Below are 63414 nucleotides of genomic sequence, written 5' to 3' on the forward strand. Positions count from 1 at the left end.
ATAGAATCACATAGATCTCACAACTAGATAAATTGAAACCTCAATTATCCTTTAATTAAAAAGAAGAATTTAGCTACACATGTTCTTGGCTGAAATACAATAAGAAAAAGAGTGTTTTCATCCTCTTCAAATTAATTCAGAATAAAAGATGATTCTGTACATCAAAATGTCATCTTTATATAGTACTAAAAATTTCAACTCAACCTAAATACTAATAGCCAAAATTAAAGTCGAGTTTGATGTATCTTGGCAGATGAGGATTATCTGTTTGTGTCTCAAATTTGGAATTGGACTCTGATTATTCTTCATCAATTATGTTATGTCCATACTGTAATCCATAACAAAGTATTATGTTATGTCCATACCGTAATCCATAACAAGTTTGCGTCTCAAATTTGTGAACTTGATTACGTCCACGACTCTTTTAATTTCATAATGTAGAGTCTAAATACGATTTTCTCTTGTTATTCTCCAATCCTTATTTAACTTATCAAGATATCAAAATTTAAACGAATCAACCTGTTTTAAATAGAATCAAACTCAATATCTAAGTGTATTCTAGCATTAAAACTACACAAATGTGCATATTATCAATTTTTTCACACTTAGATTAGACTTGTCCTCAAGTATGTACTCATTAATCATTCTATAAAAAACTTACAGAAGTTACACATAATCAATAGCTCAAAGAGTTAAGCTAACTCACTTTAAGTAACTAGCATGCTACAAGAAAATTTTTATCAATGTATACAAATCATGAAAGAATTATCAATATAATCTTCAAAGCTGAAATACAACAAATTCATTCTTAATATGTGATCATACAGTTAAGTTCAATAATTTTTAAGTTAATGCATAAAAAAACATATATCCAACCAACCAAGGAAGTCTCTAGAGTTGTAATTTTCACCAAAGAATATAGAAATCCAGTTTTTATTTATTTATTTATATTTATTTTTTATGGTCTTGTTTCAAGATTTTTATAGGCTCCTATGAGAGTAGACTCTCCCAACACTGATTTTTTCCATTCACAAGGGACATCCCTTTCTTAAGGGGAATGGGCCTGAAATATTCAAACCAACCGATTATGGTAAACCATCTCATTAGTGGTATGTTTCGAATTATTGACGGCTCCTACAGGGTATAATTCTCCCAATCATAGGCTTTCTCCATCCACAAGGGACATCGCTTGCTTAAGAGGAACAAATGCCGTACCATTTGAACCAGCTAATGTTGGTGAACCACACAATTTATTCCTTTTTTTTTTAATTGAGTTCATGGGATATTATTCTTCATTGAGACTCACTGCAACAAGTTAAAGTAGAGTTTCAAAATACACTAATAGTCTTTTAACAAGCAATATCAATTTACTTAAATATAAGTTTGCACATTTTAACCCATAAAGAAAAAATGCTAGAATCCCTCATGATTTGCATAAAAAGATAAGAGGAAACCATTTGTGCTAGCTACCTAAAGTAATTTAATCTAACTATAAAAATCAATATTTTTTTAACTAAAGAAAATAAACAAACATAATATAACATAACATAAAACAATTAAAACAAAAGAAAATAAAGCTAAAACGAAAGAAAGCTAAAACGAAAGAAAGCTAAAACAGATGGACATCATGGATATGGACAGTAACATTCCCCCCCCTCCCCACTTGGATCACATGGTCTCCAATGTGATGAAAATCAATGCAATCAAAGCATGCCTATTTTCTCTAAACAGCCTTCCCCTACACTTGAATCAAAGTATAAAGCAATAAAGAAGAGTTTAGAATACTAGGTGGTAAGGAAGGATGCAATGGCCATTTACTGTCCCCATTGGTGTGTGGAGCAGATTATGGCTTACATGCATTGGTGTGTGGAGCAGATTATGGCTTACATGCATTGGTGTGTGGAGCATATTATGGCTTACATGTCAGTGACTTTATTTGCTAGGCATGCCAAATGGGTAGCAACGGGCTCTAGAATGCTTTCAAAGCAACTCTCCATCTTATCGATTTTGGCATTAAGAGTTTAAAAAGCTTGTTGTGCATCAGAGAGAGGGTTAGCCATTGCTGGAGTAAGGACAACAGGGGTAGTGCGTACAACTCCTTTCCTGAACATACGGTCTAGTCAAGGGATGATGGGACCTGGAGGAAAAAGAGAAAACACAACACCATTTTTGCACAATAGACCCATATCATCAAGACTCATTAGATGCAAAGGCAACATATCACAAGTTTTGTGCAAATTATTAGGTGTAAAATCAATCAGTCCTTCATATAAAGCTATGTGGGTGACTATGTGTCCCAATATCAATGGTCTATGGCGATTAACAGTAGTGTGTAATTGTAATGCGATGAAATAACACAAATTGACCTTTTTATTCTCAGTCATGCACTATAGAAAAAATAACTCAGTTTTAGATAGGATTCCAAGGGGAATCCTTCCTTCCTGAAAAAGAGTATGCAAGCAAAGGTGTAGATGGACTAGAGCAGGTGAGTGTAAATAAGAATCACTGGATTTAATAGGATTAAAAGATGCTGGTGATTGGTGTGTGAGCGTTTTATGCACGGACTGTGGGTTAAAATTATTGTAGATGTCCATGTATGAATTCATGTAAGCTTTAGATTGTGCAGATTCATCATCAATTAGCCTAAGTGCTTTATTAAATTTTGTTAGTGAATATGCAAATCTATGACCTAATAGTCTGAATTTTATAACCCTAGTAGTGTCTAGTGTGCAATCAATAAGTGATGTAGTGGAAAACGTGGAATGAAACTCCCATATCAGTTCATAGTAAATGGGACAATTTAAGGCAAAGAAATTCACTCATCCAATATTTTCAAGCAAGACATCCACATTCAATTTTAGTTCTTGCATAGTAGGGGCATGTAAAGTTTTATCTTGTATGATGGGAAGAGATGAAACTATAGCATACCTTTCCTTTTCCTTTTTCCTTATGAATCGAAGGTTACCATGTGGCTGTGACAGAGCTAAAGATAGATGCTTGTCTCTCCCAATTCGTGATCATGTGCCTGCAAAGGAGTAATTCACAATTGTTGGGTTAGTTTGTGGAGACTCAGGAGAGGTATTGTTTGTAGAAGAAGAAGAAGTGGAACGTACAGAGTTGGCAGGAGGTTGCTGTTGCCGATCATTGGTGGCGTCAATAATGGATGGGTTACAGTAACGGCAGCGACTGTGGTGTTGCGTGAGGGCTGTTTGCGATGATAATGCCATCGTGTAGCTCTAGTGGGCAGTTCATCATTTGCACATGGAGCCAGAGCAACTGTTCGTGGTGGTGGAGGTGAGGTAGCAATGATATTGCACGATGGGCCAAGCGTTCGAGAAGTAGTGTGATCTGGTGTATTTGCGCTGAGGTTGTCAGTGGCTGCTGGTGGAGATCCATGTGTGATGGTCTTTGCCCGCTGACTATCAATGGAAGAGAAGGGAACACTGGACTGTCATTTAGGACCCATAAGGACGAGCGGCTGCAACCTGGTGAAAAGAAAGAGTAAAGTATGAGGGTTGCATAACTGTGAAGAGTAAAAAGGAAAAGTAAAATTAAAAATAAATAAATAAATAAATAATCCCTTATTAACTCCTTCACGAAAATACATCATTTTGGGTATGAGAGAAGGGTTCAGACCTGCAAAAAGAATGTAAAATGGTAAATGATGATGAATCAGATTAGGTGAGAAGGGAAGAAGACTTAAAAAAATAAAATAAAATAAAATAAAATAAATAAAATCGAAACAAGAGAGTGGTCTGGTTATCCATCGTAGGGCTGGTTACGGGCATAACAAAAAACACAAATATTCCTTTATAATTTTTTTTGAATTAAAGAATAAAGTAAATAAAATCTAACTAGAAAATGGTAGGAGTAGTTTTAATTTATAGTCATAGCTAGACTTGAATTCCTTGCGAGTTGATCAATGAATTAAAGGTAAGTTACTTAGACTAATTTCCTCAACTTGCTGTGGATGAAACTTCTCATAAAAAGGTTTGAGGTGATGGCCATTGACCTTGAATGACTTGTTGGTGTCCATACTCCTTATTTCTACAGCACCATGGGAAAAAATATTAGTGACAACAAAAGGGTCAATCCATCTAGTGCGTAATTTACCAGTAAATAATTTCATTATAGAATCATAGAGCAGAGCTTTTTGACCAACTGAAAGTTATTTTCGAGAAATTAATTGATCATGCAATGCCTTTGTCTTTACTTTGTAAATTTTGGAATTATTATATGCATCATTTTTTATGCATGCTTACATCAATTTTGAATTCCTTCCAACTCTTGCAATTGCAGCTTACGATGCATGTACTAGCTTTGTCCATACTCATGTTGCATTGTTTTACTGCCCATAAAGTCTTGTGCTCGATCTTTACAGGTAAGTAGCAAGGCTTGCCATAGATGAGGCGATAAGGGGACATGCCTATGGGTGTCTTATAAGCTATCCGATATGCCTATAAGGCGTCCTCCAACTTGAGACTCTAATCTCTACGATTTGGACTGAATGTTTTTTCAAGGATGGACTTAATCTCTCTGTTAGACATATCCACTTGACCATTTGTATGTGGATGGTATACTCTGGAAGTTCGATGATGGACACCATACTTTTTGAAAAGTGATGCAACTACCTTATTGCAAAAATGGGTTCCGCGGTCACTGATTATAGCCTTTGGAACTCCATACCTATTAAAGGTATATGGCTTGATAAAACCTACAACAACTTTAGCATCGTTAGTATAGGTAGCTTTTGCTTCTACCCACTTAAAAACATAATCCACAACTAAGAGTATGTATGTATGACCAAAAGAAGATGGGAACGACTCCATAAAATCTATCCCCAAACATCAAATATTTCACAAACAAGGATGGGTTATTGGCGCATTTGATCTCGGCGACTTAAATTTTCAGACTTTTGGCAATTACCACAAGATTTATAGAATACATAGGAATCATGATATATATGAGGCTAATAAAATCCACTATCGAGTATTTTACAAGTTGTTCTCTTTGGACCAAAGTGACCTCTACATGCGTGAAAATGACAAAAGCTCATAATAGAACTGATCTGGTTACCCGAAACACATCATCTAACAATCTGATTTGAGCATATATGCCATAAAAGGTTCATCCCAAGTATAATACTTGGAGTCTTCCTTGATCTTTTCTTTTTTAGTTATAGTCAAATCATCAGGTAAGGATTTAGAGACTAAATAATTGACTATATTTGTAACGACCCGAAAATCGGACCGCTACCGGCGCTAGGATCCAGATCGGCTTAAGGCCGCCGGGACCCGTAGCAAGCCTGACATATAACCTATAAACCTGTATAATCCCATACATGATCAACAACATGCATAAAAACTTAAAACTTTTCCTTTAAACATCCAACTCAACCTGAACATACATGTACATAGTCATGATCATAATCATGATCCCTCTGTGGGATCTCATCAATGCCCCAACGGGCGATATAACATGAGATGAGTTGGCTTACATGAACATTATAAAACATTTTTATAGATCATGTATCAAAAGGGATAAAATACTCATAGGGTCAAGCACATCTATAACCTCAATATACCTCATTACATAACATACTGTAATCTCTTGCATTACATCATAGTACAATTGTCATGTCCACAATCTAGCTATTACATAGACATACTTCAAAACTCTGGCTAACCTCCTGGTCTACCCTGTACCTGCACATCTGGGGTTAGGGGAGAGGGGTGAGCTACAAAGCCCAGTGAGCAGAATAGTGAAATCATATATTAAAATTTCATGCTTTCATGAAATGCAACACATCACAACAAATCACATCTCGGATGGTATTGTCACCAATAGTCCTCTACATAGTCCAACTGTGCCGGGACGTAGAATGGGTACAACCGGTCTTTCCCTTAACATAACATAACATATCATACAGTCCAACTGTGCCAGGGACGTAGAATGGGTACAACCTGGACTTCCTCTTACATCGTGCCAGGGACGTAGAATGGGTACAACCTGGACTTCCATACCATATCATGCCATAACATCATCATATCATATGAGGACTAAAGGATCATCCAATGACCAATCCACATCAACATCATAAATGCAATGCAACATATTCGTGAATACTAATGCAAACAACCTACTATATCTCATGGCAATTCATGATGCATGGATCATGCTAAAAAATTCATATTTCATTTATTTTAAAACTTAAAGTTTATTCCACTCACCTCTGGCTAGCTCTGACAAACTCTGTAGCAGCTGGCTCACTGCTGGGGTCCTCGGTTCCTCGGGTCCGAACCTACACGGGTGGACTCCAATGAGGGACCAAACATACATAAACATAACTCTAATATACTCCCCAAAAACCCCCTAAAACATCATGGAATAATTACATAAAAACATGTAAGAAATGGCTGGACAGAGCACTTTCGGCGGCCGAAAGTCCCTCCAGAGCCGAAAGTCAGGCAGGTTCGGCGGCACCTTCGGCGGCCGAAACTCCCAGACAGAGACGAAAGTCTCCTTTCGGGGGCAACTTCGGCAGCCGAATGCTGCCTCCACAAGGGGGTTCGGCGGCCGAAAGTTCCTTCGGCTGCCGAACCTGGTTTCTCCCAAATGGGCAGAAACTTGGTTCAAATGAACCTCTTGCCTCCCAAAACCTCAAATCATGTATGAACTTGTTCTAAAACATGCATACACATCATACATCACACCTAGGGGTCTCAAACTAGCATATACCCCAACTACAACACTTCAAACACACAAAAATCAACATACATTGCTCATCAAAACATCAAAACCCATAAACTCATCAACAAGCCTAAACATGCATCTCTACCCATAAAACAACTTAATGCTTGTTTAAAACACATAACAAGGGTGGATCCGAGCTACCTCTTGAAGAAACGAGAGGAAAGGAGATCCTAGCTTGGAGATGGAGAGATTGAGCTTTTTGAACCTCCAAGTACCCAAAACTTGTTCTTTACTCACAGATCTTCAAAACAGAAGTTAAAACCCGTGAAAATCATGGAAGATCTAAGGAAAACACTTAAGATCGAGGGAGGGGTGGCGGAGACTCACCTTGGCCGACAACGGGGGAGAAAAAGCTCGCCCGTGCGGACCTAAGGGACCCTTTTATAGGTGGCTGGCCAGGCCACGTTCGGGGGCCGAAAGTGCCTCCGCATGCATGCCATGTTCGGCGGCCGAACTTGACTTTCGGCGGCCGAACCTGGACTTCCCTCACTCATGCTTTCGGGGGCCTAACGTGCCTCCCAAAACGCATGCATGTTCGGCGGCCGAACTTGACTTTCGGCGGCCGAACCTGGGTTTTCCTCCAAAGACTCTTCATGCAAAAACTCATTAAATTTTCATGTTTAAAATCATGAAATACCTTAAAACATTTTATGAAAACATGTTTCTACCCTACTAGAGGCTTCCGACATCCGAGATTCCACCGGACGGTAGGAATTCCGATACCGGAGTCTAGCCGGGTATTACAATATTTGCATACTAAGGAACTTGATCCGAAGCAAAAAATAGATGTTCATATGGAAATTCATCCTTAAGTGGTGTAGGTTCTTCAGCCAATAACGACAGCCGGCTAAAATGATCAGCAACTAAATTCTCAAACCCTTTCTTTTCTTAAATTTCTACATCAAACTCTTGGAGCAAAAGGATCCACCAAATTAGTCCAGGCTTTGCATCATTTTTCTTGAAAATATATTTTAAAGTTGCATGGTCAGAATAAACAATTACTTTAGTGCCAAGTTGTAACGGCCAGCTGCCTGCTTCCGGTGTGGAAGCCGTCCCACATCAGAAGATGATGGAAAATTAGAATTGTATATAATAGCTAGCACGAAACTACTAAATAACTTGGGTTAACCATTTTGGGCCAAGTGAAAAGTGGGCTCAAAAGTTATTTGGGCCAGTTTGGGCCCGGCTGTTTCAATTGGTATCAGAGCCACCCTAGGTCAGATAAATTGTGCAGAGCTAGTGAGTCTGCGAGGAAAGGGTTACCCGTGAGAGACGGGTGGAGCCGCCTAAGGTACTAGCGAACCAAATACCTAAGGGTTTGGTCCTGGTTAGCAATTGTAACCGATTTAGTTGCGACGAGGACGTCGCAAATTTAGCGGGACCGAGTGTAACGGCCAGCTGCCTGCTTCCGATGCGGAAGCCGTCCCACATCAGAAGATGATGAAAAATTAGAATTGTATATAATAGCTAGCATGAAACTACTAAATAACTTGGGTTAACCATTTTGGACCAAGTGGAAAGTGGGCTCAAAAGTTATTTGGGCCAGTTTGGGCCCGACTGTTTCACAAGTAAATATGAATAGAATTTTTCTAAAGCAAAACCTATAGCTAGAAGTTCTTTTTCCGTAGTTGAGTAATTGCACTATGCACTATTAAGTGTTCTGGATGCATAGTAGATGACGTGATGATCTTTTCCTTTCCTCTATCTTAATACTGCACCCACGGCTTGGTTGCTAGCATCGCACACAATTTCAAAAGGTTGATTCCAATCAGGTGGCTATATTACTGGTGCAGTAATTAATATCTCTTTGAGTGCATCAAATACCTTTTTGCAAGAATTATCAAAAGTGAACTCAACATTCTGTTGCAATAACCTGCAGAGTGGCTGAGTTATTTTTCAGAAATTCTTGATAAATTATCGGTAGAAACCTCCATGCCCAAGGAAGAAATGAATTTCATGCACATTCACGGGTAAGGCAATGATTTAATAATATTTATCTTATATTTATCAACCTCAATTCCCTTTTTTGACACAATATGTCCTAAAATTAGCCCTTGGTCTATCATAAAATGGCACTTCTCATAATTTAACACCAAATTGGATTCCAAACACCTCTTAATAACCTTTTGAAAGTTAGCTAAGCATTCATTAAAGGAGTTACTATGTACGGTGAAATCGTCCATGAAGACTGCTATGATGTCCTCTACAAAATATGAAAATATACTAACTATGTATTGTTGAAATGTGGTTGGTACATTGCAAAGTCCAAATAGTATTCGTCGGTAAGTAAAGGTGCCAAATGGACAGGTGAAGGTAGTCTTCTCTTGGTCCTCAGGTGCTATAGAAATTTAGTGAAAACCTGAATATCTATCAAGATAATAATAATGAGATTTTCCAACTAAACGCTCAAGCATCTGATCAATAAATGAAAGTAGAAAATTATCTTTTCGAGTGGATGCATTTAATTTGCGATAATCTATACAAACCCTCCACCCGTTTTGAACTCGAGTGGGTACTGATTCTCCATCTTCATTCTTCACCACTATGCTTGTTTTCTTGGGGACAATCTGAACTGAGCTCACCTATTTACGGTAGGAAATGGGATAGATCACACTTGCATCAAGTAATTTCAGAATTTCTTTTTTGACCACTTCCATCATTGGAGGATTCAAACGGCATTGAGCCTCCCTTATTGGCTTGCTGTCTTCTTCCAATAAAATTCTGTGTATACATGTGGAGGATTGATTCCTTTTATATCAGCTATGGCCTAACCAATTGCACATTTGTTTTCTTCTAAGACTCAGATAAGCTCCTCTTCCTTATATACTATCAACTTGTTGGAGATTATTATTGGTAATGAATTTTCTATCCTAAGATATGGATACTTGAGATGAGTAGGCAATGGTTTTAATTCCAGCTATGGAGCATGCACAACAGATGGTGAAAGTTTAGAATGAACAGTAGGTAATTCTAAAATAGAGACATTATGTTTGACTTTATTAACTTCAAGTTCAAAGACAACATTGTCCAGCCCCTCTTTTAAAATGAAATAAGTATTTATGGCTGTCAATTTAGCTTTATTCAGGTGCTCATACATGACTGTTCTTAGTTCATCCTTACCTTGTAACTCAAATACCTGCTGGATTATAGGCTAGATGATATTCACACCACACAGATTAGAAAAGTCATTTGAGTATTTCATACTGTTACACACATTAAATTTTATAATTTTCCCAGCGAACTCCATGGTAACTATTCCATAAAAAACGTCTATTTTTTTCCTAACAGTTGTTAAGAAAGGTCTACCTAACAAGAGGTCAGATGTATTATAAGACTTATCATCATCCATATGAACTATGTAAAAGTCAGTAGGGAATACTAAATTACCAACTTGCATAAGAACATCCTCTAAGACTCCTTTAGGGTATATAACCAATCTATTCGCCAATTGTATCACCACACTAGTTTTTTTTCAAAAGACCAACATTTGAAGACTAATAAATAGATAATGACATTACATTTATAGATGCACTTAAGTCATACATTGCCTTCTTGACCCTCACCTTGCCAATTTTTATAGAAATAGCAAACATACATTGGTCCTTACATTTGGTTGGCATTTTACTTTGGAAAACAATAGGTACTTTTTTATCCATACAAACCTTTTGGTAGCCTACCAGCTTTCTTTTATTGGTGCATAATTCTTTTAAAAATTTTGCATGGTAGGTACCAATTAAATTGCATCAAGTAAAGGTATATTGACTTTTATCTTGCAAAATATCTCAAGGATCTCCTTCTCCTCTTTCTCTCTTTTGGACTTGGCTAATCTTTCAGGAAAAGGAGGTTTAATGATTAAAGGTTCGAATTGTACAGGTGCTAGGGATGATTTATCATCTAGTTCAGGTATTGCCATCTCAGTCTCCAAATTTGCATTGTGATTGTGCCCATGACCTACCTGACGAGGATTGTCCTGCAACTCTTTTCTACTTTTGAGTGTAATGGCACTTGCATTCTGCTTGGGTTCACTATGGTTTGAGAATGTAGCTTGCATTGATTTTCTAATTTGTTCATTGATGTTGTCAATTGACTCATTTGTGTTTCCAAATTACGAATGCTCATCCTTGTCTCCTGTTGAAATTATTGAGTATTAGTTGCCAAGCTTTTAACAATATCTTCTGAAGACAAACTTGAGTTTGAGTTTGATGAAGATACATGTTACTGTTGAGTTTGTGTAGGCTGATAGCTTTGGTAATTTTATTGCTTATAGCTAAAATTCGAGTGGTTTCTCCATCCTGGGTTATACTTATTTGAAAAAGGATCATTATTTTTTTATGGAGCACTTGGGAACCCATTTACAACATCCACATGTTGGTCGTCTTCTTGAAGTGAAGGGCACATATCAGTGGGATGACCCGTATTAGCACAAATTCCATAAGCCTAGACTTGTTGTGCCTTTTTTGTAACAAGATTTTCAACCAAAGTGATTAGATGAGAAAATTTAGATTCAACATAAGAATTACTTATCTCATAAACTCTTTTGTGAGAGTCTTGTAAGGGTCCAAATTGCTGTGAATTTACTGCCACAATGGATATCAACTCCCTAGCCTCTTGAGATGTTCTCTTACATATCGCTCCTCCACTTGCAGCATCCATCATATGTCTTTCCATGGTTGTGAGTCTCTCATACAAATGGAGGAGTTGTTTATCTGTGATGTCATGTTTAGGACAACTTGCACATAGGCATTTAAATCTCTCCCAATAGTTATAGAAAGTTTCTGTATCTTTTTGCTTGATTTGTGATATTTCCCTTCTAATTGTAGATGCTCTAGAAGTGAAAAAAATCAATCCAAAAATAATTTCACCATCTCTCCCCATGTGGTGACTGAACCTAGAGGTATGTAATACAACCAATTTTTTGCATTTTCAGCTAGGGAGAAAGGTAAGGCTCTCAGCTTGATTTACTCTTTAGAAATTCCTTATGGTCTTATACTGGAGTATACCACATGAAATTCTTTCATGTGTTTATGAGGATCTTCCTTTTCACATCCCTTAAAAGTAGGGAGGAGATGAATTAATCCTGACTTTAGTTCAAGTAGTACATTTAGTGCAGGATAGGTGATGCAAAGGGGTTGGAAATGTCAACATCTTGTATTTGCTGATTCATCAGCCATCTTTTCTTCTATGTGAGATTCGCTAGAAGAATCGTCTGAGTTAGGTGCTGTCTCCTCCGTGCCCACGACCTGTTCTTCGATAGCAATCTGTTCCTCAATAATGACATGTTCCTCAATAGCAACTTGTTCTTGTTCTTCAATGTTTCTATTTAGTTGTTTGGTTTCTTTTCTCAACTTCCTTATGGTCTTCTCAATTTCTGGATTGATTTTGAGCCTACCTATAGGATTAGAACATGTCATTCAGAAGAATTAATAAAGCAATTTAAACTAGTCCCTGACAATGGCGCCAAAATTTAATGGGCGTTGAAACCACAAAAAATAAATTTCTGCTCAAAACAAAATAAATTGTGATAATAGCAAGCGAGGTCGATCTCATAGAGACTGTAGGTAAATTAATTCTATTGAATGAATTGTTGAATGAACAAAGAAATAGAAGAAAAATAAAATGGGGGGATTTTGAATGTAGAGGAGTAAAAATTAATTCAATAGGAAAATAAATAAGACTAATCTAAAGAAATAAACAGTTACATTTAAGAGTAAAAATCAAGATGAGAATAATTCAATCAAAGGATTAATTTTAGTTTCAGCTATATTAGTTGATCACAGATGCAAAGAATAATTCCAATTTATTTATTGATAAACTAGTTATAGATATTGAAAACACTTCAGATATCCAATCATTAGATTTCAAACTAGTTAAGAGATGCTCGTTAATTAGTTCTAATTATTAGATAACCATAGGAGGCGCTCCTAAAATCTAATCCAATTACAATATTAAGAATTAAAAGGACTTGATCCTAAGTAACAAATGCGAGACGCTCGGTTTATTTAAATTAGATTATATTATTCCTTAAGAAGGCCTTACGCAACCTAATTCACTACTTATTTCAGTTTAACTAAATAATTATGGATTTAATCAACCTGAATATCAACATATCATCCTATTAATTAAGCAATGACACCTTAATGTAACAATCAATAGAATAATAATAATAAGCAATAGATAAGGGAACAATATAAATATCAAGAAATATTCAAGGAAGCACTAGAATCATGTAGATCTCATAACCAGATAAACTAAAATCTCAATTATCCTTTAACTGAAAAAGAAGAATTTAGCCACACATGTTCTTGGCTAAACACAACAAGAAGAATAGTGTTTTCAGCTTCGTCAAATTAATTTAAAACAAAAAATGATTTTATACATCAAAATGTCATCTTTATATAGTACTAAAAATTCTAACTCAACCTAAATACTAGTAACCAAAATCAAAGTTGAGTCTAATGTATCTTAGCAAGTGAGGTGGAGTTCAAAGTTGAGTCTACAAAGATATCAAAATTTCAAATGAATCAAACTATTTTAAATAGAATCAAACTCAATATCTAGGTGTTTTAGAACATTAAAACTATACAAATGTGCATATTATCAATCGTATACAATGTTTACTAAAAATGACACCGTTAAAGATATTGGTAAGGATAAAAAAGTTATGCCAAAATTTGATGGTGACTCAACAAACCTAGAGTTGATTCCTCCAACGGAGGTGCTAAGACATGTTAGAGGTGGAGTTCAAGAAAATTAACTAAAACAGATAAAGCTCTCATTGAAGATGAATCAAATGATGAGGATGATAATCATATTCAACTACTAGTACCTATAGCTTCTTTAGTCCCACAAAAGAGATATGAAAGAGCTAGATGAACCTCTCCTAAATACTCTAGAGACTAGTATGTATTACTAACTAATTGTGGAGAATTAAAAAGTTTTGAAGAATCTATGGATGATGAACACAAACAAAAGCGCATTGAGGCCACGTAAGACGAGATGAAGTCTATGCATGAGAATAAAACTTTTGAACTGGTGAAGTTGCCCAAAGGGAAGAAAACTTTGAAGAATAAATGGGTATTCAAGATCAAGTATAATAAAACACAGTCTCCATACTCGATTTAAAGTTAGATTGACTGTCAAAAGTTTCAACCAATAGAAAAGGCATTAATTTTAAAGAGATATTCTGACAATAATGAATATGACATCCATTAATACAATTCTAGGCCTAGAAATTGATGTTTGATTTGGAGATTGAACAAATAGATGTAAAGACTGCCTTCCTTCATGAATGTTTGGAGAAATAGATATATATGGAGTAAGCAAAGGGTTTCAAAAATAAAGGAAAAAAGGACTATATTTCAAGCTGAAGAAAAATTTGTATGGCCTAAAGCAGAAATCAAGACAATAATACAAGAAGTTTGAGTCTCTGATGGGAGAGCAAGGTTATAAGAAGAGTACTATAATCCACGATGTATTTGATAAGAAATTCTCTAATGGCAATTTCATCATCTTGTGGCCGTCTGTTCATGATATCTTGATTGTTGGCAAGAATATCTCCAGAATTGATACTTTGAAGTAGCAACTGAACAAGTCATTTACCATGAAAGACTTAGGGCTAAAGCAGATTCTTAGTACAAAGATAATCAGAGTAAAAGCGTCAAGAGGTTATAGTTGTCACAAGAGGATGAGATAGAAAAAGTACTTTAAAAGTTCAACATGGAGCATACTAAAGTCTTAGTTGTGCTTTTGCTAACCACTTTAATCTGAATTCAAATTAGTGCATTCCATAGATGAAGAGAAAGAAGAAATGGACAAGGTTCCCTATGCTTCAACAGTTGGAAGTGTAATGTATGCATGGTATGTACACGACCAAATATTACTCATACAGTTAGAGTAGTGATTCGGTTTCTTTCAAATCCAAGAAATTTGAAAGGAACACTCAAACATCATGAAGTGAATTCTAAAATATCTTTGTGACACTTTCAAACTATGTTGGTATTTTGGAAGTAGTAAACTTATGTTAGTTGGCTGCATAGATGCAAATATAGTTAGCAATATTGACTCGAGAAAGTCTATGTCGAGATATTTGATTATATTTTCAAGGAGAGATATGTCATAGCAGTTAAAATTATAAAAGTGAGTTGCTCTTTCTAATATTGAAGCAAAGTTTATTGCAACAAGTTAAACATATAAAGAGTTGCAATTGATGAAGAAGTTTTTAAATGAACTTGATTTTCAATAAGAAAAATAACAGTTATACTATGATAGTTAGAGTACTATTCACATTAGGAATAATTCCTTCTTCCAATCAAAATTGAAGCACATTAATATGAGATATCATTGGTTCAGAAATGTTTGGAGATGAAGCAACTACTACTTGAGAATATCCATACAAAAGAAAATGGATCAAATATGTTGAGTAAGATTTTACTAAGGGAAAATTTTAAATATTGTCGATTAGTAGCTGAATCGGTGGAGCCCTCCATATAGTCAAGAGGGAGAGACCGGGTCCCTCCAACATGGAGAGTCCACTGCCATAACAGAAATACATTTATATACAAAAAGAAAATAAGTCCAATTAATCTCTTATAATTTTGCTCGAATGTCAAATAAACCCTTAAATTTAGCCTTTAAGATAAAAAAAAGTTACGATATGATAGAATATTTTTTAATAATAATTTTTTTTTGTAATTTTAAATTATTTACTATTTCTATGTATTTTTTTTAAATTTTTATGTTAATTAACATAGTAATTTTTGATATTTTAAATTATAAAAAATAATTTTTTATTATTAAAAAATAATATTATATCATAACAGAATTTATTTAATTTTAAATGTAACATTTTTAATAAAAAATTGAATTGAGGTTATTTGACTATTGAGAAAAGTATGGAGGATTAATTGAATATATTTTAAAAAAATAAAAAATGCAAATGTCAATGGGGGCATTAAATGAAGCAATTGCCATTTAATGACAATCGGAAAATAGGCATTGTTCTTAGCGGCAAGAGATGGAGCTCTTTAGGCACTAAAAGTTCGAGCAAATCTTATAGCTATGAGTTTTTCTTAGTTTAGTTTAGTAAGTTTTTCAAAACTTGTGGTTTTTGAGAAAAATATTGAGAGAAAATAGTCTATCTTAGAGATTATTTCTAAAAAAGGAGAGTGATAAATAGTAATGAAATTATTTTAGGTATTTAGGTAAATACTTTGAATGCCATTATTTCTTAGTAAATCTCATTTATATTTTTTTTTTACATGCTATTTTAAAATAGTGAAAAAATTATTCAAAATTTAACACGTAAATATAACTCAAAATAAGGATGAATGAATTTAAAATTATTGTGTACTCATTTATGCTATTTTAAACCTGGTATTTCCCCAACAAAGAGGTATAGCATGCAAAGTTCTTTATGATATTTCAATTCTAGATCTTATTTGCATTCAACGACCAACTATATCTTTGAAGAAATTTTGACTCAAATTTTTTGGCTATTCAAGTTTGAGGTGTAAATAAATCGAGACAAACTGAGTTTTGAAGAGTTTAAGTTTAGTTCGTTAAAAAAAATTTTTAAATTAGATCCAAAAGTCGAGATTTACTCATTTCGAACTTGAACTGAGTATTAATAAGTTCAAACTTTGTTCGTTTAGAAAACGAATTTAGACAAGTCAAGTTTTTATCGAATTTAATCTCGAATAGTTTATTACCAATTCAATTCATTTACAAGTATAATGAATTTTAATTTAAAAATAATAAATTTAAAACTAAATAATTTTAGTTAAATTAACTCGTAAATCCATAAAGAACGAGTTTTTAAATCTTTATAACTCGAATATCTGCAAGCTCCAAGAATGTAATTAAACTATGCACAACTGAAGTTTACAAAACTTAGATTTGGCTCATAAAAATTTATGCAGAGTTTAAGTTTAATTCTTTTATAATATTAATCTCTTATAACATGTTCGTGAACCTGCTCATAAATTCAGAAACGAGCCGAACTCACAAGTTTTATCGAGTCGAATAGTGTGAAACTCAAGTTTGACTCGTTTACTAAACTAGTTGAAAAAATAAATTTAAACTTGACTTGTTAAAAATCGAGTCGAGTCCGATCGAATAATAATAATAATAATATTTAAATATTAAATTATAAATCTCTCAAAATAATTTTTTTTTCTAAAATTAATTACTAAAAAATACTAAAACCTATTTAGTCACAAAAAATAATTTTTACTTCTAGCTCTTTATTTTTTTTAAGATTATGATTTCCATTTTATGTGAAAAATATATATGAACAATGAGTTCACTTGTTAATAATAAAAACAGTTTTTTGAATTCATTTTTTAAATTATTCACATATTTTATAATTAAGAAAATAATTATAATATATATAGTACATACACTTATTTTACTTTCAAAAATATTATATTATTATTATTCATTTATTTTATAATATGGTTTATTATAATTATTATTTTGAATTATAAAAGTGTAGTATTATATAAGTTATATAAAATTTTTAATTTTCAATTTAGAAAACCGCTGAAACACAAAAGTTTTATTGTAAAAAAAATATAAAAAATAAATTAAAATTATTTTGTCAATTATAAAAAATTAAAAAAGGGAAAATCTACACGGTAAGAGCACAAAACTTTATTATTCGCTGGTATTTATTTTGGTTATCCTTGCATTTTCTTTCTTTTTTTGGATCCAGTACCATATAAATTGGAGTGAGCATTAAAATTAAATTAAATTTAAAAATTAAAATTAAAATTAAAATTTTAATATTTATAAAAATTAGATAAAATTGATTTTAAATAAAAATTAATTTAAATCAAATCGATTCGATATCCATTAAACTTTTAAATAGAATTTTTATTTTTTATATTTTATTTTTAATATTTTAAAATTTAATTAACATATTTCAATTTTGGTTTAATTTCTTTTATTATAAAAAATTAATAGAATAAATTATATTTTAGTCCCTAAATTTTAATGTAATTAATGAATTGATCCCTGTATTTTTAAAATCGAATGCTTAAATTTATTTATCCGTCCAAATTAAAATTCCTTCCATCCATTTTTACCATTAAAAATATAAAAATATCTTTATTGCCCTTTTTAAATGCATAAACTACACTTGAATTCTTGAGTTTTAGTATAATTAATAGATTAGTCTCTATATTTTTTAAATTATACACTTAAATCCTTATATAATCAATCTGTCATCATCTATTATAATTTAAATATTTTGATCTTTCATTTTTTATTTGAAAGAATATAATTTTTATTTATAATATCTTATTTAGCTAATTTTTAACAATTTTTATTCTTCAATTTTCATTCATTAAAATACTTCAATATTTATAATTTCAAAATTTTCAAAAAATACTTACAATTTCAGCTATTTTTAAGTGGTACTAAGTAATTTTTAAATAGGTTGTAAACATTTATAAAGAGTATTTTAAAAAAAAATGGTACTTTCAGAAAAAGTTTGACCGTCCATTAGTTTTGAACTAATATCATATGGAAGAATTCTAATTTTAGATAGATTAAATATATAGGGATTTAAGAATTTAATTTTAAAAATATAAGGATTAATCCGTTAATTATATTAAAACTTAGAATTAGAGTGTAGTTTACACAATATAAAATTCTTTACCTATATTGAAAGAATTTAAGTGCTCATTAAGGTATTTTAGGTATTTAAATTATTTATCTCCCTTTGATTAGTTGATTAACGGAATTATGGATGGAAGGACGGACTTTCAATTTGGAAGGATTGATTATATAGAAATTTAAGTATTCGATTTTAGAAATACAGAGATCGATTTATTTTAAAAATTATCTATTTTTTTAATTAAAATTAAATCGAATCGAAATAATTAAAATTTTTTAAAAATTAAAATCAAACTGAATCAAATTCAAAATAATAAAAATTAAATTAAAATTTTAAATTAATTTAATTTCATTATTTTTTTCAATTTAAATCAAATATTGATCACCACACGTATAAAAGCGCTCGAGATTATTTTAAAGGTTCAGAAACAAATCAAATTAATAAAACCAAATTAATACACTCAATCCAAATCCAAGTACGCCAATCAAAAAACACGACCAAACACACCAATAGAAGCAAGAAATTATGAAGAAGTGAATAATATAATATTGAATGTAGCTCCTATAATCCAATGAGCTATAAGACACTGCTTTAAATAAAAAAATAATAACAACTGCTGTAGCAACTAAATAGAAGAAAGCGGAGAAAGTGGAGAAAATGACTGAGCTATTTCAGGTAATCAAACCCATTACCCGTGGGATCCTAACCACTAAGACTTATTCAAACTAAACATATTTACAATAATACACCTTATCTCTCCACAGCTCTAGCACATGGCATCCAGCCTTATAACTCCAGAGGGATATTTGCATCCTTATAACCCCTTAAGTCATTATCCCCCCTCAAACTTTGTCGGGGCTGCAGATAGAGTTTGTGATGAAATTGAGCCAAGCAAGCCTTTGTCATGGGCTTTGTAAAAATGTCAGCCAGTTGTAATGACGACAGAATATGCTTAGTAGTTAAAACCCCTTGAGCAACGCGTTCTCTTACATAATGATAGTCCAGAGCAATGTGTTTGCTACGAGCATGTAGTATAGGATTAACAGTAAGATACAAGGCACTTAAGTTGTCACCATGAAGAACCGGAGGATGATGGATGGGAACTCGTAAATCAGCCAATAAATAGCCCAACCATGTGAGCTCAGCGGCAGCATGAGCCATAGCGCGATACTCCGCCTCGGTGCTGGAACGAGCCACTGTATTCTGTTTCTTGGCACACCACGAAAGTATATTTGAACCTAGAAAAGTACAGTAGCCGGTGGTGGATCCCCGAGTAGTTGGACAACCAACCCAATCTGCATCAGAAAAAGCACTAAGAACAAGTAAAGTGTTAGCGGTTAGAGATAGGTCGTAGTGAATAGTGCCTTTTAAATAACGTAAAATCCGCTGAACAAATTTTAAATGGGAGGCGTCAGGTGTGTGCATAAACTGAGAAACGTAATTCACACTAAAAGAAAGATCAGGCCGGGTCAGTGTAAGATATTGCAAAGAACCAACAAGGCCCCAGAAATAGCGAGGATCAACAGTTGTGTCATCTGGAGTGGAAATTGTGTTTTGTACCGAAGGCGTAGGCATAGGCCAACAATCTAACATTTGAGCACGCTTCAGAATAGAATGAGCATAATGAGTCTGTGATAAATGGAGCCCAGTGGGTGTAGTGTGAATCTGAATGCCCAAGAAATGATGTAACGGACCGAGGTCCTTCATAGAAAATTCAGAATTTAAGACCTGCAAGAATGATTGAACTAGAGGAGGGGAAGAGCCTGTGAGGAGCATATCATCAACATAAATTAATAAGACCAAAATTCTTGTCGTTGAGTGAAAAATGAAAAGAGAAGGATCGGCAAGACTGCAATAGAAACCATATTTAATTAAAAAAACACTTAATCGATCAAACCAGGCACGCGGTGCCTGTTTTAATCCATACAATGCACGCTGAAGCTTACAAACATAAGAGGGATGCGCAGAATCAATCATTCCAGGAGGTTGTTCCATATAAATATTCTCAGAAATGAAACCATGCAGAAAAGCATTTTTAACGTCAAGTTGACGAATAGGCCAACCCCGAACTAAAGCAACAGTTAAAATTAAACGGATGGTACCAGGTTTTATAACGGGTGAAAAAGTTTCAGTGTAATCGACACCGTCAAGTTGATGGAAACCCTTAGCAACTAAATGAGCTTTCAACCGTTCTAACGTGCCATCGGGTTTTAACTTAGCTTTATAGACCCACTTACACCCTATAACATTTAAATCAGCAGTGCGAGGAACTAATGTCCAAGTCTCATTCTTAATTAAGGCATTAAACTCATCAAGCATAGCATTTTTCCACCCACTATGAGCAAGGGCATGTTTGACACTCTTAGGTTCAGGAGGAATAGACGGAGACACGGTAACATTCAAAGCATATTTGGGGTTGGGTTTAACAATTCCTGACTTCGACCGAGTAATCATAGTATGTGAAGAAGGTAAATTCAAAGCGTGTTCATCAAACATAGTATCATCAAGAGAAGCAGAATTACCTGGTGCAGTTAATGATAATTTTTCAAATTGAGAAACGAGAGATTCACTTACTGAACAGTCCAATGAATGTGTCTCTGTGGGCTGCTCTAGAAGGTCATTGTCTAATGAATGTGTCTCTATGGGCTGCTCTGGAAGGTCATTCGAGACAAACAATTGCTGGTCTGGTATTGTTGAACATTGTTGCACCTGGTCTGCAATCCGAAGCTCCTCTGGACCTTGATAGGAACTTTGTGTAGGAGTAGACGAATCTGCCACCGCCACCACTTGGTTTAAAACTGACGAACCAGTCTCCAGAACATCCGTTGGCACTGGAACAGTAACATGTGACAGAATTGGGGACTGAACTGCAGTGAAATCAGCTGCTGTTTGCTGCAGAACTGAGGATGTAGATGAGGGCTGCAACACCACCGCAGAAGGCACAATTGCGGCAGGCTGTTGGACCTGTGTGGCTTCACCTTCAGACGGCAGAATACTTGTGTTATGAGCATGAGAAGAGTCTGGCGAGGTAGCAATCTCAGAAGGCACACTCCCCTGTAAAGAAGGAAAAACAGTCTCATTTTGATTACTTTCATCAGAGTCGGTACATAAACTAACAGAAGCAGGCAACCACGAATTCATAACTTGAAGAGCAAAAGATGGATCAGCAGAAGTAGATTTGAAAGGAAAAATAGCCTCATCAAAAGACACATGACGACTTATAATAAATTTCTTAGTTCTAGGATTAAAACTGTAACAGCCCGGAAACCGAACTGCCACCGGCACTAGGATCCAGATCGACTTAAGGTCGCCGGGACCCGTAGTAAGCCTGCTCTTCTATCTGTATACCTGTGAAATCCCATACATGATCATACATTTGCTGTAAAAACATAAAACTTTTCTTCATTCCAAGGCTTAACCTGTGCATGCACTCTCTCTGTGCTCTACCAATCCCTACTAGAGCTCCTCATGGCTCTAGGCGGATCAATCTCATAATGTTAAGCCTGGTTTTACTCATAAACATACAACAATAAAGAAACATACATAAACTGATCATGTGACTCCAAGGGATTACAAGTCTTATAAATCAAGCACCATTCTATACACTATACATATACATTATCTCTATCCATATACATGTCCATACTAGCTATTACAAGACTCTGACCTCTTCCTGTACCCTGCTGAATTCTCTCTGACCTCTGAACCTGCACAACTGAAGTTAGGGGAGAGGGATGAGCTACGATAGCCCAGTGAGTAGAATAGGCAAATACAGGTGATAAAACATGCTCTCATGGAATGCAACACATAAGCACATCACCTCGGCCGGACGGATCAAAACTCCCTCTATCTCATCTGGGGTACCTACGTACCATGTGCCTGGTCCCCGTAGGGCTGTTCCAGGTCTTTATGCCTGGTCCTCGTAAGGCTGTTCCAGGTCTTTCCTCTGAGGGCTAATGAATCCTCACGAAGTCCGTGCCGTCTCACATAAGCAATGTACAAGGAGCAATGCCAAGTACAAGGATAAATGCAATGCATCATCTTTGTGTACACTAATGCACTCACCCTAAAGCATATTCATGATGCATGAAGCATGATAAAATATTCAGTTCTCATATTAAAACATTAAGTTAAATTCCACTCACCTGTAGTTCTCTCTGAACTGACTCTGCAGGTTCTGACTCTGGACTCACTGCTGATGTCCCTGATTCCTCTGGTCCGTACCTACACAGGTGGACTCAAATGAGGGACTAAGACCATCTCTAAGAAACTCCCCAAAACCCCTCTAAACAATCCTCAAACCATCACGTAAAACATGCAAAAGGAAGCTGGACAGGGCACTTTCGGCGGCAGGTTCGGCGGCCGAAACCCCACTCCAGAGACGAAACTCATGCATGTTCGGCGGCACCTTCGGCGGCCGAAGGTCTCGTCCAGAGACGAAACTCACACACTTTCGGCGGCCGAACTCCCTCTTTCGGCGGCCGAAAGTCCCTTTCTAAACCGAAAGCCTAGCTTTCGGGGGCAACCTTTGGCAGCCGAACTGCCTCCACAAAGGGTTCGGCGGCCGAACCTTCCTTCGGCGGCCGAACCTGGTTTTGCCCGAAGGACAGAACCCTGCTCTGTTTCATGCAAACTTTGCCCAAAAACCTACAAACATGCATAGCAACTACTCCCAACTAGCATATACACATATATATGCACAAAGGGGTCTAAAACTACCCTAAAACCCCAAACAAACATAACACACAACACTTAATCATGCTGGAACACCACAAATCACCAAAAACCTCACCTAAACCTAAACATGCAAACTACCCATACAAACTTCATAAAACCTTTCAAAACCATCAAAGAAGCTCAGGATCTTCACTTACCTCTTAAAAACTTGAGGATGAAGGATCCCAACGTAGAGATATGAAGAAAAGCTCTTCCAAAGCTCCAAGCTTCAAAACTTGGTTCTTTTGCTCAAAACCTTCATAAATCACCAAAACTCTTAAAACTCTTGAAAGATTTGATGAAAATCATGGAAAACATGAAAGTCAACGTAGGAGAGGCTGAAACTCACCTCTGGCTGCAAGTGGAGGAGAAATAACCTCCTTCCACCGACCCTTGGCCCTTTTATAGGTGGCTGGCCAGACCACCTTCGGCAGCCGAACGTGAAGCCGCAACCATGCAATGTTCGGCGGCCGAAAGTGACCTTCGGCGGCCGAACCTTTGCATTTCTCCCTTGTTGCTTTTCTTTCAAAACTCAAGTCTTTTAACCCTTCAAAACATGAAAACCAGTGAAAATACCTTAAAAAACATATGTATTACCCTTCTCGAGGGTTCCGACACCCGAGATTCCACCGGACTATAGGAATTCCGATGCCGGACTCGAGCCGGGTATTACATTCTCCCCCCCTTAAGAACATTCGTCCCCGAATGTTCCTAACACAACATAAACACATAGAAAAGGGGAAAAACTAACCTTAAAACAGATATGGGTATTGCTGGAGCATGGACTCCCGAGTCTCCCACGTGCACTCTTCTAGGTTGTGGTGGTTCCACAAAACTTTCACCATTGGTATCTCCTTGTTTCTCAACTTTCTGATCTGGGTGTCAAGGATCCGCACTGGCTGCTCTACATAGGTGAGATCACTGAAGATTTCCACCTCAGGTTCACTAAGAACCTTCTCTGGATCTGACACAAAATTTCTCAACATAGAAACATGGAATACCGGGTGAATTCGTTCCATAGAAGCCGGTAAATCTAGCTTATACGATACAGGCCCGATCTTCTGCAAGATCTCAAAGGGACCAATGTACCGTGGGGCCAGTTTACCCTTCTTTCCAAACCGAACCACTCCCTTCATCGGAGACACCTTAAGCAATACCATATCCCCCTCCTGGAACACTAGCTGCTTCCTACGGATGTCTGCATAGCTTTTCTGTCTGCTTACAGCTGTTCTGATCCTCTCTCTGATGATAGGCACTAACTTGCTGGTTATCTCAACTAACTCTGGCCCTGCAAGAGTTTTCTCTCCTACCTCTTCCCAGCAAACAGGTGTTCGGCACTTCCTCCCATACAAAGCTTCATAAGGGGCCATCCCTATGCTAGCATGATGGCTGTTGTTGTAGGCAAACTCCACCAGAGGTAGATGCTGCCTCCAAGAACCGCCAAAGTCTAACACACACATTCTCAGCATATCTTCAATGGTCTGGATGGTTCTCTCAGACTGACCGTCTGTCTGTGGATGGAAAGCAGTGCTGAAATCCAACTTTGTGCCCATTTCCGTTTGCAGACTCCGCCAAAACCTGGAGGTGAACTGAGGTCCTCGATCTGATACTATCGACACTGGAACTCCATGCAACCTTACTATCTCGTCTGCATACACCTGCGCCAACTTGTCCACAGAGTAGTTACTCCTGACTGGAATGAAGTGAGCAGATTTAGTGAGTCTATCCACAATCACCCAGATGGAGTCTAGTCTGTTAGACGTCGCCGGTAAGCCCACTACAAAATCCATAGCTATGTTTTCCCATTTCCATTCTGGAATCGGCAGTGGGTTAAGCATTCCAGCCGGCTTCTGGTGCTCTAGCTTCACCCTTTGACATGTCTCGCAGGCTGACACGAACTGTGCCACTTCTCTCTTCATTGCTGGCCACCAATACACCCTTCTTAGATCTTGATACATCTTGGTGGCTCCCGGGTGAATGCTATACCTCGCATTATGAGCTTCCCTCATAATGTCTGCCTTCAAACTGCTATCATCTGGTACACATAACCTCTTACCGTGCCGAAGAATCCCCTCACTATCAAATCTGAACTCTGCACTGTTGCCCGACTGAACAGTCCTGGCAATCTTCACTAACTCGGGGTCTTCGTGCTGTTTCAGAGCCACTTGCTCTAGAAACACTGGTGTCACTCTCATCTGTGCAATCAAAGCACCTGTACCAGATAACTGCAACTGTAACCCGTCTTCCACGAGCTTGTAGAAAGCCTTCACCACCGGTCTTCTCTCTACTGCAATGTGGGATAAACTGCCAAGTGACTTTCGGCTTAAGGCATCAGCTACAACATTAGCCTTGCCCGGATGATATTGGATCTTGCAATCGTAATCACTGAGCAATTCTACCCACCGTCGCTGCCTCAAGTTTAACTCTCTCTGACTTAAGATGTGCTGCAGGCTCTTATGATCCGTATAGATCTCACATTTTACCCCATAGAGGTAATGCCTCCACATCTTAAGTGCAAAGATAACAGCTGCCATCTCCAGATCGTGTGTCGGGTAATTTAGCTCGTGCTTCTTCAGCTGTCTAGAAGCATAAGCTATCACTTTGTCATTCTGCATCAACACACAACCTAATCCCACTCGGGATGCATCACAGAACACTGTGAAATCTTCATCACTGATCGGCAGCGCTAACACCGGCGCTGAAGTTAATCGTCTCTTCAACTCTGCAAAACTCTCCTCACATTCCTCTGACCACACAAACTTCTGATTCTTTCTGGTCAGTCTGGTCATAGGAGCAGCTATCTTCGAGAAGTCCTGAACAAACCTCCGATAGTAGCCTGCCAAACCCAGAAAACTCTTGATCTCAGTCACTGTAGTGGGTGTAGGCCAGTTGGCTACTGCCTCTACCTTTTTGGGATCTACTGCTATACCGTCCTCTGATATAACATGTCCCAAAAAGGAAATGCTCCTTAACCAGAACTCACACTTGGAGAACTTGGCATACAAGCCATGCTCTCTCAAGGTTTGCAGCACTATCCGCAGATGATGGGCATGCTCCTCTGCATTCCTGGAGTACACCAAGATATCATCAATAAAGATGATCACAAAACGATCTAAGTACTCCCTAAAAACCCTGTTCATGAGATCCATGAATGCTGCAGGGGCGTTAGTCAACCCGAACGGCATCACAAGGAACTCATAATGCCCATATCTGGTTCTGAAAGCAGTCTTGGATACATCTCCTTCCCTGATCTTCAACTGGTGGTATCCGGATCTCAGATCTATTTTAGAAAAACAACCTGCTCCTGCCAGCTGGTCGAATAGATCATCGATCCTGGGTAAAGGATACTTGTTTTTGATAGTGACTTTGTTCAACTGTCTGTAGTCGACACAAAGTCTAAGAGGTCCATCCTTCTTTCTGACAAACAATACTGGAGCACCCCAGGGTGAGGTACTCGGGCGGATGAAACCCTTAGCTACCAAATCCTGTAACTGCTCTTTCAACTCTCGCAACTCTGCTGGTGCCATCCTATAGGGAGGAATAGAGATCGGTCTAGCATTGGGCATCAACTCAATCTCGAACTCTATTTCCCTATCCGGTGGTAGTCCTGGAAGCTCTTCAGGAAACAAATCTAGGAAGTCTCTGACAACTGGTACTGAGGCTGGTTCCCTAACCTGACTGTCTAGCTCTCTCACATAAGCTAGGAACCCCTGACACCCCTTCCTTAACATTCTACGAGCCTGGAGGGCTGATATCAAACCCCTAGGTGTCCCTCTCCTGTCTCCTCTGAAGACACACTCTGACCCATCCTGGTCTCTGACACTGACTACCTTGTCTCTACAGTTCAGGGTAGCATCATACGTAGATAACCAGTCCATCCCTAGAATGACATCAAAATCTGTCAACTCTAGAACCACCAGGTCAGCTGGAAGGTATCTACTCTCTATGCACACTGGACTGAACCGACAGACTGACTCTGCCAAAGATGGATCACATTTGGGTCCACTGACCCATAGAGGACACTCTAACTCAGACACCATCAGACCCAACCTCTCTGCAGCTCTAGAAGAAATGAAAGAGTGAGAAGCACCGGGGTCCATTAAAGCATACACCTCTGAACACCCAATGATGAGATTACCTGACACCACCGTGTTCGACGTGTCTGCCTCCTGCTGAGTCAGGGTGAAAATCCGTGCTGGGGCTGACGGACCTGCACCTCGGGAACCCATCCCTGATGAAGAGGTTGCCCCTCTTCCTCTTCCTCTGCTACTGCTTGGTGGTATGGCTGAAGCTACTGGCTGTACTACACTGCCCGTACTCATCTGCTGGGATGGTACAACTAAAGTCGCCTGAGGACATTCCCGTGCATAATGTCCCTCCTGCCCACACCTATAGCAGGCTGTGGATCCCAACTGACAAGCTCCTCTATGCTGTTTGCCACACCTCTTGCACACTGGAAAATCTGTGCCAGAACTGGAGCCACTACTCATTCCCAGACCCGACTTAAGCCTATTCCAGAACTTGCCTCTCTTTCCTCTGAATTTCTCCCATCTCTTCTTACTTGCACTTACTGTATCCTGTGAGGAGGAACCTGGTTTAACACCAGAAGACTGTGCCTTAACTACACCTTGACTTATGGCACTGGCCTCCATCTTTCTAGCAGCATCCACAATAGAGTGGAAACTTTCCTTCTCCGCATGAAGAATCAAAGAGAAATACCTGGGATGAAGCCTTGTGGCATATCTCTTTGCCTTCTTCTGATCTGTATCATATGCCTGACCGACATATGGCAACAATTCCAGGAACTTATCTGTATAGTCATCAACACTCATCTCCTCCGTCTGTCGCAACTGCTCAAACTCCACAACCTTTAGTTCCCTGGAACTGTCAGGAAAAGCCCATCCAGCAAATTCGTTGGCGAACTCTTCCCATGTCATACTCTCAAGTCTCGGGTCCACATAGTTCTTGAACCATTCTCTAGCTTTCTTGCACTTTAACGTGAACCCTGCCATCTCAATGGCTCTACCATCATCTGCTCCCAACTCACTTGTTATCATTCTGACTGCACTGAGATACTCAAAGGGATCATCTCCTGTATTGAATTTCGGAGCATCCAACTTTAAGTACTCGGTCATCTTCACCTTATTTCCCCCTGAAGAACTGGGTTGCTGTGCTTCTACAACAGGGGCTACTGGTTCAGGAGGTGGTGGTGGAGGAACTGGTTCCCTCACTTCAGGCTGTACTGGACTTGGATGAACAGGTGGGGGTGGATACATGTGATATGGTGGATAAAAAGCAGGATAGGGCATATATGGCATGTAGGGTGGATATGGGGCAAAGCTGGAGTAATCCGACGTGCCTCCCATCGGATACTCTGGGCCCTGTGGAAAGGGTGGATAGCCAAACCCAGAGGCCTGAACGCCTCCCTGGGACTCCCCCATACCTTCTTCTGACCTTCCTACATCCATGCTTGCATCTCTACTCTGATCCTCTTCCCTCACACCTCTTTCTTCTACTGACCTTCCCCCTCTGCTTACTCCTCTCCTGCTCTCGTCAGAAGACCTTCTAGGGTCTCGTGACGTTCCTTCCCTGCTTGACCTGTGCGATCTTGCCCTTGGCAAGGCAGGTGGACGAGCAGCTGTACCCTCACTTACGGGTGGGACTCCAGTCAATCTCGCGGATCGACGAGTTCCTCGCATCTTCACTCTCTGGAAAACAACAAACACATAAAACATAAGCAACACATCAAAAACATGCATAACTCATGGCATAGCACATCAGCATATAGACAGGACTGACATCCTATCCTAATGGACATGTTTTCCTATGGTGCTTGACCTACTAAACCTCTCTATGAGCCCAACTCTCTCTCTATAGGTCCGACCATATGAACCTAGGGCTCTGATACCAATCTGTAACAGCCCGGAAACCGAACTGCCACCGGCACTAGGATCCAGATCGACTTAAGGTCGCCGGGACCCGTAGTAAGCCTGCTCTTCTATCTGTATACCTGTGAAATCCCATACATGATCATACATTTGCTGTAAAAACATAAAACTTTTCTTCATTCCAAGGCTTAACCTGTGCATGCACTCTCTCTGTGCTCTACCAATCCCTACTAGAGCTCCTCATGGCTCTAGGCGGATCAATCTCATAATGTTAAGCCTGGTTTTACTCATAAACATACAACAATAAAGAAACATACATAAACTGATCATGTGACTCCAAGGGATTACAAGTCTTATAAATCAAGCACCATTCTATACACTATACATATACATTATCTCTATCCATATACATGTCCATACTAGCTATTACAAGACTCTGACCTCTTCCTGTACCCTGCTGAATTCTCTCTGACCTCTGAACCTGCACAACTGAAGTTAGGGGAGAGGGATGAGCTACGATAGCCCAGTGAGTAGAATAGGCAAATACAGGTGATAAAACATGCTCTCATGGAATGCAACACATAAGCACATCACCTCGGCCGGACGGATCAAAACTCCCTCTATCTCATCTGGGGTACCTACGTACCATGTGCCTGGTCCCCGTAGGGCTGTTCCAGGTCTTTATGCCTGGTCCTCGTAAGGCTGTTCCAGGTCTTTCCTCTGAGGGCTAATGAATCCTCACGAAGTCCGTGCCGTCTCACATAAGCAATGTACAAGGAGCAATGCCAAGTACAAGGATAAATGCAATGCATCATCTTTGTGTACACTAATGCACTCACCCTAAAGCATATTCATGATGCATGAAGCATGATAAAATATTCAGTTCTCATATTAAAACATTAAGTTAAATTCCACTCACCTGTAGTTCTCTCTGAACTGACTCTGCAGGTTCTGACTCTGGACTCACTGCTGATGTCCCTGATTCCTCTGGTCCGTACCTACACAGGTGGACTCAAATGAGGGACTAAGACCATCTCTAAGAAACTCCCCAAAACCCCTCTAAACAATCCTCAAACCATCACGTAAAACATGCAAAAGGAAGCTGGACAGGGCACTTTCGGCGGCAGGTTCGGCGGCCGAAACCCCACTCCAGAGACGAAACTCATGCATGTTCGGCGGCACCTTCGGCGGCCGAAGGTCTCGTCCAGAGACGAAACTCACACACTTTCGGCGGCCGAACTCCCTCTTTCGGCGGCCGAAAGTCCCTTTCTAAACCGAAAGCCTAGCTTTCGGGGGCAACCTTTGGCAGCCGAACTGCCTCCACAAAGGGTTCGGCGGCCGAACCTTCCTTCGGCGGCCGAACCTGGTTTTGCCCGAAGGACAGAACCCTGCTCTGTTTCATGCAAACTTTGCCCAAAAACCTACAAACATGCATAGCAACTACTCCCAACTAGCATATACACATATATATGCACAAAGGGGTCTAAAACTACCCTAAAACCCCAAACAAACATAACACACAACACTTAATCATGCTGGAACACCACAAATCACCAAAAACCTCACCTAAACCTAAACATGCAAACTACCCATACAAACTTCATAAAACCTTTCAAAACCATCAAAGAAGCTCAGGATCTTCACTTACCTCTTAAAAACTTGAGGATGAAGGATCCCAACGTAGAGATATGAAGAAAAGCTCTTCCAAAGCTCCAAGCTTCAAAACTTGGTTCTTTTGCTCAAAACCTTCATAAATCACCAAAACTCTTAAAACTCTTGAAAGATTTGATGAAAATCATGGAAAACATGAAAGTCAACGTAGGAGAGGCTGAAACTCACCTCTGGCTGCAAGTGGAGGAGAAATAACCTCCTTCCACCGACCCTTGGCCCTTTTATAGGTGGCTGGCCAGACCACCTTCGGCAGCCGAACGTGAAGCCGCAACCATGCAATGTTCGGCGGCCGAAAGTGACCTTCGGCGGCCGAACCTTTGCATTTCTCCCTTGTTGCTTTTCTTTCAAAACTCAAGTCTTTTAACCCTTCAAAACATGAAAACCAGTGAAAATACCTTAAAAAACATATGTATTACCCTTCTCGAGGGTTCCGACACCCGAGATTCCACCGGACTATAGGAATTCCGATGCCGGACTCGAGCCGGGTATTACAAAAACATTTATACCCTTTGTGTTTCTCACTATAACCAACAAAAACACATAAGCAAGACTTTGGATCAAACTTATGTGCCTTAGAGTCCCAAATGTACGGAAAACATTTGGAACCAAAGACACGCAACGAACTGTAATCAAAATGAAAACCATGAAGCATATAAAAAGGAGTCTCATTTCCTAAAACAGTAGTAGGTAATCTATTTAAAAGAAAGACAGCTGTTTGAAATGCTTCAACCCACATATATAAAGGTACATGACTATGGTACATCATAGTTAATCCTAATTCACGAATTACTCTATGTCGCTGTAACGCCCCGAAAATCGGACCGCTACCGGCGCTAGGATCCGGGTCGACTTAAGGCCGCCGGGACCCGTAGCAAGCCTAACATAAAACCTGTAAACCTGTATAATCCCATACATGATCAACAACATGCATAAAAATTAAAACTTTTCCTCATACATACTGTCATCAACTAACTCAACCTGTGCATACTCTGATCATATACATAACATAGTCCCTCTGTGGGATCTCATCAAGCCTTAAAGGCAAAACAACCTGTGTTGAGTTAGTTTACATAAACATCATAACATAAGATCATGTATATACAAAAGGGATTAACAATACATTATGGTCAAGCACAACTCTATCCTCAATGACCTCATTACATAACATCCTGAATATTCTTACATTTCATCATAATACAATTGTCATGTCCACAAACTAACTATTACATACATAAGACTTTTTCTCTTCTTGCCTTCTCTATCTATCCCGTACCTGCAAACCTGGGGGTTAGGGGAGAGGGGTGAGCTAGATGCCTAGTGAGTAGAACTGTAAAAAGAATATTTAAAACATGCTATCATGAAATGCGTCACTGCACAATTAAATTACACCACGGATGGACTGATTCAAAAATTCCTCAACTCCATGCCCGGCCCTATTATGGGCACCACAGGACTTCGTATTGCCCGGCCCTATTATGGGCACCACAGGTCTTCGTATTGCCCGGCCCTATTATGGGCACCACAGGACTTCGTATATAGAAGGCTAATGAATCATCCTAATGTCCATCCACTATCATCTATCACAACAATATAATGCGGCATAGTCGTGAATTCTAATGCAAACAACCTATAATATGATCATGATGCATGAAGCATGATAAAAGCATTTCATTTCTTAATTTAAAAAGGTTAAGTTTAGTTCCACTCACCTCTGGCTGACTCTGACAAACTCTGTAGCAGCTGGCTCACTGCTGGGGTCCTTGGTTCCTCGGGTCCGAACCTACACAGGTGGACTCCAATGAGGGACCAAACATACATAAACATAACTCTAATATTCCCCAAAAACCCCTAAAACATCCTGAAAATATCACATAGAGATATGCATGAAGTGGCTGAACAGGGCACTTTCGGCGGCACCTTCGGCGGCACCTTCGGCGGCCGAAAGTCCTGGACAGAGACGAAACTCAGGTAGGTTCAGCGGCACCTTCGGCGGCCGAAAGTCCTGGACAGAGACGAAACTCAGGTAGGTTCGGCGGCACCTTCGGCGGCCGAAAGTCCCAGACAGAGACAAAAGTCTCTTTTCGGGGGCAACTTCGGCAGCCGAAAGGCCTGCCTCCCCAGCCATGTTCGGCGGCCGAAAGTGCCTTCGGCTGCCGAACCTGGTTTCTGCCAAAGGGCAGAAACTTGGCTCCCTCAAGCATTTTCGCCTCCAAACTCACAAATCATGCATACCACTCAACCAAAACATGCATACAAGCTCCTAGGGGCCTCAAACAAGCATATACCCCAACTACAACACTTCAAACACACAAAAATCAACATACATTGCTCAAATCATCAAAATAACCCATAAACTCAACATATAACCTAACATGCATTTCTACCCTTAGATCTAGCATAAAACTTACTTAAAACATATAAGGAGCTTAAGATCGGCTCTTACCTCTTGAAGATCGAGAGGGAGATGACCTAAACTTGGAGATCCACGAAAATGAGCTCCTGAGTTCCCAAAGCTCCAAAACTTGGTTTAAACGTTCAAAACTTGAAATATGAGTTTAAAACTCAAGAAAAATGGTAGAGATTTGGAGGAAGAGCACAAGAGTTGCAAAGGGAAGGTCGGAAGCTTGCTGTGGCCGAAAATGGGAGAAAGCTCGCCCATTTCGGCTAAGTGCCCCATTTATAGGTGGCTGGCCAGGCCACGTTCGGGGGCCGAATGTGCCTCTGCATCCATGCAATGTTCGGCGGCCGAACATGACTTTCGGCGGCCGAACCTGGACTGCCCTCACTCATGCTTTCGGGGGCCTAACGTGCCTCCAAAACGCATGCATGTTCGGCGGCCGAACTTGACTTTCGGCGGCCGAACCTGGGTTTTTCCTCCAAAGACTTTTCATGCAAAAACTCATTTAATTTTCATACGTAAAACATTAAAATTCATGAAAACATTTTATAAAACATGTTCCTACCCTACTAGAGACTTTCGACATCCGAGATTCCACCGGACGGTAGGAATTTCGATACCGGAGTCTAGCCGGGTATTACAGTCGCCGTTCAACGGCACCTGTTTGCTCAGGAGTATATGGATAAGAAATGTGATGCTTAATACCATGTGTGAGAAAATGAGAAGACAAAGCATTATTAACGAACTCACCTCCTCCATCTGAATGAAAAACTTTAATTTGCTTTCTGTATTGACGCAATATAAATTGTTCAAATGCCAAGTAAGTAGCAAAGAAATCAGATTTCCGTTTTAGAGGAATAATCCAGGTATATTTTGAGAAATCATCAACAAAACAAGTATAAAACTTAAACTTAGCAAAAGAAATAACAGGCGCTGGTCCCCACAAATCGCAATGAATTTTATCAAAAACAGAAGAACTAGTATGTTCAGAAGCACTAAAAGGCATTTTACTTAATTTGCCTAACTGACAGCTATCACACAAAAACTTAGAACGCAAAGAACCTGTTACATTAACTAGATTTTTATTGAATAAAACAGAAACAGCCGAAGCTTGTGGGTGTCCTAATCTCTGATGCCAAAGCTCAGCAGTACCAACCTTAAACCGATTCGAGAAGTAGGCCTCAGGAATTCCAGATAATGTATACAGATTACGCCTCCTTGGCCCTTTCAGAAGTACATGCCCTGTTTCCCGATCCTTAACACAAATAGAAATATTAGAGAACTCACAGTTTACTGGATACTCATCAGTTAGTTGACTAATTGACAACAGGTTTTGTTTTAAATCAGGTATAGACAACACATTAGAAAGAGGCAGATTATACTTTTGTTTCAAAAAAGATGTACCAATACCATCAATTGGCAAGAACGCACCATTTCCGATTGTGATAGAATCAGACCCAAGATAACTACTAATATTTTTTAACAAATGTTTGTTACCTGTCATGTGATTGGACGCACCTGAATCAGCTACCCAGTCGGCATCGTGAACTCCATTGTCGAGTGTGAGAGCTGCAAGAGCTTGTGGAGGGCTTTCACGTTGTCCTTTAGAAACCCACTAGCAAATTTTAGCAATATGTCCTTCTCTGCCACAGTATTGACAAATTTCATCCCTATAAAGTTCCCGTTCAGCCGGTGTCATTCGCTTCTGGCCTGGTGGTGGTGGACGGCATTGGGCAGAATACCCCCCTTTGTTCTGATTTTGACCTCGGGTCTGCTGGGCTTGAAATCCTCGTCCTTGCGAATTGAAACTGGAGCGTCGATCTGAGCTGGGATTTGTGTGTTTCTGTTGATTCTCATAGAAAGCTACATGTGACGCGATCTGTTCCAACGAAGTATTGGTCTGACTTGAGAACCAATTCCGCCGTTGATCATGATTTTTCAATTGTGACACTAACTCATTATAGTTAGGTCGTGGTGGCTTGAGCATAGTAGTGGTGAAGGTCTCGTATTGCGGACCTAAGCTAGTGAGAAGAGAGAAGACTTTCTCACCATCGGGCACTTTTTTACCAATTGCAGTCAAATTGTCGCAAATCTCTTTAAACAAGCGTAAGTGCTCTGTTATAGAGTTGTTGTCGTCTTTTCGAAAATACGTTAACTGTTGTCGAAGGGTAAACTCTCTCTCTTGTGAGTCTTGAGCATAGGCTTCTTTCAAAGCCCTCCACACATCTCTCACAGTTTCTAATCCGATGACAAGTCCCAGAGATTCTTCACTGAGAGTCCCGTAGATCCACCCTCGAAGCAATCGATCGGACTTTTGCCAAGTTTTAAAAGCATCTGACTGTTGTGGTTGATAATTTTCTGAACTGGATTTGGAGAAGGGTCGAACTTCTGATCTTTTGGAAAATCCCTCACAAGGTGATCGGATAATTCCTGACTCTCAGCTAAACTCAGGACCTGTTCTCTCCAAAGTGGGTAATTTGTCTGTTTAAGTTTTAGAGTTACGAAATTAGCTACATTCAAAGTAAGAGAAGCCATGGGAGCGGACAGAACCTGCTCTGATACCAAGCAAGAAATTATGAAGAATTGAATAATATAATATTGAATGTAGCTCCTATAATCCAATGAGCTATAATACACTGCTTTAAATAAAATAATAATAACAACTGCTGTAGCAACTAAATAGGAGAAAGTGGAGAAAATGACTGAGCTATTTCAGGTAATCAAACCCATTACCCGTGAGATCCTAACCACTAAGACTTATTCAAACTAAACATATTTACAATAATATACCTTATCTCTACAATAATATACCTTATCTCTCCACAGCTCTAGCACATGGCATCCAGCCTTATAACTCCAGAGGGATATTTGCATCCTTATAACCCCTTAAGTCATTAATAGACACACTGACCGACTCCCACGACTCTATTGCAGCAATGCCGTTTCACCATGCATCGTCACAGTCGCTCAGAGCATGTCAAGCGAAGCACAAGCCGGTGAGAAATAAAGCCAACAAAAAGCAATCACAACAAAACAACTAAAAATAGAAGAAAAGTCAACATGCAAGAACGAAGGCCCTGAGAATAATCATCAAAACTCCAATCAAAATACCAGCTAGAGAGATTCACGATAGACCTTAGCCCAAAACAACCTAGTAAATGCATCGGTGCGTACTAAGTTGCCAACAAGATGCGATCAAGAGCCTTCCACCAAATTGCCAAATAAAAGATTAGAATACCTTCCCGGTCCAGCAAAGAAACTCCCTTCTAAATACACATATCTCTTTCTCGTTAAGCGGAGGACACGTGTGAGGTTCCAAACCTTGTCCTGACGCTGACCAGTCCAGTCCTCTTTGGCCTCATCGAAGAACCGGATTGGAATTTGAGTTTCTAGACTCAAACGAAAGTCGCCCCTTTTGATTTTCGATAATAGTAGTGACAACAGCCTCTAACCCGTCTACGCACACTTCTGCTTCATTGGTTGTTGGGAGTCTTTCTTTTCCTTCTTCTCCTCCACTTTTTAGTGTTTCTGAACAAGCAAACTGCTGCTTCGTTACCTCTGCTGCTGTGAGTAACCTTTTACCTTATGTTTCCTAATTTGGGTTTTTGTCCTTTGACGATTTTGTGTTCTTCTTGATTTATTCTTCCACGCTATAATGGGTTTGCTTCTTGTCCCTACCCATCTATCCTCTAGGAATTTTCCTGGTTTCCTGTTAGTTTAGACTGCTTCTTCTCATACATTATTCTTAAAATTTTAATCAATGGAGGGGTAAGGTGAAGCACCAGGTTGAACTCCTCACTATCTACATGACTGGGCAGCTCTCTGATCATTGTCCTTCTGCTCCGATTTCTCAGTCCGGTTCATTGTTGCTTGATCATAAGCCATTCAATAATTTGTGGTTGTAGTTGTCATTTTTCTCCCGGCAGTTTTGTGGTGCTATCTTAATATGCGGCTCTAAGATGACCCACATTGATTCTACTTTGGGATATTTATTAATCTATCCAGTTTGTTTTCAGTACATTATATGGCTTATCTTGTAAGAAGGGTTAATGGCTTCATGTACTATTCTATTGTCATCATTATGGGTAAACAAAGAGTATCCTATCTGTTAAAATTGACTGAATGGTGTATTTTGTGCAGTTTGGCGTTCCAGCAAACCAACATGGTGGGTTTGCCTTTTCCTCCTGGTCTTGTATCCATCATGGACACTGTCGGCCCAACATGGCTGACATCCGTCTTTTCTGGTATCATAATGTCCATAATTGTAAGTATGAGTGTTAAATTCTGTAGAATACTGTGTAACTGGTAAAAGTTTTGGTCAAGCCATAGTAGGTACTTTATGGCCTTGTAGGCTAAGCTGTGACAGATGTTGTATCGTGGCATATTCCTTGAGAAACATATCTCTGCTTTTTAGTTAGTACTGGAATACGATTCATCATATCTTGTGAGATTATCTTTTGCAATTGAAATATTCAATGTTGTCTTGTAGGATCTATTGGTGCTACGATGGGTGGTTGTAATTTTAGATTTTAACTACAGAGTAAAGCACTAATTGAGAGAAGTAGAGAAGGACAGAAAATTTTTATATATGCCCCTCCATATGAACATTAATAATAATAACTCTTAGTGAAACAAGAACTCATAGTAACTTGGATTACTAATTTGAGCATTTCCTCTACATTTTGGCTATATAACAAAGTTTACTCATCAGCTAATGAATTTCTGGCTTCTAAATTTGAGAGAAATATTCCCCATGTTTCTATGGTATTGGCAAAAAGTGAAATTTTCAGTTTGAATTCCTTCAAAAGAAATTTAGCAGAATGGTTTGTAATTGTTTAGTCTAATATCTGGTATGTTGAATGTCTCATCCTTGTGACATTCTCTACCGTTCTCTGTTCAATGTTACTGGATAAAGAAGCCAAGCATCTAAACAAATAGTAGCATTTTAAAAATCTTTACAGATTTTTGTTTGTTTGGAATGGGGCTTTGGTGGTAGCAAAATGAGTTATTTGGAATTGTGAATTTTTCTTTTCTTTTTTTTTTTCTTTTTTTTTTTATTTATTTATTATCCTGGAGTCTTTAGATGGAGAGAAATGCGTGTATCTTCAAAATTGGAGTGTTTTTTTCTTTTTCTTTTTTTTTTTTTCCTTCAGTTTGTTGTGGGACAAGGTGGTGTTTTTGACTTATATTACTTTTGCAGCTCTTTTTTTCTTTTTTTTGAAAGAGAGAGGGTGCAGGGGGAGGGGGTGTGCAATGGAGTGCATGCATCTCTTTGAATATTGTTTCACTTGGTTGGATGGTATTAGTTTCTTAGCTTGTTTGTTATGTTCTTGCTTATAGTTGTTATTTTCCTTAGTTTTTGAGGTTTTCTCTAGTTTTTCATTGTATATTTTCCCTTGTTCATTCATTGATAAGATTTCTTTCCTGTTAAGAAAAGCATAATGAAAAAAAAAATCTATTATTGTTTTTTCAATTTTATCCAGAAATTCTAATTTTGACAATTTTATCCAAATTGCAAAGGTTGTTGCACAATTCTATCTAAATATTTGCCAACCAATTTTTTAAGTCCATTTTTTGACTTGTCTATGGCTACTATAAATATTCAACCTCACCAGTACCACTAACACCTTTAAAATTTCATTTGATACCCATGGGGATGGGGTATCAAATGGCAACAAGACTTGGTGGCGGCAAGAAGAGAGAGTGTGCTAATAATTGATGCACCATGGATAGCAAATGAAGCTTGGGAAGTTTGGGTACTAGTTGTGGGGTTGGATCACTTTGTGGTGGTGGATTAGTTGTAAAATGGAGTTGAAGAATTGGTTGTTAAAAGTATATAAACATTGAAATGCTTTTGGAATTTGGCTAAGATTGCCAAAATTAAAAGTTTCAAATAAAATTGAAAAATAAAAGAGAGGAAAAGGTTTGGCTTTTTTAAAGACTAACAAAAGACACAACTTTCTCATCTAATAATAATATCTTCTAATTGTGTTCTGTTTGATGCTTGAAGGTTTATAAACTAACAGGTTTTCTTAGCCTGTTGTGCTTCAAAGGATATGACAAACTCAGCAAAGCAGAACAAGTTGAATGGAACAACCGGTAGAATTGTTTTTCCTGTCGATACCTCTCTATGTTTATGAAGATCTTTTTGTAAAATTCTTCTTCTATACAAGCATAAACGTTGGATTTTTCAATTTGCAGGGGGTTCTCTACATTTCACGCTCTTATTGTAGCATCAGCATCTTTCTACCTCCTGCTGTTATCAGGTCTTTTCGATGAGGGTTCCCAGGATGACTTAATCATTAATAGAAACTCAATTGTATCAAACTCTGTATTGGGGGTAAGCTGCTGTATAAAAAGGCAATACAGGGTTCCTTGGTCATAATTTCAAGATCTTTGGCTAATTAGTTTGACATGTTTGTGGCCAACTGAATTAAGTACACAGTTCCGTTTTTTGACAATTGAGAACTGATGTAATTTATTCACTATATAATTACTGTTTTGTTGATGGTATGCCTAATATGTAATTTTCCACAGTAATGAAAAGGACAAATTTTCATATTGAAGACATTGATCACTCTATTGCATGTCTGGATTTGTGTTTGTGCATGTATTTATGCTTGTAAAGTTAGTGGCAGATCCAGATAATTTTGTCATTAGGGGCCTTGTACGTGCACCCATGCAGTTCTACACAAAAGATAATACATCTCATATGTAAATGCCAAGAAGAATAACTAAATAAACATCAATCACTGTTTTTTATTCAAAAAGAAGTTTGTTCTTTATGCAATTCTTGATGTGAGTACATGAATTTTATGCATTTTCTTTTAAGCAGTTATAACTCAAATCTATCCAAACTAAAGATAGCTTAGAGTTGGGGAGGAGCTTAATTTAATGTATTAATCTCTTAATATTCTAGGCGAAAGTAGTGGCAAGATGCCCTATACAGTGGTAGTGGCAAGGACAAGTTTACACATGTTTCTGATTACGTTATTGGGACAGTAGGGTAAGTGCCTCAATTAAATCTGAAGTTTCCTTTGTTGATTCCTCAAATGTTCTACTATCAGTTAAAAGTTAGTTATACTAGTGCATCTGAAATTCTGAAGGACAGTTTCATTTGATTGTCGAACACATCATATACAATAGTCATAGATTGGTTCAAGAGGACAGCTCTTCTTGCTATGTCATGCATGATAGCTAAGATCAGTGACATGTTTATACAATGAAAAAAAAAATGGTTAACCTGGTGTTCAATCCGAACTAGTAGAAACTTTAGTTTCATCACGAACAGATTTATTAATTTGGATATAAAAATAGTATTTACTTATTTCTATATCCACCTGAAAGCTGTGCACATATGCTTCAATATTTTCTCAACTTCTTATGTTCCTGATATTTTCCTCTTTCGTCTCTTTGTACAGATCTCTGTTGGCTACTTTCTGGCAGACATGTCAATGATACTCCGGAATTTCCCAGCTTTAGGTGGTCTGGAGTATGTAAGTAAAAATTCACATACTTGATGTTGGGAAATATTATTTTCACTGTTGCAAGACTTTGGACTATCTATCCTTTTCCCAGTGAAAGTGAAAAAGGAGTTGAGAAATATGTGTCACTGTGCTTTGAAATCTAAAATTCCCCAATAGTCGACTTAAGTACTCCGATTTTTTTTTTTCTTTTCAGAATTTCGTACAAGCTAGTTTATTAACAAGTTCATGTCCTTCATTTCTTTAAGGTCCTGCACCACGGACTATCAATGTATTCGATATTCCTCTCCCTCATAAGTGGTCAAGCACAGATTTACATACTAATGGTTCTCTTCTCTGAGGCAACAACTCCTTTTGTAAATTTAAGATGGTAAAGTTACCATTTAAAGTTTTAAAGTTCTGCTTTGATTTTTTGTATCCATATTGACTAATTACGCTAAATGCAAATTTAGGTATTTGGATGTTGCTGGCAAGAAGAGCTCTAAAATGTACGTCTGCAATGGAATTCTGTTGTTCCTGGGGTGGTTGGTACTGTCTACATTCCCAAATTCTTAGTCATTTACTCACCTTTGAGTTGGCTGGCAATATTTGCACATAAAATGATTCATTGCAGTAGCCATTCTCTGTTGGAGTTCTTTAACATGCCATTTGAGCTAGTGCATTTAATGCTATTAACATCTGCGGTAGATCTCTCTTTTGCGCGACAAATTTATTTGGGGATTGTAATTTCCAAATTTGCATTGCATGCATGACTGCAGAAAGCTATGAACATTTGTCTCCTTCTTAGAACCAGATCTTTATGGTCAGAAAGATATAGAACGTTACCCTAAAAAAATTTATTTTAAAATAAGTTGAAATCTTGCGTGATTTTTCAAAAATTCATTTGAATTCATTTCTTGTCATTAGGTTGCAAGGATTCTTCTGTTCATATACTTCTTTACTCACATGTTCATCCACTTTGATCAGGTGAGTGATACATTTGGTTTGACCCTTGAAAGCCAAGCTGAAAAAAATGAAAGCTTATATCTTAAGGCTTAATACTCAATTTCACCCCTATAGTTATTAGGGAAGCCGATTTAGCCTATCTTTTGTAAATATTAGCCCATCTGGAAAATATTTTTCGACAAGATAATTTATTTTTTATTGTTTAGTTTTAATTTAAAATATAAAATATATTAACAAATTTATATATATAGAGATCTTAAAAAGATTTTTAAAATATGGGAAATGATTTTCTTTTCAACTGGTTATGTAAATCTATAGGATAAATATATAAGTTGCTTCAATTTTAGTTTGATTTGCAAATGAGAAAACATGATGCCAGGAGGCCTTTTCTGATTATTTTTCGCCATTTACATGTACTTGAAGTCGATTCGGTATCGATATCAGGAGTTTGAGTGCATAGTTAGGACGATATGCAAATGCAATGAAAAACATTGGCTTTTTATCTCAACTTTTCCTGATTTGGGTTCTGTTAATTTGCTTGTTTCAGGTGAAGAAAATATTTCCATTGGGTTTCTATAGCATAATTTCAGTGCCTCCTCTATTGGCAGTGATGAATTTGGTTTGGTTTTGGAAGATAGCAAAAGGTTTGATCAAAACTCTTTCTAAAGCAAAAAGACAGTGAGTGATTTTGTTCCAGTGGTGGCCTTGCACTTTATTCATTTATAGAAAAAAAAAAAATTTTGGAACAATCAATTACTGTGGATGATTAGTGCTCTGCTTTATCATTGTTGTTGTTGTTCTACCAAATGTACATTTCATTTGATTGTTATTTTTTTTTTCTCCTTTTGATTGACTAAGAAAATTCATTTTAAAAAAGATAGTTCAGGTACTCACAAGTTTAGTCTGGTGCTAAATGAATCTGAATAAATTTAAGAGGTCTCATGTCTTACTCAAAAGAAAAAATGAAACGAAGATAACCCATCTTTCATTGTTGTGCTTGGATCAAATGAATATAGAATTTATTTTGTTTTTGAATGAATTTCATCTTTTGACATCTTAAAATTTTTAGCTTTCCAGATTTGCTTTCTTGTTAATTTTGAACTCCTACATTGATATAACTGATTATTATTTCATCGATTTTTCCCTTTAGAATATCTATTTTATTATATTATTTTATACAAATTAAATAAAAAATTTTAAAATAAAAAATGAATAAAACTAATTAGTAATTTTTTTTTGTACTTTTATATTTCGATCGTTTGGTATTTAGAAATTAAATGTTAACATTCAGTCGGTTTAGTTCAAAATCAAATCGAACCGAATAAATTAAAAATTAAAATTTTAATATTTATAAAAATCAAACTGAATTTGATCAGAAATCAAATTGAATTAAATTGAATCTTATTCGATTTGATTTAATCGGTTTGAATTTTTAATAATTTTTTTATTTTTTATATTTTAAAATTTAATTAGAATATTTTTAATTTTAATATAATCTAATTTTTTTATATTATTAAAAATAATATATTATTATCACTAATTCGTTTGGTTTGATTTTTTTAATTTTTTTTCTTATTAAAATCGAATCGAACTGAAATAACTAAAAATTTTAAAATTAAAAATCAAATCGAATCAAAATAAATAAAAAATCAAATTGAATTTTTAAATTAATTCGATTTAATTGGTTTTTTCAATTTGAACCGAATATTTCTTACTGAAAATTATTGTTATTATTATTATTTATTAATAATGTTATATCATAAAATACTATTTTGACACAATAACTATAAACTGAAGTGAAAATAAGGAAAATTATATTATTTAATTTTTTATACTTTCCTCTGGTTATTTGAAATGGGTCCAACTTGATTATGATTTTGTTATCACTTGTTACAATAAATCCATGTTTAATCTAGGTTTGAGTTTTACTCTTTCAATTCTTTTATATATATATATATATTAAGATAATTAATTTTATATAGTCTCTTTTAATGTACCATCTATCTATTTTTTCACTAAATTATTTTAAAAACAAATAAATTTTATTTTTTTAATATACATTAAATAAAGGGATTATTAAGAAATTCATAAATAAATCATTATTTAATAAAAATGATTTATGATTTAAAACAAATGTTATTTAATATCAATTTTGGCCCAAATTCATAGTTATATTTAGTTGATGCTTTCCAGGCTTTGTGGAGCTTGGTTTTCGATAATATCAGTACAAACGTTGTCTTTGCCGGCCTGTTTTATCAGTACTTTTCAAATTCGGTCCGATACATTGAATTGACTTGTGAACCGGTGATTTTGATCTTAAAATGAAATCAGGTTATTTAATTGAACCGATTAAGAAAATGAACCCTAAAACTCAATGATTCGGTTCATTAAGCATTGATTCAGTTGATTGAACATTGATTCGGTTAATAAAAAACATTTTATTTATATAATAAATTTTTATATGCTATGTATTATACATGTAATATTTTATAAAAATTAAATTATTTATTTATTATTCATAAAAATAATATATTATGATAAGTGTCGTATCATATATTTAATTTTTTTTTTTTGAAAAAAATCATATATCTAATATTAACATTCAAACTCTGAATATTTATGTATAAATAAATATAATTTAATAAATGTCAAAATTTTAAATTCAACTCAAGATTAATTAATTAATTGTGTAATATTATGTGTTTTTTTATTATTTTTTGATAGGACCAATATTACACGTTAAACATATCACTGTATAATAAAAAAAATAATTTAAAATAGTGTGTCATATCACTATATAATAAAAATAATAATTTAAAATAGAATTGATTAGTTTGGTTTTGAATTAAATCAAATCGAAAAATTAATTGAAATTTTTTTTTATAATGACGTTACAATTGAATTTCTATTCACAATCAAAGCTCCAATAAAATCATAAAAATAATATAAGAATGAGAGAACGATGATATAAATTAATGATTAGCAATAATAGACTATAAATCTTTAAAAAAAATATTCATTGAAAAAAAATAATTGATACCAAAAAATATGAGATTTAACTAAAAAATTTAATCTAGTTTCATAACCATACTATAAACCGTCATAAATGAATAGAATCATAAAATTTAAATTTATGATCGTTATCGAAAGATGAAAAATAATTTTAATTGTAGATCTTATTCAAAATACAATGGAAAACTGATAAATCATCTCATATTAGTTGTCTATTATCTATCGGTTAAATTTTTAAATATTTACTTAACACTTAGTTTAGTTGTTTAAATACTCATTAGTAATTTTATTTACAGGTCTGCGAATGATATCGCTCATATTCTAACAATATTGGCTCATTCTGAGTCAGGTCAAAGAGTTTGAATATGTACTTTCTCCTCATATAGTTTTTTTGATCGTTTTGCGTTAAAGGTATTTCTCTCCTCTTTAAAAGAAAAAAAAAATACCCATTAATTAAGACTGCAATCAACTGCTAAAATAAAATATCCCTTAATTCTTAAATAAATAATACAATAATAATGATTTAACTATATTGATCATAATATAAACTAATTTATTATTTTTTAAAATTATAAATATTAAATAATTAGCTTTTAAATATACATAGACTAATATCTAAGATTTATTAGACTATAAAATCCTTTCCTTTGCGTTCTCTCTCAAAACTCCCACCATCGTTACCATCTTTGCATAGTAAATAATTTTTTAATTTTTAAAATTAAATATTTAAATTTTAAAATTAAATATTTAAAATTATTTGTCCAATAACTGTGGTTGAAATTTGAATTGAGCTCTGATTTATTCATATGTTTCTTGTTCAAAAGTTAGGTTAAATGAATCATTATTTTAATATTTAGGTAAATGTGTGTCGTAGTTATTATAATAATAATTTTTCGATTAACTAAATTATTATTTTATTCATTCATTAAAGTGTGTAGATTAGTCTAAATACAATACTTGGCAAATTGAAAAGGGTGCATTTTTGTCTTTTTCCCTTAAAAATTTTAAATGAATAATTTTAATAGGACAACGCGTTAATGGAATCAATTGTCATCGGCACGTGCGCATATACATATATAAAGGATTATTTTATTGAGCGTGATTAATATGAATAAAAAAGATTTTGATAATTATTAAATTAAATATTATTGAGATTTATATGTAATTAATTAAACTATATATAATAAAATAAATATATGAATTTAAATATACATATTTAATTTAATTATTGTTAAATTGATTCTCTAGCTTTTTAGTCTTTATAATGGGATTTTTTAGTTGCAGCATTTATAAGACGGATAACATGTGCAATTTGATATTCAAAATAATAATATATACACTCGATTTATCTTTATTTAGAAAAATTAAATAATACAAAACTTTTTATACAGTTTGTCTATATCTACAAACTAAACTTTTTATATTGTACAAAACAAAAAAAAAAAGAAAAGATATGTACAAAACAAGTCTTAAATCATATTGAAAATGATAGGTCGATAATATATTAGATAAGTCTATACAGGTCAGCAATCAGGCATGTATAGGTCATGAGGTCATTAAGACGCCATACAGATCGATAGGATATGAAGAGGTCGGATCATTAGATCGTCTGGAAGACAAGGCATAAAGAGGTTGGATCTAGGTCGGATCACCAGGTCGACTGGTCGCTTCCAATACCCCTTCAAGTTAGAGCATGAAGGTTCCGAATGCCTAACTTGCTAAGGAGAAAATGAAATTGATCTTTGCTCAAGGTCTTGGTGAAGATATCAACCGGCTGCATAAAACCGCGAACATGGGTCGTGCGAATATTGCCACAGAGAATTTCATTGCGAATAAAGTGGCAGCCCACTTTGATATGTTTGGTGCGTTCCTGATAGACAGGGTTAGTCATAATATGCAGAGCAGCTTGACTATCACAATACAATTGTATAGGCATAGGAGGAGACACACCAAGAGAGATTAAAAGACCTTTCAACCATTTAAGTTCACAGGTGGCGGTGGTCATAGACCTGTATTAAGCTTTAAATAATCGGGACACGGTCGGTTGCTTTTTAGTCTTTCAAGAAATGGGAGAGCCACCCAAAAGAACAAAGTAACCAGTAAGAGACTGGCGAGTCAAAAGGCAACTAGCCTAATTAGAGTCATAGTAGGCAGTCAAGGCGAGGTCACTATCGGTACGCAGCAAGATACCTTGACCAGGCTGGCCTTTGAGATAATGAACTACTCGAAGAGCGACCTTCCAATGAATCTGCAGAGGTCATTGCATGAACTGTGCAAGAATATACACACAGTAGGACAATTCAGGCTGAGTAATGGTGAGATAAATAAGACGACCCACCAGACACCTATAGAAAGTAGGAGCAATGAACTCGGCACCAATCGCAAGAGCCAGCTTGTAGTTTTGTTCAAGAGGAGTGGCAGCCGATTTAGAGCCCAAGAATTCGACATCAGAAATTACATCCAAGGCATGCTTATGCTGACAGAGAAAAATTCCTTCTGCAATCCTGGCTACCTCGAGCCCTAAGAAAAATTTCAATTGTCCCAAGTCTTTCATGTGGAAGCAATTACTCAAATAGTCTTTGAATTTTTGAATGGCGGAAAGATCATTGTCTATGATAACTAGATCATCAACATAAATAAGAACAATCAAATGAATCGACTCGACATGAAGAATGAATAAGGAGTAATCAGAATAGGATTGCTGAAAACCATAGGCTCATAAAGAAGAAGCTAGCTTTGCAAAACAACATCGAGGCGCTTGACACAAGCCATAGAGTGACTTGCGGAGGCGATAAACTTTGCCAGAGGATGAAGAGTCAAAGCCAGGTGGCATCTTCATATAAACTTATTCTTGCAAATCACCATGTAAGAATGTATTATGGACATCCATTTGATATAATGCCCAATTCTTGGTAGTGGCAACTGCAGGAAGAGTATGTACATTGCCCATTTTGGTCGTAGGAGCAAAGGTGTCCTAGTAATCAATCTCTTCAACTTGTTTATTGCCTAGGATAACCAGTCGTGCCTTGTATTGTTCAATACTCCCATTAGAATTCTACTTGATTTTGTATACCCATTTACTACCAATTATGGGCTTTTCACAAGGTAAGACTTCAACTATCCATATACTATTATCCTCCAAAGTCCAAATTTTTGTGCATATGGCGTCTCGCCACTGGGCATCTTGGAAAGTTTCAGTATAAGAGGTGAGTTCATGTCCTACAGTAATTGCTCCCAAGGAACACCTAAGTTGTGTAGAGAATTTATCATAACTCACATAATGTGCTATAGGGTGAGTACTTGAAGAAGAAGCAGATGGAGAGGATGAGAACGTCAAGGGGCTTACATAGATCGCGTGGGTCACATGGTCTTTTAAATGAGTTGAAACCTGCTTAGTTCGTTGTCCCTATCCTAACAGCTTGGAAGCTATATCACTCCTTTCGATCTCTTTATTGCACCCTTGCGCGGATTACTCGAGAAATGGATCACTTTTTTTGACCTCTTTATTACAACCCTGCCTGGACTGCTTGGAAGCTGAAGCACTCCTTCCGACCTCTTTATTACAACCCTGCCCGGTCTATTTGGGAGCTGTATTATGACTTCCGACCTCTTTATTGCAACCTTGATCGGACTGCTTGAGAACTGAAGCACTCCTTCCAACCTCTTCATTAGTTGCATGCCTTGTGACCTCTTCATTTGCTGCACTCTTTCCGACCCCTTCATTGCAAATCGACAAGTTGTCTTCTGCATGAAGGTCGAAAGAGAAACTGTCCATGAGGCCAGGCGTGTAACGACCCGAAAATCCGGACCGCTACCGGCGCTAGGATCCAGGTCGGCATAAGGCCGCCGGGACCCGTAGTAAGCCTAACATTCATCCTGTAAACCTGTTTAATCCCATGCATGATCAACACATACATAATAATTTTTGAACTTTTTCTTACATTCAGTCATTCTCTCATTCATTCACCAAACTCAACCTGTGCATGCACTATACATAAACATGATCATAAACATTAACTCCTCTTTGGAGTCTCATCATTGCCCCACTGGGGTGACATAACATGTATTGAGTTTGGTTTACAATAAACATTAAGATCATGTACTAGAAGGGATTAACATAATACTATGGTCAAGCACAACTCTAAACCTTCATAAGCATTATTACATGACATGCTATATCATACTTTTACATAACTGTACTCAACATAACATAACAACATTTATCATGTCCACTCTAGCTATTACATGACCATGACTTCGTTACTCTTGCTGACCTCCTGGTCTACCCTGTACCTGCAAACCTGGGGGTTAAGGGAGAGGGGTGAGCTACTAGAGCCCAGTGAGCAGAATAATAAAACATAGCATTTAAAACATATGATATCATGGAATGCATCACAGCACAAACATTTCACATCAAGGATGAACTTGTCACCACTTAGCCCTCCATACAGTCTAATCATGCCAGGGGCGTAGTGCAGGCTCACCCGGACTTCCATAGTCTATCATGTCTTACCATATAAGGGCTAATGGATCATTCAACATTCATCCACATCAACAACATAAAGTGCAATGCGACATATTCGTGAATTCTAATGCAAGCACCCTAATATATCTCATGGCATTCATGATGCGTGAATCATGCTAAAACGTTCATTATTTACTTTGAAAACATAGAGAGTTATTCCACTCACCTCTGGCTAGCTCTGACAAGACTCGAAAGCAGCTATCTCACTGCTGGGGTCCTCGGTTCCTCGGGTCCAAACCTACACAGGTGGACTCAAATGAGGGACCTAACAAACATGAATATGACTATAAAATACTCCCCAAAAACCCCCTAAAACACCTCAAAACATCCATAGAAAACATGCAAAGGAAGGCTGAATAGGGCACTTTCGGCGGCAGGTTCGGCGGCCGAAAGTCCCTCTAGAGGCGAAAGTCATGCAGGTTCGGCGGCACCTTCGGCGGCCAAAAGTGCTCTCCAGAGACGAAAGTCCATTTTCGGGGGCAGGCTTCGGCAGCCGAAAGGCTTGCCTCACAGGCAGGTCCGGCGGCCGAAAATCCTTTCGGCTGCCGAACCTGGTTTCTCCCAAAGGGCAGAAACTCAGCTCTTCACTGCACACTTTCCTCCCAAACCTTCCAATCAAGCATCCAACTCTCTCAAAGCATGCATACACACATACATCAACACCTAGGGGTCTCAAACTATCCTAAAGCCCAACTACAATACATCAAACATGCATAACCAACACACATTGTCCATATAATCACATAAAACCTAACAAAGCTCAACTAACCTAAACATGCATTTCTACCCCATAGATCAACTTAAAGCTTGCTTAAAACATAAAATGAGTTCAAGATCGGCTCTTACCTCTTGAAGATCGAGAGAGAGACAACCTAAACTTGGAGAACCAAGGAAAAGAGCTCCTGAGTCTTCTAAGCCTCAAAACTTGCTTTAATGCTCAAAATCTTCAAAACAAAGTGAAAACTCATGAAAATCATGAAAGATTTGAAGAAAGGGAATCAAAATCGGTGAGGGACGGCGGAGAACTCACATTGGCCGAAAATGGGGAGAAAATCTCGCCCATTCTGACAAAGGGACCCTTTTATAGGTGGCTGGCCAGGCCACTTTCGGGGGCCTAACGTGCCTCAGCATGCATGCCATGTTCGGCGGCCGAACATGAGGTTCGGCGGCCGAACCTGGACTTCCCTCAGTTATGCCTTCGGGGGACTAAAGCACTCCCGAAGTGCATGCATGTTCGGCGGCCGAACTTGAGGTTCGGTAGCCGAACCTGAGTCTTCCTCTCAAGACTATTTTCATTCAAAACTTAGTTTTTTTCTTGCTTAAAACCATAAAATACATTAAAACATTTTATGAAAACATGGTTTTGCCCTTCTAGAGGTTTTCGACATCCGAGATTCCACCGGACGGTAGGAATCCCGATACCGGAGTCTAGCCAGGTATTACATTCTTCCCCCCTTAAGAACATTCGTCCCCGAATGTTCACCAAACAAACATAACATGGCATCAAACATAAGCATACACATAGGAACACATAACACTTACCTTAGAAGAGATGAGGATATTGCTGGAGCATGGACTCCCGTGTCTCTCAGGTACACTCTTCGATGTTGTGGTGATTCCAAAGGACTTTCACCATCGAGATTTCCTTGTTCCTTAGCTTTCTGATCTGGGTGTCTAGGATCCGTACCGGCTGCTCAACATAGGTGAGATCCTCTTGGATCTCCATATCAGGCTCACTAAGAACCTTGCCCGGATCTGACACGAACTTTCTTAACATGGAAACATGGAAAACCGGATGGATTCTCTCCATTGAAGCAGGCAAGTCCAGCTTGAACGATACATTCCCAATCTTTTGCAAGACTTCAAAGGGTCCAATGTACCGTGGAGCTAGCTTACCTTTCTTCCCGAACCGAATCACCCCTTTCATTGGAGACACCTTGAGCAATACCAAATCCCCCTCCTGAAACTCTACTTGCCTTCTGCGGATGTCTGCATAACTCTTTTGCCTGCTTGCAGCAGTCTTGATTCTTTCTCTGATTATGGGCACCACTCTGCTGGTGATCTCTACTAGCTCAGGCCCTGCCAAGGCCTTTTCTCCTATTTCTTTCCAACAGCCAGGCGACTTGCACTTCCTTCCATACAAAGCTTCATATGGGGCCATCCCTATGCTGGCATGATGGTTGTTATTGTAGGAAAACTACACCAAGGGTAGATGCTGCCTCCAAGAACCGCCAAAATCCATCACACACATTCTGAGCATATCCTCTATTGTCTGGATGGTCCTCTCTGATTGTCTGTCCGTTTGTGGATGGAAAGCAGTGCTAAAATCCAACCTGGTACCCATAGCGTTCTGCAGACTCCGCCAAAACCTGGAAGTGAACTGGGGCCCTCTATCAGACACTATTGAAACAGGAATCCCATGCAACCTGACAACCTCATCGACATACACCTGCGCTAACTTGTCCACAGAATAGCCACTCCTGACAGGGATGAAGTGAGCAGATTTGGTGAGTCTGTCCACAATCACCCATATGGAGTCTAATCTGTTGGACGCCGCCGGTAGCCCCACCACGAAGTCCATAGCTATATTCTCCCATTTCCACTCTGGAATAGGTAGTGGGTTAAGCATTCCAGCCTGCTTCTGATGTTCCAGCTTCACCCTCTGATATACTTCGCAGGCTGACACAAACTGTGCCACTTCTCTCTTCATAGCTGGCCACCAATAAACCTTCTTCAGATCTTGATACATCTTGTTGGCTCCAGGGTGAACACTGTATCTGGCATTATGAGCCTCTCTCATAATGTCTCCTTTCAGCCCTACGTCATCTGGTACACACAATCTATTTCCATAGCGGAGGATCCCCTTAATGTCGAATCTGAACTCACTATCTTTGCCTGACTGAACAGTCCTGGCAATCTTCACTAACTCTGGGTCCTCATGCTGTTTTTGAGCCACCTGCTCCAGAAACACAGGTGCCACTCTCATCTGGGCAACTAAAGCACCTGTACCAGACATCTCCAACTGTAACCCTTCATTCATGAGCTCGAAGAACTCCCTTACTACTGGCCTCCTCTCTACTGAAACATGGGACAAACTGCCAAGTGATTTCTGGTTTAAGGCGTCTGCCACAACATTCGCCTTACCCGGATGGTACTGGATTTTGCAATCATAGTCACTGAGCAGTTCTACCCATCTTCTCTGCCTCAAATTCAAATCTCTCTGACTCAGGATGTACTGCAGGCTTTTATGATCTGTGAAGATCTCACATTTTACCCCATAAAGGTAGTGCCTCCACATCTTGAGTGCAAAGATTACCGCTGCCATCTCTAGGTCATGTGTAGGGTAATTCAACTCGTGCTTCTTTAGCTGCCTAGAAGCATAAGCAATCACCCTTTCATTCTGCATCAGCACACAACCCAGTTGTAATACCCGGCTAGAGTCCGGCACCGAAATTCCTGTCGTCCGGTGGAATCCAGGATGTCGGAATTCTCTGGAAGGGTAAGATTTATGATTTTATAAAGAAATGTTGTATGTTTTAATGTTTTTAAGTTAAATGGAACTAAGAATCCTAGCGCCGGTGACGGTCCGATTTGGGGTCGTTACACCAGTCCCACACGGGACGCATCACAATAGACTGAGTAGTCTTCATTACTAGATGGCAGAGCTAACACTGGTGCTGAAGTCAACCTCTTCTTTAGCTCCTCAAAGCTTTCCTCACACTGGTCGGTCCACGTAAACCTCTGGTTCTTCTTAGTCAGTCTGGTCATGGGAGCTGCAATCTTAGAGAAGTCCTGAACGAACCTCCTGTAGTAACCTGCTAAACCCAAGAAGCTCTTGATCTCTGTCACTGTAGTGGGTCTAGGCCAGTTTGCTACAGCTTCCACTTTCTTAGGGTCTACCTCGATTCCATTTTCTGACACCACATGCCCCAAGAATGAAATGCTTCTCAGCCAGAACTCACACTTGGAGAACTTGGCATACAAGCCATGTTCCCTCAAGGTCTGCAAAACCAACCTCAGATGATGGGCATGCTCCTCTGCATTCCTGGAATACACTAAGATATCATCTATGAAGACAATAACGAAGTGATCCAGGTATTGACTGAAAACTCTGTTCATGAGATCCATGAATGCTGCAGGGGCATTGGTTAACCCGAACAGCATCACAAGGAACTCATAATGCCCATATCTGGTCCTGAAGGCTATCTTCGGCACATCCTCTTCTCTTATCCTTAGCTGATGGTACTCCGATCTCAGATCTATTTTGGAGAAACAACCTGCTCCGGCTAGCTGGTCAAATAGATCGTCGATCCTTGGCAATGGGTACTTATTCTTGGTAGTGACCTTGTTCAACTGCCTGTAGTCGATACAGAGTCTGAGGGATCCATCCTTCTTTTTCACAAATAGCACTGGAGCACCCTAAGGTGAGGTACTCGATCGGATGAAACCCCTATCTACCAGCTCTTGCAACTGTTCTTTTAACTCTTTCAATTCTGCTGGTGCCATCCTGTAGGGAGGGATAGAGATCAGTCTAGTTTCAGGCATCAACTCAATTTCGAACTCTATCTCCCTAGCAGGTGGTAAACCTGGCAGCTCGTCTGGGAACACATCTAAGAACTCACTGACCACGGGCACTGAGGCGGGCTCTCTAACATGACTATCTAGCTCTCTTACATGAGCTAGAAAACCCTGACAACCCCTCCTGAGTAGCCTACGAGCCTGAAGGGCTGATATCAAACCTCTAGGTGTACTCCCCCTGTCTCCTCTGAAGACAACCTCTGACCCATCCTGACATCTGAACCTGACTACCTTGTCTCTGCAGTCTAAGGTAGCACCATGGGTAGATAGCCAATCCATCCCTAGAATGACGTCAAAATCTGTCAAATCTAGAACCACAAGGTCGGCGGACAGGCATCTTCCCTCCACAAAAACTGGACTACACTGGCAGACTGACTCTGCCACTAACGGGTCACACTTAGGTCCACTGACCCATAGGGGACACTCTAACCCAGAGACCATCAATCCCAACCTCTCGACGGCCCTCGGAGCAATGAAAGAATGAGATGCACCAGGGTCCATTAATGCATACACATCAGAACAACCAATGATGAGATTACCTGACACCACAGTGTTGGATGTGTTTGCCTCCTGCTGAGTCATGGTGAAGATCCGTGCTGGGGCTGATGGACCTTCTCCTCTGAAACCCGCTAAAGAAGAGGCTGCTCCTCTCCCCCGGCCTCTGCCACTAGCCTGAGTCGCGGCTAGAGCTACTGGCTGAGCCACACTACCAGAAGCTGTCTGCTGAGACTGTGCCACAGAAGCTACTCTAGGACACTCCCGTGCCATATGTCCCTCCTGCCCACATCTGAAGCAGGCTATCGTCCCAACCAGGCATACTCCCTTGTGCGGCTTCCCACACTTCATACATGCTGTAATACCTGCACCCGAGCTCGAGCCACTTCCTAATCCCAGACCTGACTTGATCTTGCTCCAGAACTTGTTCTTCTTGGACTTTCGGGAGCCTCTGTCCCACTTCTTACTGCCTGAACTCAGAGAAGAAGGGTCTAACCTACCCCCTCCTGGGGTCTTGGAACCAGAAGGCTGTGCCACAGACTGCTTAACTTTCCCTTCGATGATAGCACTAGCCTCTATCCTCCAAGCCATATCCACTATGGCATGGAAACTCTCCCTCTCTGCTGACTGAATCAAGGAGGAATACCTGGAATGGAGTCTCATGATATACCTCCTTGACTTCCTCTGATCTGTGTCCAGATTCTGCCCAGCATACGGCAACAGCTCCAAGAATCTGTCTGTATACTCATCCACGCTCATCTCATCTGTCTGCCTTAACTGCTCGAATTCAATCATTTTCAGCTCCCTGGAACTGTCAGGGAAAGCCCATCCTGCAAACTCATTGGCAAACTCCTCCCAGGATAGACTATCCAACCTCGGGTTCACATAGTTCTTAAACCACTCTCGGGCCTTCTTGCATTTTAATGTGAACCCAGCCATCTGAATGGCTCTACTGTCATCAGCTCCTATCTCATCTGTAATTGTCTTGACCCTCTCAAGGTACACAAACGGGTCATCACCGGTTTCAAACTGGGGAGCACCCAACTTCATGTAGTCGGTCATCTTGACCTTGCTCCCACCAGATGAGCTAGGCTTAGGCATTTGGGTTTCTGGGACAGTAGGTGCTGCTGGTGGTGGAGGAGGTGCAGCATCCCCTGGGGTAGGGTTTGCTGTACCTAGATAGAAAGATGGGGGTGGGTACATGGGGTACTGTGGGTACAGTGGGTAGAAAGGTGGGTATGGCATCTGAGAGTGATAAGGTTAAAACTGGGGTAATCCGATGTACCTCCCATCGAATACCCGGGATTATGTGAAAAGAGTGGGTAATAAGGTGGCTGCACAAATCCCGAGGCCTGAGTGCCTCCTTGGGACTCTCCCATTCCCTCTTCCGACATACTTACTCCGAGGCTGCCATCCCTCCTCTGATCCACATCCATCTGATCTCCCACATCCTCTGACATATCCCCTTGCACTGTTCCCCTCACTGATCTGCTTCTACCCAGATCCAAAGACCTTCTAGGGTCTCTTACTGCTCTTTCTCTGCTTGACCTACTAGACATTGCCCTAGGCAATGCAGGAGGACGGGCATCCATGCCCTCGTCCTGGGGTGGTACTCCAGTCAATCGTGCAGATCGACGAGGACTATGGATCATTTAACATTCATCCACATCAACAACATAAGAATGCAATGCAACATCTTCGTGAATACTAATGCAAGCACCCTAATATAACACATGGTATTCATGATGCGTGAATCATGCTGAAATATTCATTGTTTACTTTAAAATATAAAGAGTTATTCCACTCACCTCTGGCTAGCTCTGACCAAACACTGGAGCAGCTGACTCACTGCTGGGGTCCTCGGTTCCTCAGGTCCGAACCTACGCAGGTGGACTCAAATGAGGGACCAAACATACATGAACATACTCTAAACTACTCCCCAAAAACCCCTTAAAACACCTTAAAACAAACATAGAAATCATGCAAAAGAAGGCTGGACAGGGCACTTTCGGCGGCAGGTTCGGTGGCCGAAAGTCCCTCCAGAGCCGAAAGTCAGGCAGGTTCGGCGGCACCTTCGGCGGCCGAAACTCCCAGACAGAGACGAAACTCATGCATGTTCGGCAGCACTTTCGGCGGCCGAAACTGCCCTCTAGAGACGAAAGTCCTCTTTCGGGAGCAGGCTTCGGCAGCCGAAGGCTGCCTCCACAAGCGGGTTCGGCGGCCGAAAGTTCCTTCGGCGGCCGAACCTGAGTTTCTCCAAAGTGGCAGAAACTCAGCTCCAACATGCACAAACGCCTCCCAAACCTTTCAAACATGCATAAACCTATTCTACAACACTCCCAATCATACAAAATCAAGCATACAAGTTCATAGGGGTCTCAAACTAGTCTAAACCCCAACTACAACGCATCAAACATACCCACATTGCTCATAAACATACACTAAACCCATAAACTCAAAACAACCTAAACATGCATTTCTACTCCATAAACTTGCATAAAACTCGTTTAAAACACATCATAAGCTAGAGATCGACTCTTACCTCTTGAAGATCGAGAGTAGAGGCGATCTAACTTGGAGTTGGGAGAGATTTAGCTCTTTGGGTCTCCAAGTTCAAAAGCTTGTTCTTTTGCTCAAATACCTTCAAATCGACATAAAACTTGTTAAAACATGAAAGATCGGAAGGAAAAGCATTGGAAACAATCTTAGGAGAGCATGAACCCACCGTGGCCGAAAATGGGGAGAAAACTTCGCCCGTTTCGGCCATAGAGCTCTTATATAGGGGCTGCCAGACTACCTTTCGGCAGCTGAACGTGCCCCCACATCTCATGCATGTTCGGTGGCCGAACATGAGGTTCGGTGGCCGAACCTTTGAAATTTTTGGAAGCCTAACTTGCCCTCCAAAGCCATCCAATGTTCGGCGGCCGAACTTGAGGTTCGGCGGCCGAACCTGGAAATGTCTCCTTGGTCTTTTTCATACAAAACTCAAAATCCTTTTTACTTAAAACCATTAAAATACATGAAAAAAAATTTTATGAAAACATACTTTTACCCTTCTAGAGGTTTCTGACATCCAAATTCCACCGGATGGTAGGAATTCCGATACCGGAGTCTAGCCGGGTATTACAGTTCATGTGCAAACACATGAATCCGCATCATATACATAGCATATCATTAATGCACATGCATAAAATCATGGCATTTCACATCATCATTCAAGACAGGACTCTTTTTCCTATCCTAGTGGACATGATCTTCCTATTGTGCTTGACCTTCTATAACCTCTATGAGCCCGACACTCTAGGTCCGACCATATGAACCTAGGGCTCTGATACCAATCTGTAATGACCCGAAAATCCGGACCGATACCGGCGCTAGGATCCAGGTCGGCATAATGCCGCCGGGACCCATAGCAAGCCTAACATTCATCCTGTAAACCTGTTTAATCCCATACATGATCAACACATACATAATAATTTTTGAACTTTTCCTTACATTCAGTCATTCTCTCATTCATTCACCAAACTCAACCTGTGCATGCACTATACATAAACATGATCATAAACATTAACTCCTCTTTGGAGTCTCATCATTGCCCCACTGGGGTGACATAACATGTATTGAGTTTGGTTTACAATAAACATTAAGATCATGTACTAGAAGGGATTAACATAATACTATGGTCAAGCACAACTCTAAACCTTCATAAGCATTATTACATGACATGCTATATCATACTTTTACATAACTGTACTCAACATAACATAACAACATTTATCATGTCCACTCTAGCTATTACATGACCATGACTTCGTTACTCTTGCTGACCTCCTGGTCTACCCTGTACCTGCAAACCTGGGGGTTAAGGGAGAGGGGTGAGCTACTAGAGCCCAGTGAGCAGAATAATAAAACATAGCATTTAAAACATATGATATCATGGAATGCATCATAGCACAAACATTTCACATCAAGGATGAACTTGTCACCACTTAGCCCTCCATACAGTCTAATCATGCCAAGGGCGTAGTGCAGGTACACCTGGACTTCCATAGCATAACATACATATCCATTCATGTCAGGGGCGTAGTGCAGGCTCACCCGGACTTCCATAGTCTATCATGTCTTACCATATAAGGGCTAATGGATCATTCAACATTCATCCACATCAACAACATAAAGTGCAATGCGACATATTCGTGAATTCTAATGCAAGAACCCTAATATATCTCATGGCATTCATGATGCGTGAATCATGCTAAAACGTTCATTATTTACTTTGAAAACATAGAGAGTTATTCCACTCACCTCTGGCTAGCTCTGACAAGACTCGAAAGCAGCTATCTCACTGCTGGGGTCCTCGGTTCCTCGGGTCCGAACCTACACAGGTGGACTCAAATGAGGGACCTAACAAACATGAATATGACTCTAAAATACTCCCCAAAAACCCCCTAAAATACCTCAAAACATCCATAGAAAACATGCAAAGGAAGGCTGAACAGGGCACTTTCGGCGGCAGGTTCGGCGGCCGAAAGTCCCTCCAGAGGCGAAAGTCATGCAGGTTCGGCGGCACCTTCGGCGGCCGAAAGTGCCCTCCAGAGACGAAAGTCCATTTTCGGGGGTAGGCTTCGGCAGCCGAAAGGCTTGCCTCACAGGCAGGTTCGGCGGCCGAAAATCCTTTCGGCTGCCGAACCTGGTTTCTCCCAAAGGGCAGAAACTCAGCTCTTCACTGCACACTTTCCTCCCAAACCTTCCAATCAAGCATCCAACTCTCTCAAAGCATGCATACACACATACATCAACACCTAGGGGTCTCAAACTATCTTAAAGCCCAACTACAACACATCAAACATGCATAACCAACGCACATTGTCCATATAATCACATAAAACCTAACAAAGCTCAACTAACCTAAACATGCATTTCTACCCCATAGATCAACTTAAAGCTTGCTTAAAACATAAAATGAGTTCAAGATCGGCTCTTACCTCTTGAAGATCGAGAGAGAGACGACCTAAACTTGGAGAACTAAGGAAAAGAGCTCCTGAGTCTTCCAAGCCTCAAAACTTGCTTTAATGCTCAAAATCTTCAAAACAAAGTGAAAACTCATGAAAATCATGAAAGATTTGAAGAAAGGGACTCAAAATCGGTGAGGGACGGCGGAGAACTCACCTTGGCCGAAAATGGGGAGAAAAGCTCGCCCATTCGGACAAGGGGACCCTTTTATAGGTGGCTGGCCAGGCCACTTTCGGGGGCCTAACGTGCCTCCGCATGCATGCCATGTTCGGTGGCCGAACATGAGGTTCAGCGGCCGAACCTGGACTTCCCTCACTTATGCCTTCGAGGGCCTAAAGCACTCCCGAAGTGCATGCATGTTCGGCGGCTGAACCTGAGTCTTCCTCTCAAGACTATTTTCATTCAAAACTTAATTTCTTTCTTGCTTAAAACCATAAAATACATTAAAACATTTTATGAAAACATGGTTTTGCCCTTCTAGAGGTTTCCGACATCCGAGATTCCACCGGACGGTAGGAATCCTGATACCGGAGTCTAGCCGGGTATTACAAGGCGACTCTTCTTCCATGTTACTATGAGAGTCACCAACTGTATTTTCCAAGTCCACACCTCGTCATCATTGGCCATATTAACAGTGCTCTGAGCAAATGGAAAGTTTATTTCAGCAAATACAACATCTCGAGATACAAAGTACTCATGAGTGTCCAAGTCGTACAACTTCCAACCCTTCCATCCAAAAGGATACTCGACAAAGAGACACCGACAACTTCGTCTGGCAAATTTGTCTTTCTCCCTTTATAGGTTATGGGCATAACACAAGCAACTGAAAACTCGAAGGTGATTATCAAAGGGAGCTTGTTGGTAGAGAATCTCATACGGAGATTTACTATGACACACCTCGGACGGTGTTCTGTTAATTAAATATCTGGTCATTAGTACACATTCACCCTAAAAAACTATGGGCAAATTTACTTAAAAACGCAAGGCTCTTGCCACATTTAGGATATGCCGATGCTTTCTCTCCACTCAGCCATTTTGTTGAGGCGTTCCGACACAAGAGGTTTGATGCAATATTCCGAGGTTTTCAAAGTATTATTTTAAACATACAAATTCACTTCCATTATCACTCCTAACGACTTTTAAACTTTTGTTAAATTGATACTTAACCATGGCTACGAATTTCTTAAAAATGCATATCACATCACTTTTGTATTAAGCAAATAAATCCACACAGCACGCGAACGATCATCAACTATAGTCAAGAAATAACGAGCTCTACAAAAAGCAAGAACTGTATAAGGTCCTCACAAGTCACAGTCTATCAAATCAAAACACTCTGTTGCTTTATTATCACTAGGAAAGAAAACCTTTCTTGTTTATTTTGCCCGGAAACAAACTTCACAAGGTTTATTATTTTGTTTAACCAATCTATCAGCTTCTGAAATTAAGTCTGGCACCTTAAAAGACAGATGTCCCATTCTATTATGCCAAAGCTCAAAGGTTCCTCCACTCCTCAGCTTGCAAGCATGAACTGAAGCGATGCCTTTGAGAAAGTAAATCCCTTTTCATTGCTCACCCACTCCAATAAGAATCTTTGTATTTGGATCCTAGATAGCACATATTTTGTTAGTGAGTTGAATAACTAAATTTGAATTATTAAGAAGCTGGGAGACGAAAATTAGATTGCATTTCAGATTGGGAACAGAAAGAACTCATCGCAATTTCAAATTCCCACCAGGCAACATAGTTCCTTCTTTGACTGTCATGGTTGTCTCTCCATTAGGCAATTCAACCGAGCATGGTGCAACGTCATGTAAGTCGTTTAGGAAAGCCTCAGTTCCTATCATATGATGGGAGTCTCCTGTGTCAGTAATCCAAGGAAGATTTCTTTGGTACTTATTAACCTCTCATTAGTATTCTGGTAAGAGTTTAACATGTCTAGCAGAGCAGTCCATTACTCATCATTGAGTTCGTTCAGCCCCTTTTAATATGCATCTGTCCTTGCTTCTTGTCCACCATCCATTACAGGTGCTTGGTTGCGTGTGCATGCACAACACCTCCTCTGTTACTTCCTCCTCTAGTCCCACGCTTTTGAGTACTACCACGCACACCTAAATTGCAGCAAGCTCGAGTACCCCACCATTCGGGATAGCCTATTAACTGAAAATAACTTTTAGTTTCATGACCCTTTCGATTGCAATGAAAGCAAGTTTTATCTTTATCTCCCCTTGAATTCCAACCATTGGTCTGAATTGCGAAACTCATAGGGGTTGCCCCGTTCTTCCTTGCTTATCGTCAGGGTTCGTACTCACTCTTGTTGAGCCACCATAGCATAAGTACGATTTAAATTAGGGAAAGGATCAGTGCTCAAGACATGGGATTGTACGGTATCATAACCTTCTTCATCCAAACCCATCAGAAACTGATGAACTCTTTCCTCTCTACGTTTTTGTTCTAGTTCAATGGTAAGATTGTATTTGTAGCCTGCACATGCATACACCGATATCTAGTCATAGTTATTAATCTCATCCCACAAGGTTTTGAGTTTATCAAAATAGAAAACAATAGATTGGCTATCATGCCTACAGTTAGCTAGGTCAAATCTCAACTGCTGCATTTATAGTCCGTTACTAATTGAGAACCTCTGCTTAATATCATCCCACATATTCTTCACCATTTTGGCGTGAGAGATAGTCGATCGAAGGTGTTGGTTCAATGGTATTGAATACCTAGGAAACCAACATGGAGTTAACTGTCCACCAATCTTTGAGTTCCAATGCATCGTATTTGATTGTTCGATGGATCCATCGATAAAGCCATATTTCTTTTTGGCTCTCAGTGCAGTCCGCATGGCTCTTGCCCATTTTTCGTAGTTCTCCCCTTTCGACTACACTTGGGTGATCAAATTACCTAGATTGTTATTGAAAGTTAGTGTATAAGGATTGGAAGAGTTTTTCTTTGTTTTTGAACTTTCCCCGCGTTCCTTTCCAGCCTCCATGGCTCTAATACCATGTGAGAAGAGACGCGCAATTTGGGAATGAAAGTTGTTTTTTTCATTGATAGGAAAATGACAATATATACACCCGATTTATCCCTATTTAGGAAAACTAACGAATACAAAACTTCCTATATAGTTTTCTTATGATATACATACTAAACTTCCTATAATGTACAAGACAAAGAAGGAAAGAAAAGATATGCACAAAACAAGCCTTAAACCATATTGGAAATGACAGGCCAACATACACTAGACAGTCCGTACAAGCCGTCAAGATGCCAGACATGTCGATAGGACATGAAGAGGTCAAATACAGGTCGGATCATCAGGTCGACAGGTCACTTCCAATACATAATTTTTTTCAAAATTGGATGGGTAAATAGTTTATATTAGATAATACTTGACCACCTACTCATAATCGATCTATTAATACTGCGGGAATAGGTAAGCACTTGGTGGTTTTCGGCAAGGCGGGGTATGATACTGTGAAATCACAACTCGTGCAGGGGGAAGTCACAAAATGATCCTTAGATCCGACTACCACTCCAATGCAACATAATTTGGATTTGGAAAATCATAATCTAGTTGTTCCTGTGGACGAGTCTAAACAAGCAGTAGTCATGGACTATCAGGATGAATCTATCACCACGTTAGAGAACAGGCCTCTTGCCTGAGGTTGCTGGCTTCTAGATTGTGATGGTTTAATGTTTCTTGGTTGCAAATATTGTGTTGAAGGTTTTCTAGAGGTATTTCTACTTTTATGTTTCTTATGTCTGTATTGGTTTGGAATTCTCAAGAAATTGCTAGTAAACGAAGTCAGCAGTTTCTATTAGTGTATATGCCCTAAGCCATTAATTCAGACCTTTATGTTACTCATTTTATTATTAATAAAGAGATTTTTCATCATTATTATTTGTTTGCATATTACATAATAATGATTTATATCCTTGGTTCTTATTATTATAGAGATAATAATATACATGACTAGTATGCATCTTGATTGATAATCATGAGATGATTATGTGTATGGTGATACAAATCAATATCATAGATACTTATTAGAGAATAAAATATTGGATAAACTCACACTGAAATCACTACATGGATTAGTGTCATTAGTGAATCTCATAATAGTTTTGAATTAATCCTTGGACTTGAGATTGTCATAGTTTCCAACATAAGGACTATTATATTTTAACATAATCAAATGCTTCTTTAATTGGATAATCATAAAATTTATGATTGAGCATGATAGAAATTATGTAGAGAATATTGAATAATCAAGATAGAATTTGTCCTTCTCTCTGAGAGAGCTATTTTA

General features: G+C 38.6%; 1 protein-coding gene and 1 long non-coding RNA gene across 7 annotated transcripts; one reads left to right on the top strand and one right to left on the bottom strand.

Moving 5' to 3' along the window:
• Nucleotides 1-779: 779 nt before the first annotated feature.
• Nucleotides 780-3586, bottom strand: LOC110606405. The gene is made up of 2 exons (XR_002486506.2): nucleotides 3114-3586; nucleotides 780-3025 (listed from the first exon to the last, which is right to left on the bottom strand). It is a non-coding gene; the product is annotated as an uncharacterized LOC110606405 (long non-coding RNA).
• A 32382-nt stretch (nucleotides 3587-35968) lies between these two features.
• On the top strand, nucleotides 35969-42301 carry LOC110605988 (TLC domain-containing protein 4). 6 transcript variants are annotated; one of them, XM_021744691.2, is made up of 9 exons: nucleotides 35969-36609; nucleotides 37184-37307; nucleotides 39054-39142; nucleotides 39245-39383; nucleotides 40465-40539; nucleotides 40776-40897; nucleotides 40980-41055; nucleotides 41434-41493; nucleotides 42020-42301. In XM_021744691.2, exons 2-9 carry the CDS (start codon nucleotides 37206-37208, stop codon nucleotides 42152-42154), a joined length of 798 nt encoding a protein of 265 aa, XP_021600383.1. In that variant the 5' UTR covers nucleotides 35969-36609; nucleotides 37184-37205; the 3' UTR covers nucleotides 42155-42301. The 6 variants fall into 6 exon arrangements, with proteins under 6 accessions (XP_021600383.1, XP_043809575.1, XP_021600381.1 ...); XM_043953640.1 differs by lacking the exon at nucleotides 35969-36609 and adding an exon at nucleotides 36616-37102; XM_021744689.2 differs by lacking the exon at nucleotides 35969-36609 and adding an exon at nucleotides 36616-37079.
• Nucleotides 42302-63414: the final 21113 nt, after the last annotated feature.

This window comes from Manihot esculenta, chromosome 18, assembly GCF_001659605.2.
Source record: "Manihot esculenta cultivar AM560-2 chromosome 18, M.esculenta_v8, whole genome shotgun sequence".
Taxonomy (NCBI): Eukaryota; Viridiplantae; Streptophyta; class Magnoliopsida; order Malpighiales; family Euphorbiaceae; genus Manihot; species Manihot esculenta.

What these genes read in the sequence shown, in the direction of transcription:
- LOC110605988 (XM_021744689.2), top strand. Translation starts at nt 37,003, where the DNA reads ATGACCCACATTGATTCTACTTTGGGATATTTATTAATCTATCCAGTT. An exon ending in CAAGTTGAATGGAACAACCG is followed by an intron (nt 39,143 to 39,244) that starts GTAGAATTGTTT and finishes TTCAATTTGCAG; the next exon opens with GGGGTTCTCTACATTTCACG. An exon ending in TATCAAACTCTGTATTGGGG is followed by an intron (nt 39,384 to 40,464) that starts GTAAGCTGCTGT and finishes CTCTTTGTACAG; the next exon opens with ATCTCTGTTGGCTACTTTCT.